The sequence below is a fragment of the Leucopleurus acutus genome (assembly GCF_964270905.1).
Source record: "Leucopleurus acutus genome assembly, chromosome: 3".
NCBI lineage: Eukaryota > Metazoa > Chordata > Mammalia > Artiodactyla > Delphinidae > Leucopleurus > Leucopleurus acutus.
In genome coordinates, this window is record NC_139145.1 from 136522938 (window position 1) to 136595026 (window position 72089).

A 72089-nucleotide genomic window follows, 5' to 3' on the forward strand; every position below is an offset into this window, starting at 1 on the left:
CCAATTCATATAATAGTCATAACAACTTTATGAGGAAGATAGAGTTATTATTTTTTTTAAGTGAGAAAGGTAAAATTTCCAAAAGATAGATTTTAAAAGCCAGATATAAAATTCTGGAAGCCTAATTTTTAGAACTCATGAACTTAACCACCATATTATTCATTCAACAAATATCCTCTGGCTGCTAACTAAATGCTAGTTATGCATTATGCTACATGCCAGGTCTATTTGAAAAAAGAAGATAGAAAGAGAGTCTTACAGAAACAAAATTATACAACAAGAGGACTATGGCAAAGGAAATGGAAAAACAAAAGATTAAAATGGGAGAAATATTATGAAAGAAGTTTACCAAGAGTTATTAATTAATTTTGAAGAAAAAGAAGTATAAATATTAAATAATAATTCTGAGATTTCAAAGATGCAGACCAGTAAAATGATGGTATCATAAACATAGATGAGGAAATAAAAAATGATCAAGTGAAATAGTGCTATATTAAACCATTGAAGCTGTCCATTTCTTCTTGAGTGAACTTTGGTAGTTTGTGTCTTTGAAGGATTCTTTCATTTCATCTAAGTTGTCTAATTTATTGGCATAAAGTTCATTATTTTCAATATTAGTAGAGTCAGTACTGATAGTACCTGTCACATTCCCAGGTCAGGGATCAATGACATTCATTGACAAATATTCAGTGTCTTAAAAAAAATTGTTTTCCATTTATTTTGTTTATTTATTGGCTGTTTTCGGCAGGAGGTAAAGTCAATTTCTTTTCATCTTTCTTGGTAGAGAGCAGAGATACATACCATAAATTGGATTTGGAAAACGTCAAGAAATTTGCATTAAAATAATTTAGTCATTAGAGAGAAGGAAATAGAATTCAAGAAAAATTCTGGATTAATATGTAATCATTGTATCTATAAATGGATGAACTGTTTAATGAAAGAGTATATAGGTGTAGAAAATAAAGTGAAGAACTCAGGAGTAGTCTTTGGAGATAAAGATTTAGAATGGAAATATTCTTTAGGGATGTCTAAATCAGTGATTTTGAGGGAAAAGCATGCCCCACTCCCATCTCATCTCCCAAGGAAGTATGGTAAAATCTCTTTGGGTGAGAAGAATTTTGTTTGAAAACATAAAGTAGGATCTATCTAACCTCCTTGTTTTACAAATAAGAAACCTAAGGTTAAAATTTTTTTTTAAATCACAAATTATGAGTTTGGGGTTAACAGGTACAAACTACTATACATAAAATTGATCAACAACAATGCCATACTCTATAGCACAGGAAACTATATTCAATATCTTGTAATAAACTATAATGGAAAAGACTCTGAAAAAGAATATATATATACACATAAATATGCATGTATAAAACTGAATCACTTAGCAGAAACTAACACAACATTGCAAATCAACTATACTTCAATTAAAAAATTAAAATTAAAAAAATCACATGACATCACAAACATGAAGTTACTTGGCAGCAGAAATATTTGAAGCACAAAAATTATATTGAAGCAAGTATTTGCTTGATGCTGAATCCCCATTTTGGTTGATTGGGGTTGAAATATGTGGATCTACAAATTCTTTTATTCCTCCAAGTATCTGTACCTTTTGAAATGTTATTTTGTAGCTCCTGACCTCAAGATGTGAAATTTATCATTTACTCTTTTATATCTGGTCTGGTTGTGTGAATTGTGTTGGCAAACTTGTGTCAGAAGTGATGATATGCTAGTTCTGAGCTTAGCTTTCAAGAGGCATTACATTCTTCCACTCACTCTTTCTCTTCCTCTCTGCACCCTTCTCCAGAATGAGAATAAATTCAGGCTAACCTCCTGAAGGGTGGGAGAACACATGCAATACAGACAAGTTGTCCCAGCTGAGGTTATTCTGAACAAGCTTGTCAAAACTTACCTGTCAGCTGACCCCAGAATCATAAGCAAACCCAGCCAAGATCAGCTGAGTCTGATTCTTATCAGAACTGCCTAAAAATCAGCAGAATTGTATGATAAAAAAAATTTACTGGTTTAAGTCATGCAGTTTTAGAGTGGTTTGTTATACAGCAATTGCTAACTGATACATCCATTTAGCATTCTACCAAAAAAATAATAATTATAGTTTTGTTCCTCTCTCTTGACTAACAAAGAGTTTCACATTATTTTCCTCTTTAGCATAGTAAGAAAAATCGAGTTCATTACTTAAAGATTTTCTGATTTAATCATGTACATTGGCAGTTTTACATGTTATGAGGAAGATAACATGCATGTTTTGATCCATGCTCATAGTTTTGCATCTCCAACATTAACAATACACTTCTAAAGCAGATTGAAAAAAAAACAGATTAAACTTATTTCTTTCCTTTAATTCAGATATGAATTTCTAGGAGTAACTCAACTTTTCTTAAAAGTCAGCTAGAAGTTTTGGGCAGAAAAAATGTTATCTCCTAAACCATAGCCCATTGTGAATTAATCTGTTACACTAACCTGTCATAGATTTGAAAATGTTAGTGCTATCCAGAGAGATTTGGCAACCTCTACTACATTTAATTGCAGAGTTTTTCTGTATATATGATAAGGCTTTTGTATCAGTTCTTCATCATAGAGTTATTTTCTTGAAGACATTTGGAACAAGAATTTAAGATTTATTTTTAAGTTCAATCAATTCTAGAACTACCAATAAAAATATCTCAACTGAGATGACAAGCAGGTACCTTCTAAGCATTTCTAAATTTACACAAAAACAAGCAATGACAACTATATCATAACCTAATCCATTGCCTGACAGATGACACATTTCTCTGGCATAAATCATAAGAAGAATTCCCATCTTAGAGAAGATAGAATGTGATAAAAGTATATGATAGAATTGAAGAAAATTAGTACCTACCATTTGTTGAAGGCATTCTGTATGCAAGATCTTTCTAGTTCCAAGCATTTTTATGTGGGCTTTATGTGTATCATGCCATTTAATCGTTACAAAATACCCTATGAGGAATATAGAATTATACCGCTTTTCATATGATGACACTAAAATTACCAACCAGGAAACAAAGTCTGTGATCCCATAATCCATCAGTGGTGAGGCATGAGGCCTTGAGAAAGATGATGCTCACTCCCAGGACATCTTACCTGACCACAAAAGCTCAGCACTGTGACTCTCAAATGGGTTTGGGCACCCTGTCTCTATGATCATGAAATCACTCCTATATAAATATATCACTGTTTTTCACATTGTATTATAATTATCTATTTATGTGTTTATCAAAAACCCAAGTGTCTGAGCTTCTTGAAAGCAAGAACTATATTTCTTTAACTCTGTTGACTGATGAAGCAGAACAGAGAATTCTAGCTGAGGATATATTTGACCTTTTTGTTTTAACTCTAGAGAGGCCCAGCACTAGGGAATATCAGGTTTACGAAAGGGTAGATATAATATGTGGGTGGAAAAAATAGAGGATATTTTACAAGTCCATACATGGAAGAGTAGACTGGCTTGTACCTTCCAGTAGAACAGCAGCTGAGGACTCTCCCCTAGGCTCAAAATGCAAGTATTCTTACCTAAACAAAGTGAATGAGACATCTGGAGGAGAGCTAGGCAGCTAGCATAGGTGACAGACCCCTAGAGTCAAGACCTTTGCATTCTGGCATTTAGAGCACCCCTATATGATGTTGGCTCCCAGATAACCATCATAGCCTCTCACTTAAAGTAAAGCCTATATATTAGCAAACCCACGTATGTTCACAGAGCTTTGTAAAACTTTATCTTGGGGTAAGTTTATTATTAAATATGAACGAATACCTATGGGTCACCAAAGATTTGAGAAAAGCCTACAATACAACATAGGCAAGAAAGATTAAGAGAAATAAACACATAACCCTAGGAGAAAAAAGAAATGATTTGAAGTACAGTATAGAACTTAAAACAAAACTCTAAGTAGAATCCTCACATAGAGTTGAAAAAAATATTATTTCTGAAACTCTGGAATAGGATGCCAATATAAAGGAGCCAGTAAAAAGAACTCTTAGATACTGAACGCTAGCTTCCAAAATCTAACAAACACCAAATAGAAGAAGTATAAGTACAATTGAGGGAAACTCCTAAACAAAAGCAAAACAGCAATGAGATTCAAAAATTGAAAGAAAAAAGAGTACAGAATTTAAACTCTGGGAGGCCAAAATCTGATCAATAGAGGTTTGAGAAAGAGTAGAGAAAATGAAGAGATTTTCAAAGAAAGAGTACAAGAAAATCAAGATAAAGAGAGATTTCTGAAAACTAAAATGGCCAACAAAATACTAAACAAGATTAATGAACAAGACCTAATTAAACCTATCATGAAGTGGTAGAACAATAAATTAACAGTCACCACAATAATAATAATCACAAGCAGCAAGGATTGAGTGCTTACTGTAACATGCTATTTTACAAAGATCCTCTCTGTTTTTGCCCATCCATATACCTCTTTCCTGATTTCATTTGTCCTGGATCTTTAAATTTTGCTTCCTAGATATGGGAACATATGTATATGTATAACTGATTCACTTTGTTATAAAGTAGAAACTAACACACCATTGTAAAGCAATTATACTCCAATAAAGATGTTTAAAAAAAAAATCTTGCTTCCTTCTGGTTTCTGCCCAACCGACTAAAGCCATTTGCCCCTACACATTATTCCAAGTATACACTTATCTCGGGATACTTCTCTCTTCCCAGAAAGGTGATGAAATGTACTGTCTGAAGCCCTGCCCTTTGTAAGGATTTCCCCTTACCAATTAGGACCACCTTTGAGTGGGTCTGTGTTTCATGAGTAGTATATATTTAACTTGTCGTCACATGCCAAGTTGACCCATCTGAGAACAAAGTTCAAACTATATTCTCTTTGTTAGTTGGTCTTGGCAATCTTTCATGAAGCCATATATATATATATATATATATATATATATATACACACACCAAGGGAGAGGCATTATTTCAATTGTGGCAGATTATAGGGGTCCTAGGCCACCTCTTCATGCAAACTTACTTGTACAACATGAACCTTCTCAAGGTTGATTCCAGGTGCACTGCTTCCACTTTAAAATGGATTGCTATTGGACCTACCTAACGAATGACTTGGTAGGTCTGACAGAGTTCAACTCATGATGGACAGTTCTAGTCACATGGACAATTAGTGTCCCCATGATTTGGTAACATATTCACAGGTTCAGGGAGTAGGATACAGACATCTTTGAGGGAACATTATTTGTCCTACCCCAGGTTAAAATAGTTTCAGACCACAGTACTATTCCAGAAAGATTTTGGCTAGGCTGGTGGGAAGTCCTTAGGCCACAGTTATTAATGAAAGGATCTTGCATCTTGAAGGAATGGGACTGCATTTGTACTCTTGCTGTTCTCAGTCATTGACTGGGAGCAGTTTGTGGGAGGTGTGGACTCAGTGCAAGCACGGCAGTGGATCCAAAAGTGGAACAGCCAGTGCCATTAGTCAATTATGATCCCTGAAGAGGTGTGTTTTTATGGCTTCTATAGAGGCCTGTCAAATATCACAATTCTTTCTGATTATTAGTTGACTTTTCAATTGCCTACTCTTATCCACCATAATTCACATAGGTTTTTCAGATTCCTTACTGATGAATTAAATGGGAATTATTATGGACAGGTTAACACAGAGGTGTGCCACCCAGATCCCTTCTGAAGAAGAACTTGCTGCCTACTTGTATGGAGAGTGGTCAGAAGAGAGTATCCGAGCTCCTTCAGAATCTGTTTAGTTTCAGAGAATTGCTTTGCTGAAGTCATGCTCATTCAACAGTTGATCAGGGCAGGATATAAAAGGCCAGTGACTTACCAATGTGGGACATTCAGAAAAACATACTAAGTCCAGAACTCCCAGCTGGATTGGCCAGAATTTATAAGCTCTGCATTAAATTTTGACTTCTACCCATAGTGCTTTATCCTCCTTCTTTCCTTAGGTGCTGATATCTAATAAATATTTTACACCAAACTCCATTTCAACCTGGTTCCAGAGAACCCAACCTACATCAGACAAGAGCCACTACCACTTCATTCTTTAAGTATTTGAAGGTATCATAATCACTGCTACTTTACTTCCATCCCTGGGCAAATATTGTTTTTTATTTACTGTATCAGACGGGGAAGGTGGGAAGAATTTCCTACTACAGTAATTCTTACTGTGCAGGTGAAGGAACTCTTAAGAGTGTTTTGCCAATTGTTGAGATTTATATACTCTAAGATTCTTTCGAGCAAGTTTATCTATACTTTCTCTCTGCAGCACAAGCTGCTGGTATATTTCGTGACTCATATAAGACACTCAATACCTGCATGTTGACTGGGTAACTGAATAAACAATTGAAAGAATGCAGGTACAATAAGTAGTGTTTCCTACTTAGACAATCATTCTATTATAACTTTACTTCTAGCTATCTACTTAGAGTAGAATGGTCCTACCCCTTTGAAATATTTTTCTGCAGAAAGGCACTATATACAGAAGTCTGACCGTTAGCCTTTGGTGATTCTGCATGTGTTCTTTTTGAAAGGCCATGTGACATTATGTAGTAATTCCTGTTAAGTTCCAGGATTAATTATTGGAATTCTAATTGTAGATTTGCCACTAACTAATTAAGTGGCTCATTTGATTTTTCTGAACTGCAGAATACTCATCTTTAAAATGAAGATATTAAGACTTGCTTTCCTTATGACATAGATTTCTTGAAAATAACAAATGTATTAATCTATGCAAATCAGTTACAAAGCATTTGGCTGCAAGTAACAGAACAGTCAGTTTAAAATAGTCTATTGCCTCAAATAATGAGTTAGGAAGAGGGTGGCTCCAGGTTTGACTAATTCAGTGACTTAACAATGTAATTGGGTCATTGAAACAATGGTCTTTCCCTTTTCCTCTCTGCCATCCCAAGCATGACTCTTAAATCTATGACTCTCGATATGGTACCAAGGTGGTTGCTGCACTTCCATGTCTCACATGCAGTTATGACAACATCTGGAAACAAGAGAAAATAAACTATTTCTTTTTTAATGCCTCTTTTAAAGATTTAAGAAAATAAATCCCCGCTGACTGCCCTCATGATTTACTGACAAATAGGACTACCATGGTTTTCCTTATAACAGTGATTCTTAAGCTTTATGCATAATGATTAAGATCTTTCCATTTCTGCTTCTTCTCTGTAAGCTCAGCATTTACATTACATGGCACACTGTACACAGATGAGCAAAAGTAGTGAATAAACACCCATGAATTTATTTTCAAAGATCTAATCTTAGTTGAGTAGTAAAAAGACAAAGTAGTACAGGCTTCTTATAATACTGTTGAAGAATGACCCACCATCTGTGACACATTGCTGAGTTACAGTTATCTTATGTCAAGGTATGAAACTCCTAATCAGGATCAAATTCTGCGGTGCTGAGAACAATGAACTAAATGCTGACACTAACTTAGATTTCTACCAGTGTACTCCTTTAAACTCTTGATCTCTCAATAATGTTTTTTCTTCTCATGTGTACCTAATCTTGCTACTCTGAAAATTGCAACAGTATACATCAAATCTGTTACGTCCACATTGTGATCCCAGTGGATAGGCTCAATCTCTGTTTTCTGATAAAGACATATTTTGTCACCTGCTGGTACGTCTTATAGATAAATGCAACTTCTAATAAGGCAGTAGGAAATGAAGTAACAAAAGAAGACCCTTTTACCAGGGACCCAACAACATGGGCAGCATTTGCATCAAAACTGTGAAGAAGGTGGCCTAGGCCTTTATAAAGAAGTACTACATGTGCCTGGGCAACAATTTCCACATGAATAAGCACATGTGCAAGGAGATTGCCATTATTTTCAGCAAGAATTTCCACAAGACAGCAGGCATCTGATGAAGGGGGTTCAGAGTGGTCCCATGAGAAGTATCTACATCATGCTGCAGAAGGAGGAGAGAGAAAGGAAAGGTAATTTTGTTCCTGAGATCTCAGCCCTGGATCAGGAAATCATTGAAGTAGATCCTGACACTAAGAAAATGCTGAAACTCTCAGACTTTGGGAATCTGTCCAACCTGCAGCTCACTCAGCTCACAGTTGGAATGGTTTTTAAAATACTGCATGGAGCCATTTGACTCTTTCTGTAATGTTGTAATTTTGTCAAAAACCCAGGACAACAACAACAACAAAGTAGACCAAGCAGCGAATCTAGTTCTCCAAGAATTTTACCCAGTGTGACCGTTCTTCTCACAGAGGTGCAAAAGAGAACCATTGTGTTTAATGAATAGCAAATGTTGATTAGGATGAGCAAGTTCAAAAAGGACAAAAAAAGAGGAGCAGAAGTACTGAAAATGAAAGTTCAAGAACTGGGTCCAAAAGGATAAGTTAGAACAATGTATTTGCTCTTGTACAATTGCACGTATAAGTATTTGCGTGTGTGTACACATACAATTTTATGTGAGCATACACACACACATATGTACATATACACATATATACACATACATATATAAATTTATGAATAGATTACTTATTAAAGATTGTGTTTGATAGAAGTGATCTGATCCTCCTTTGAGAGACTAAATGAGAGACATGGAAAATAAGATCAGTTGGTGGTTAGGAGCAGAGACAAAGAGGAGCTAAATCAACAAGCTCATGGTGGATGAGAAGTGCTTCTCAACAATGGGTCATGGGCAAGTGCCCACTGAACAGCATGACCAGAACTAGGAGAAGGTTTTGAATACCAGCTTCAGGGCGTCACTCATGAAGAATCTGATTCAGAGGGGAGGCCAAGGAAATACATATATGTGACCAATCCCAATGGCCTTGTCAGATTATGAAATAAAGTACAAAGAAGGACTAGATAATCCATACCATCTTCGCTTGTACTGTTCTCAGAAGGACCTTTTAGTTCCATCATTCTATTGAGCCTGGCAGTGTGGCTTGTCCTCTTTCCCTTAATTCTCTATGCATCCTTAAAATACATTGCTTCACTTGAGGAAATATGAGTTTGTTTTTTTGCAACAGAATAAAGTCCAACTCACTATAAGACGTCTCACCTTTCATTTACTTTACACTGATTCAAAAGAATTGCTTCTACAACTACTTATATTGAAGATGGTAACTATTCATAGAATAACAAAAGTAGACCTTGAATTGTGAATTTATAATCCAGTTCAATTTTTGAGAAAGAAATAACCTGGTTTCCAGGTGTCATAGTGTCTGTAAGATCATGTTTGTTTTACAAAGGTACATATTATTGTTTCATAACTCTAATATTTAAGAAGTTCTAACACATGCCCTATTGAAAATCCAGTCCCCAAATTATTAAACTATACAAAAAATTCTGTATGACTTAAAAAGTTAAATAATACTGAAATCCACATTATAAAGTATTACAAGAAAATATGTAAGAAAATATATAAAGGTAAAATATATATAGGCTATAGCTATCGAGTGCTTACTCTGTGCCTGGTATTGTTTTCAGCTTTAAATGTTAGACACAGACTAATTCATTTAATTTTCAAAACTACTATGTCAACAAGTGCTATTATTACCTCATTTGTCAGCTGAGGAAACTGAGGCATAAAGAGGTCAAGTAAAATGTTCAGGGTCACACAACTAGTAAGTGGCTGGATTGTGAAGCAGACAGCTGGACTCCAGAACATGCACACTTAACCAACATCTAAGAAGGATAAAACTTAACAGCATGTCAAGTTGAGCAGACTATTTTCCCCAAAAATGTAATCCATGTTTTGAATGTATATACCTTCGCCATTTATGCATAGGTTTTTCATGATCAGTAAACAAATCCATAATGATTGGATTATTTTGAATAGCCTTTCCCAAATTTACTACCAGACCTCTAGTGACCATTTGCTGACCTGGAACTTGGGTGTCAAAAGTTCTTACTGATCTTTAGCCATGCATACATTATAAATTCCCAGACAAGCAAAGGGGCTTTATTTTCTGCCTTGATAGATTTATGGATTTATTTATTGGAAATTACTCACTAGAGAAAGACATTTCATTGTAAAACCCCCCCCCCGGTATTGATTCAGTAAAATGAGGGTGTCATCATTAAACAAATCTTCCCGAATACTCATGCTATTAAAACTAATTGACCATGTCTCTTCTTTAATGTTAGCTGTGCATTTCATGTGCTCTCTAAGGAAGGTTTTATCTGACATTCCTACCCCATACATACAGCATCTCAGGATTATACCTCTTACTGAAGTCCTCGTGAAGGTTTTCTTCATCTTTGGATAAAAGGAAAATCTTCTAGAAATGCTAAAAACAACTATGACTTTTAAAATTATTTTCACTTAATATATCCATTATCTATTTAAAAATTTATGTATCTAAACCACTAGAATCTGAATTTTAAGAAAGAAACACCAAAGTTTTATTTATAGTATTTTCTGTGGAACATGTTAGAATTTTTTTTTCAGTGTTTTTAACTTTTCTCAGTTACCCTGTATTAATTCTTCTATTTGACTAATGACTTAGAGGAGAGGTCATTGTCCTCCTTGCTCTTGATAGCTTCTTCAGATAATTATTTCCCAAATCACCTGCTTAAGATAAAGTAAGAATATCTTCACTAGTGTTAGTGCTCTATAGCCAAACCATTAGCTCCTTCTTCGTAAAGTTAAATTCTGACACATGATTCATGGTTTTCTCTGTCACTTGTGGACATGTCAGTATCTACATGACAGACTCACCCAATTCCCTGACTTCCAAGTTTCTTGATTTGTTTAACTCTACTTCATCCACACTACCAGTGTCAAATGCTGAACACTGTCTACACCAGAAATTACTCTACTACTCCAGATCATTGAAACAAACATGAAAGTCTCTGATAAGATTTTCCTGCTATTTACTGCTTGAGAGTTCAACTTTTCCTACTGGGACTTTTTCTTGACTTCTTGCGGACTGTCTTCTTTCTATGGATCTAGTCCCCTCCTCTTTTTATTTTTATTCACATCCATCTTAGGCTCCATTGTCTATCATTTCAGTAACAATTGCTTCTTAATCTTATATTGTCAATTTGGCAAAACCTCCACCCTGGGTGAACAAAAATATTCACTTTCTCTCTATAACCTTGCAGCTGATTGTTGCATGGAAAATTATGCATTAGTATAGATTGGTACCACTGTTAGTGTGTGAATAACGAATGCCAAATACCCCTAAGTCAGCACGGAAATTCTATTATGTTTCTCTAGTTGACTCACTGTCCTGGCACTCACTTGCAAAAAGTGTTTTAAACCTTCTTAATGCTCTTCAAAACTCTGATTTTGCCAATCCATTGCAATTACTCTCAACAAATGGGCATGTTTTCTCCATCACAAAGAAAATAGAAAGCATAAGACAAGAATTCACTCAAATATTCTTTAATTTTTGGACACCTGCACATATTTTTTCCTTGTTTCCTTCTTTGAGAGAAGGTGTTTATCTTCTCTCTATAGCCAACTTTTCCACCATTGCTCTGGATCCTATACATTCTAAATTTCTCAAAGATTAAGAAGGATAGTGGTTTTGAAACCACCCTGCCCTCATTCTGTGTAAGGAGAGATTTAGAAGGCTAAGAAAGAGCTGTTTGCAATAGTATGGTGAGACCTATACTATACTACCAAAGAAAAATACAAATATTCATTTGCAATAATGCTCATGTAATTATTCCACAAAGGTCAAGGTCAAAATCATGTTCAAAGAAAGAACTCAAGTGAGATTAGACTGTATTACCACTGAAATAACATTCATATTTTCTTGGTTAAAATGGGTTTTATTTTTAGTTAAACAAGTGAAACCTTAGTCCCTGATTAAAAAAATAAAGTAAGCTAGAATGGGAGCCTCTACTTTTACTCTCACACCCCTGTGCCTACAGGACACGGCGCTTCCTATTTACAATCACAAGAACTAAGAGAAGTCCTCGTGGTCATCTGGACTACGTTGAAATACTTTACTTGGCAAAGGCACAAAAAGAGACTAAGGTTGAATCCCGGAATGGTAGGGAAGGGAGAAACACAAAATAGATTTCTCTTGGACAGGTAAGGGGGTAGATATGAAGACTTGAAAATGGAAATTAGAGAAAAAGAGATGGTATACCCTCACAGTGAAAGTCCAACTCTATGAATCAGGAGGGAATAGAAAAAGGCAAAAGTACCTTCTTTGCATTCTGTATGCTATATTTTTCTGAGAACACTTGCTTCTTCAGTGAAGAAGTTGTTTTCTGCCTGATAACTGAGGCTGTGTTAGGTCCAGAGAAAAATAGCCTAATAAGCAAAATGTAGGAATAGAGCAGTGATTACCTCTTAACCATATTGAGGGGGCTTCAGTGGAAACAGAGGCAAAGCTTGATTGACTTGAGAATTACTACATGATTTTTACTGGTCATCACAGTTACAGTGTGACCCAAGTGCCATGAGCATCAGAGAAATCCTTCAGAGATGTTTAAATATGAAGAACAAATTTACTGCCTCTTCACACCCTCACTGCCCCCAAATACTACCATCAAACATAGCATGAAACTCTTTAGGACAAGAAAGAAGGCCCTGTAATAATAATTATAGTGCCTATATCTGGGTACTCTTCATTTACTTATATCACTCTTATCTTTTTGTCTACTAGAATCTTCTCAACTCCCTTACCTTCTAAGACAATAATATCAGCAACAAAATGAAGCCCTCCAGCTACCATCAGATTTCTCCTCTGTAATTACAACATTTAATAAAGAAGGGAGTAGTTGTTCCCACTCACCTTCCATATTTCTTATTTATTTACTCAACTCAGATTTGTCTTCTATCCATTCTCATCACTCTCTTGAAATCGTTGTGCTAATCTTCTTACTGTGTTTTGTCAATTCTAATAATACTTGGTCTTTTGATGGCATTTAAGATGTCTTTTCCGTTTTTCAAAACTCCTTTCCCTTGGCATTGGCAGTGGCATTTTTTCCTCGTACTCTTTGGCCAATACTTGCCAGTCTTCTTTCCACTTCAACTTTTTCTACTTTATTCTTAAATGTTGAAACTCCTCAAAGTTTTTTCCTCATTTTCACTCTTCTTTCATGTTTTGCTCTCTCTTTAGAATATCTTATCCATGCCAATGGCTTTAATTACTGTCTCTAGGACAATGATTCTGAAATTTCTGTTTCTAGCTCTGAGTTCTCTGAATTCCATACCACTATCCACCTGACTACTACATCTTCACTTGGATGTCTCAAAGGCACCTAAACTCTACATACTAGAATCTAACTACAGCTTTCTTTTTAAACTTTGTCATCTTCCAGTCCTCTTTGGGTAAATTGACATAATGATACTGAAAATTTATATTCAGAATTTGTGATGATATAGATTTGAGTTACCTTTAAGGAACAATTCTTTTAAACAGAATTATACATGGAAACAATTTCTAGAGTGAGTGGTCTCATTTCAATAAGGTGGCTTCTCAACTGTTACTGCAGATTATTCTGGGCTATTGAATTTAAAGCAATTTTATTATGTTTATAATATATTGCTACCATGTTAGTTTTTTTAAAAAAAACTTTGCCACTTGTGTCATCAGAAAAATTTAATTTTTTAAAGTCACACAATGATGTGAATATAGTATATTTTCATTTTGGATAAAATTCTCATGATAGGAATTATTATAATTGAAAACTGCAAGTGGATTTTTAAAAATATATATCACGTTGTATCATACCATTTTGTTCAAAAGTAATTTTTAGTAAAATTGAAGGAAATGAAAAGTTGCCATCATTTTGGATATTACATTTTGGATTTCCCAAGCAGAATCATAGTATAATCTCTACTATTAAGACTAAGTATGATGTTCCATCAATTTTAATTAAGGAAACTTTCTGTGGGTTGTCTTCTGGAAAAAAAAACTTAAGAATTTTATATCTCCCTTCAAATTACTGACACAGACAGAGGTGTGAGGTCATTCCTTAGACTTTTCATCACACCCAAAGTGAAAGAGAAATAGCCTCTCATTTGCCCACTTTGAGCTTAATAAGGCACTTTTACACAGATACTTAGGGCTCTCCTGTATCTGCACTAGTTCTAATTAATGCTTGCTACCTCTCATCCCTGGGCTTAAGAATGAACCCAAGAGAATCCCGTTAGAAAGAGGAAAATAATTTTTTTTTGAAAAAGGTCTCTCTGAAAGATTTAATATAATTACTTTATGAAATAATATGAGATGATTTAAAAAATGTCTACATGTTTTTCATTAATATGCTCACATTCATGCTATATTTGTTGAATAATTAACAGAAATAAATGAACGTTTCTATGTATGATGCAAACATTATGGGCTAGTCCACATTTTAATTTCATACTTGGTGCTTCAGCTTGTGCTATGTTTTTATTAGTGCTGGCCTATTAAGCTGCTAATTTATCTACTGTTGTGAAGGCCTCTGGAAATGCTGCTCCATAAATAATAGAGCAGTGATCCATAGCCACCTCCCATGTAACAGCATCAAGTCCACTGAGGCTAATAGGAACGAACTGCCGGTTGCTAGGTGCCAAAATGCTGCTTGCCTATTTAGGAAGTGATATAGTTTTGTCTCCCTGCTAAGATGACAAAACTGTAATTAGAGATTAATCAAGAGCTACATTAGTGCCACAGTTTCCTGCAGTCTGACTTTTGTTGCCCACCAGCAGTTAAGTGCATCTGCCTGTATTTACCAGTTCTCTGGAGATTTAGAAATTTATTGTAATATTTACAGGAACAGCTGCCGTGCAAGTTGTCAAATCATAAAGAACTAACTCAAGAGAATGCATATAATTAACTACTCTGTCTTTATTTATTTTTAAAATGAGGCTTTATTTAGAAAGATTAAATAACATGTTACATAACCAGCTAGTTTTTTTCATTCTTGGATTTTGTTATTTTTCATTAAAACATTTCTACCAACTATACAGTAATTTATACTGGATAAATAAAGATCAGTTCAAATATTGGAAGGGAGACAAGTACATGCTGGTAGCAAAGGAAACATGAATCTTGTGATTATTCTGGGAGCTGGGATGGTGATATATGTTAACATCACTTAAAGATCTATGGTGCTGTAGCGTTCTTAAGAAAAATAATATTAAGACTTACTGTGGAACTGATCTTTATTTAAATTTCACATGATATTCCTTTACAATTCTTGCTATATCTGCTTTGGGGCAAATTATTTTTTCTTTTATATTTACATATGTTGCCCTTTGCTTTTTCAAATGCTATAGCATAGGGGCATGTTAACCACAACCATTTTTTTTTTTTTTTGTAGAAAACCTGGTATCCTAGATAATGGCTTCTTTGTTTTAGTTGATTACTATAGCAAAGACTGTTAAAATTAAGACTATTGGAGTATCTTTAATCTTAAATTGTAAAGTTATGAGTAATACTAAATAATAAATGACAGCATTTTCATCGATATGAAATTATCTTAAAAGTTGAAGTTTAATTACATATAAAATGTATTTTTATTGTTCTAGTTGTATAAAAGATAGTTGTAAATGAAATCAATGGAAGCTATATTCTTATGAGTACACTTTATAAAATTATATACATATCACATACACAGACTCAAGCAACCATGTTTAAGCACATTCCTAGTATGTATATTATTTTGTATTTAAAGGAAATAGACTTAGATTCCATTTTGATTCTTCTAGCTTATAGCAGAATTTTAGAGCAGTTGTAACTCATTCTAATACTAACTCTGTTGATACAATACTAGTACCATTAGAACTTACAAGTCTTTAATAACATTGCAAAACTAAAAGCTATTTCAAACTGAGTTGAGGTTTTGTGTTCAGATTTTTAATCACAGTACCATATTTCAAATATAAAATGCTCTTGGAATCACTAATTTTTGGCTCCATGGGAAAAATATAATTTTCTCAGAGTACTTGATACTTTATTTTTCCTCCCTAGAAGCAAGGAAGAAAATATTGACTGTTACAGCTGTTATTGTTTCTAAAAAATGTGTACTGTACATGTATGTACATATATTTATATGTACTCAGATAAAAATGTCAGTCATTAGAATTATAGTAAAAGAAATTATAAGATCAATTACAGAGCAATTTGTGCTAAAGCACGTCAGATTTACTTTGGAGTTTGTGTTTTCGTTTTCTCTTCGGTCTAATGTGACAAACTTCTGTATATTTGAGAAATATCATTAATTTAGAAATAAAAGGTGAAATAGAAGAAATAAAATATAGAAGGAAACTCAGCATCTGTTAACTGAGAGTGCCCTGCAAGGACTAATTAAGAAACTGAAATGGATCCTGCCTGCCCTCCATACTTTTGTCTGAGGAGTATCCCTGCACTAGAGCCAACTCCCGCACTGGCAGTAGATAAACACCTGGTCATTAACAAATTCTGAAATCAGATTTTTGCTGACAATTTATACATATTAAATTATGGTATTACATAATTTTTAAAGAATATGAAACTTTGATTGAAGCAGATGAGTTTATTTTTGGAAATACCAGAGACTTCATTGACAATTTTTTATAATAATTAATTTAGCTAACATAGAAATAGTTTTGAATAAAAAAGACAATGTCCTTCTTATGTAGAGAGTTACAGATATTTTTTAAACACTAATAATATACACTTCAAATAACTTAAATTTTTGATCACACTGATTCAGTCTATTAATAAATATATATTAAAATGTAGAACAATATAAAATGAAAACACTATTAACTAGACTCTCATGGAAGTAAAGTGTAACTAAGCTGTTAAAAATAATTAATAGGAATTTTTCTCCCTCCACAATGTGTTCCCTTCAGTTGGAAACATGGTTAGGACTGAGAGTTCTTAATGTTAATTACAGGAAGACCAGTTATAAGCTAAGGCCAAAAATTTATTTTACATAACATGTCATTATTGATGTAGAAAAGCATGTCTGGGCAATAAAAGAAATGTGTTAGCAGCTAGTCACTAGACTTGGTTTCATTATTACTGTATTATTTGTTCTCCAAGGCTATTTAAGAAACATCAACAATAACAACAATAAAACTTGTTATTTTCTCGTAGAAAGAAATCCAATACAAATATTAAAACTAAGAATTGTCCATGAGCTTGAATTATTAAATTCCAATGATTTAGAGTAAACTGAGGCTGAATATCCTACTTAACTCTGCTGTACTAAGTACTTTATTTATTAATTCATTTATGTGTGAAGTGTTAAGTAAATTATTACTGCTGTAATTCAGTGGATTAGACTAAATTCATCAGAGTGAAATATGTCTTGGAACTAAGTGCCATTCTGCTATATTTTTGTTTTACGGGCTCAGGCAAATTAATTGTCCGTGCCTCAAATTTCCCATATGAAAAAAATGGAGAAAAAAAAATCTACCACACAGGGTGGTTTGAGGTTTATATTATTTGCAACATGAAATGCTTAAGGTGGTACATATTACTGTTTCAAATATCCATTTTAGGAAATCAGGTAAACATAAATATGTTTAGAGAAGAAGCTGAGATGTATTTTCACCACCATCTCTCAGCTCTATCACTGTTAATATTCTAATTCGATTTATTTTTAGAATACACTCACACAAATGTAGAATGTATTTACTTAAATAAAAATTCAAATTATGCCATTACACAATTTGTAATCTGTTTTGTCCCTTTGTCCCATTTAATATACTTTGAGCATTTTAAATGCCATTAAAGAGCTTTAAAAATGGACTTCCCTGGTGACACAGTGGTTAAGCATCCGCCTGCCAATGCAGGGGACATGGGTTCGAGCCCTGGTCCGGGAAGATCCCACATGCTGCAGAGCAACTAAGCCCATGCACCACAACTACTGAATCTGTGCTCTAGAGCCTGCGAGCCACAGCTACTGAAGCCCACGTGCCTAGAGGCTGTGCTCTGAAACAAGAGAAGCCTGCGCACCTCAATGAAGAGTAGCCCCTGCTCACTGCAACCAGAGAAAGCCAGCACATAGCAACAAAGACCCAACACAGCCAAAAATAAATAAATTTATTAAAAAAAAAGAAAACAAAGAACTTTAAAAATAATTTTGATATTTACATAATAATTCAATTAATGGATATATTATTTATTTAACAATTTCATCATCATCATAATTAAATTACTATTATTATCACAAAAGCACTGCAATGAATATTATTCTACATATATCTTTGTTACCCCTCTCTTTAGGATAGAAATATGGCAATAAATATTATTATTGGAAAAACACAATGAAAAAAATGAAAGCTCTATTTTTCCAAATTACTTATCCAAAAGGCTAAGGCAATTTCTACTTTTCTAAGTACCTTGTGAAAATCCTTGTGTTATCGCACCAATTTCTATATTGGAATTTTTTTCATATTTGCCAATTTTATGAAAGTTAGTGGCATCTTTTAAAATTTTGCAATCTTTATATTTGAATCATGATACTGAGCCGCATTTTTCACTTTTGGTCACAAGAGGAAACGTGGTATCTATGGCAACAGAAAAGTTGAAGTGTGGTTCCTGACAGGGTTTTCATGTGACAGAAATGACAGTCATCTTTGTTAAGTAGTACTATGTTAAGATGGTATCTTTTGTGTCAAATTTACTGTGATATCCAAAATTGGGGAATTACAACTTTAAAGGAAAAGACAGCTCAGCAATTAAAGTGTATATTTGAGAGTCTTTAGACAGAGTCCTTGTGACCTGCCTTTTGGTTCAATGCTTGATTTATAAAGGCATGGACTAATGTTCCAAAATCATGATTAGAGAATTAAAAGATGTCAGCATTGAGCCTGGACTGAATATATTTCTTATTCAGCCTGGACTGAAATTATACATGTGGGTAATTTTGGCTTCTTTCTTATCTAACATATTGTAAAAATGGAAAATTCAAGTTATTCAAAAGCTGGTTAGCAAAATTTAATTAATATTATTTGAAATGGCCTTTTTTCCTTCCCTTTTCATTTTTTTAAAAAGTGTACTTCCTCGGGGGCTTCCTTGGTGGAGCAGTGGTTGAGCGTCTGCCTGCCGATGCAGGAGACATGGGTTCGTGCCCCGGTCCGGGAAGATCCCACATGCCCCGGGAGGGCCCGTGAGCCATGGCTGCTGAGCCTGCGCGTCCGGAGCCTATGCCCCGCAACGGGAGGGGCCATAGCAGTGAGAGGCCCACGTACCACAAAAAAAACCCAAACAGTGTGTTTCCTCGAGTTCCCTAAGACACACAGAGACACACACACCCTACACGACACTTTTAAAAAAATTCACTTTTGCTTTGTTTTTAATTATAGTAAAATACATATAAGACAAATTTATCATTTTTAACTATACTGTTTGGTGGCATTAAGTACATTCACATTGTTGTACTACCATCACCACTATCCATCCATAGAACTCTTCATTTTACAAAACTGAAACTCCCCCTTCTTCCCTGACCCCAGCCCCTTGAAACCACCATTCTATTTTCTGTGTCTGTAAATTTTACTATGGTAGGTACTTCATATAAGTGGAATTGTATAGAACTTATTTTGTGTCTTGTTTCACTTAACATAATATCCTCAAGTTTCATCTATTTTGTAGCATGTGCCAGAATGTCCTTCCTTATTAAGTCTGAATAATATTCCACTGGATGTTTATACCACACTTTGTTTATCCATTCTTCCACCAATGGATACTTGTATTCCTTTCTCCTTTTGGCTATTGCAAATAACGCTGCTGCAATAAACATGAGTGTATAATATCTCTTCAAAAACCTACTTTCAATTCTTTTGGGTATATGCCCAAAAGTGGAATTGCTGGATAATATAGTAATTTTTATTTTTAATTTTTGAGGAGATGCCATACAGTTTTGCATAGTGACTACACATACAATTTTACATTCTTACCGACAGTGCGCAATGTTCTAATTTCTCTACGTCTTCACAAGCCCTCAACAATACAGCTAACTAATATATTTTAAAGATGAATTTCAGAGATGTTGAGTAAGTAGCCCAATGATATAGAGCTAATAAATGGTGGAAAAGAGATTCAAACTCAAAGGTATCCTTGGTTCACTATGTTACACTGTCTCAACTTTGTAAGTGCAGGCAAACAAAGTGTCTTAGTTCAGACTGCTATAACAGAATACTACAGACTGGGTGGCTTAAACAACAAACATTAATTTCTCACAATTCTGGAATATGGAAGTCCAAAATCAAGATGCCAGCGTGGTTGAATTTTTGGTAAAGGCTCTCTTTCTGGCTACAGACAGCCATTTTCTCATTGCATCTTCACATGGCAGAGGGATGGAGAGGGAGAGAGAGAGAGTGAGGGAGAGAGGAAGGGGGAGGGAGGAAAGACAGAGACAGAGACTGAGAATTAGAATATGAGAGAGATAGGCCTAGCTCTCTTCCTGTTCTTGTAAAGACATTGGATTCCAGCTCAGGGGCTCCACCCTCTGAGCTAATTGCTTTTCAATGGTCTCACCTCCAAATGCCATCATGTTAGGGCTTCATCATGAATTTTGAGGGGCCACAAATATTCAGTTCAGGGCATGAGCATTTAATGTATGAAGGTCCCAGTTCCACATAACAAACAGAGTGAATAATTATATTTCATTTTATTCATCCAAATCCTTTTTTTTCAAAGTCCCAGCTCCTCCATTACCACATGAGGACTCAATAGTCAGCCTCTTCTCACTACAGATTTCTTTCCTATTATCTATATCATTCCTTGTATTCCAATCAGTTCATCAAATATTTTTTATTCAATTTTTGTATGTACATCATCTTACTGCGTTATTAGATTCTTAAAGGCAGGAATCATTTAATATATTTTTTCTTCCCTGATTATTTACTTTTGTATATAACATTGTTATTGATCAATTTGCATCTCATAGTTTGCTAGTAATAGAATTTGACTAGTCCTAGTAAAACCCTGCTGCTTTTGTAACATTTGCATGTATTTTTTAAAAGGCCATTTAGTAGATTGAATGTTTATATTCAGAAAGAGTTTTACTGATTATCCTATATATACATAAATGTATATATTTCTATATATGTATATTTCTATTATCCTAAATATGCATATATATGTATATTTCAATATATATATATTTCAATACATATATATATTGGACTCTGTTATGTTTCAGTCATATAACACTGGATGGGTTCTAAAGTTGGATGAACATGGATTAGAATATTGGAATACCAACTCTAAAAATTTCTAGCTACCTTATCGTTGAAAAGTATACTAAACTTTGATTATTTACATGGAAAATGAGAATAATCCTAGCCATAGAATTGTAAAGATTTAAAAGGATAACACATACAAAAACTCAGGAAAATACCTACCACACAGTAGGCTCAGAATAAATGTTAGTCATTACAATTGTAATTATGAATGCTTTGTAATGATAGGTTTCTCTAAATCTAGACTTCTGTATCTGTAGGTTGGATTGTATTAGCATTTTAGGGGCTCTGATTCTTTAAATTAGCAAGAATAATTTTACTGAGAAAATACACCCTGTAGTTTTGCTACTACAATACTATTGCTATTACGACTGATACTATTACACTATTACTGCTACTGCTTGGTTTTTTCATGGGGAGGACAACTAACTGTCCACACAAAGGCAAAGGCAGTATTTGGAAGACAAGCAAGTAAAAAGTTAGCGTGGGCACTACTGAGGGAGGAAGGAGTGTTTATCGCAGCTGAGAACAACCCCATACACACCCTGTCCACTGTGGCTCAATACAAGTCTAAGGCCAGGCAAAGCACAGGACACAAGTGGTGGAGCTCATTCCAGGAACCCTTTTGCACTGTTGGTGGGAATGTAAATTGATACAGCCACTATGGAGAACAGTATGGAGGTTCCTTAAAAAACTAAAAATAGAAATACCATGTGACCCAGCAATCCCACTGCTGGGCATATACCCAGAGAAAACCATAATTCAAAAAGATACTTGCACCCCAATATTCATTGCAGCACTATTTACAGTAACCAGAACATGGAAACAAACTAAATGTCCATCAGTAGAGGAATGGATAAATAAGATGTGGTACATATATACAATGGAATATTACTCATCCATAAAAAGGAACAAAATTGGGTCATTTGTAGAGACGTGGATGGACCTAAAGACTGTTATACAGAGTGAAGTAAGTGAGAAAGAGAAAAATGAATATCATATATTAGCGCATATATGGAGAATCTGAAAAAATTGGTATAGACGATCTTATTTACAAAGCAGAAATAGAGACACATACGTAGAGAACAAATATATGGATACCAAGGGGGAAAAGGGGATGGGATGAATTGGGAGATTGGGATTGACATATATACACTATTGATACTATGTATAAAATAGATAACAAATGAGAACCTACTGTATAGCCCAGGGAACACTACTCAGTGCTCTGTGGTGACCTAAATGGGAAGGAAATCCAAAAAAGAAGAGATATATGTATACATATAGCTGATTCACTTTGCTGTACAGTAGGAACTAACACAAAATTGTAAAGCCACTCCAGTAAAAATTTTAAAAAAAAGGATTCAAAATGTGGGAAGCAGATAGTTTTATACTCATGAAATAAACATTGACTAAAATTTTTAAAAATATAAATGTATGCTTTTTTTACTTATTAATTTGAAGATTTATAAATGATAAAGGAATTGTTATATGTGATAAACATATATAAAATCAAGGCAAAAACTATGAATTTAGAAAATATGTTAATTTTTAAAGGATTATTTGTTAATAAAGGCCTTCACCAGTAATGTCAAAAGGTACTTTTTCCACGGGGGGAAAATATCCAAGTAAGGCAGAAAACTCCCATAAATTGTCTCTTCTTAGTATCTCCAGGTTGAGCTGTCTCTCAAATAGTTCTAAAGAAGAAAAATTGAAAATGTCTTTAGTAATGGCAACATTTTACATCGAAAAACATTTGAAGAAATGGATTAAGATACAGAATTTAACTTTAGCCAATTGAATGCCATCAATACATGATAGATATTCTGATAGATTATCCAGGATATCAAATAGGTAGACTCAAGATAAGAAAAAATGGGTATAAATTTTTACACATTCAGCCACACTAAAAGATATAAAATTCAGAGTCACATTTTAAAACTGGTAATATTATTTCTGTGTCTTCAATGAAGTGTCCAATTCTAAGTCAAAATTTCATAATATGATTTAATTACACATATATTCAAAATATTTTCCTAGTATACAAAGATTCTTAACTAAGTGTTAAGAAGCCAGAACATTTACAACTGAATTGAAGGCACAAAATATTTTGAATACTTATAGAAAATTAGTAAGAATTATTTTCAGCATCAAATTATCCTGCATTTTTTTAAATGCTGTAAGATTTATGTGTTATCTACTGAGTTTTTAGTTATTCATGTATAAATCTGCAAGGAAGAATGAAGAAGTCAAAACAAGTTTTAAAAAGTGATTTTTAAAGTAAAAAAGTTCCCCTGGATTAGAGAAGGACACTTTATAGTTGTAACTTCAGCAGTCACTTGGGATCAAACGCTAAATCCAAAAGGCAGCTGCACAGCACAGATGAACAATTTTGTTCTCCACAATTACCTTGATTGTAGATAATCTGATTTGGACCGGTGTGTGTGTGTGTGTGTGTGTTGTGTGTGTGTGTATCTAATCTTATATAAGAGTTGATGCCTTTGGTGGCTGAATTAGGTCAAAATACAAAAGACAAAATAGCTAATAAGTAAGAAACATCATCAAGATTTTAAATCCACAATTGTACTCTATTTCCCCAAACCCAGAGCTTTGATGAAAATTGTTTATTGCATGGCTAAGTTCTTATCTGGAAGACATCTTCTGGGCTTTGAAGATTTTACCATAGTCTTAGAAATAAAAAATTGAGCAAATTGCAGTGCTTTTCTGTAATTTTGTAAAACAGGGTGTTTCAAGATAAATTATACCAGTGGACTGTATCTGTCTTGTACCACAAAACACATGTAAAATACCTGTAATTTAGTCATTTCAAGGCATGCATGAAAAAGGTAATAAACACAAACACAGACATCCTAGTTTGCAGACATGCAGACTTCACAAGTTAGAAAGATCTCAGACTTACTAAATATCAAAGATGAATCTGTGCTGCACACCAAACTACTGAAAATTGCCTTCAAATTTAAGGTGCAATTTATTTCAAATGGGGTAAAGTTGTAGCTGGAAGAATTGAAGCATAGAGAGGTGCACCTAGATTTATTATTTTATATTTATAATACAAACACATACATGCAAACAACATATGCCCCAAATTATGTTCTTTTTCATTTTGAATGGCTTGATAGTTTTAATATTTAATTTATGTCAACAACTTTTATTTTAAAGGATAATATTTGTCCTTCAAAACTTTCTGATTTCCAGATTTTCTCAAGATTTTTTGAGATGCTTGGAAATTTTTTCTTAGAATAAAATTTTGTTCATGACATTAAATTATAAAACCATCTTGTCCTTATAGTAAATTAATGTCAGTAATAAAAATGTGGGCTTTTCTGGTGGCGCAGTGGTTGAGAGTCTGCCTGCCGATGCAGGGGTCACGGGCTCGTGCCCCGCTCCGGGAAGATCCCACATGCCGCGGAGCCTGCGCGTCCCGAGCCTGTGTTCCGCAACAGGAGAGGCCACAACAGTGAGAGGCCCACGTACCGCAAAAAAAATAAAATAAAATAACAATAATAATAATAAAAAGTTACTTTATTGATAAAATAAATATTTTTTTCTCTTTCAATTGACCCTGGTCTCATTTTCCTAAGAAATATATGCAACTCTAGGCAGAAAGGACACCCAAAAAATGTATAAACACAGTACAAGTATAACTGCAATATTTAGGTTTTACTTAACTTTCCCATTACAAGATACTAATGTAAAGGAGATAAAAGTATTGAGATATTCTTTTTTTTTTTTTAAGAATGCAGACAAGTTCTCCCATGCTCACCTGCATCAGATTGTGAGTAGATTAAAACTCTATTTTCCTCGCTATTTCAGCAACAGATACAGGTAAATACGTGGAAAATTCCACAACTGCAGTATGGACACAGTTTCACTGGACAACTTATCATATATAGTACATTGCAATTGATCTCAGGAAAACAAATGTTTTGTCTTTTATCTGTTCAAAAGTCTAAATGAACTTGACCTCTCAATTGACCTTTGTAAGTATGAGAATTCATTCTCACTGTGATAATAGGACTTGTCCTATCTATGTCAATTTAGGGAAAGACATAAGATAATCAGTAAAACTCATCTTTTGGTGAAAAGTAAAAAGCTAAGAGTGGTAATGTACATGTAGGAGTAGAAGAGTTTTTACTTAGAGTGACAATAATTGTGCAGGATGTAATTGGGTAGTTGTCAGAGGACTTCTGGTTAGAGTCAGTTTTATAGAGTACTTTCTGGCATCTTTGTGTTCCTTTTGCAACCTTGGTTACTTCAAAGGCTCTACCTTTCCTTAACAGTCTTGTTTATTGCCATGATAGACTCAGGAAAGCTTCTCTATACTTCTATAAGGCCAGCTTCATGGGCTTATGACCTGTGATATTGAACAGGGCCTGTCATTCAGAGGGCTTTAAGGTCACTTGGTTTAACATCACTGTGTTGAAATTCTTGATAATATAATCTTTGAACTTATGTTTGTAAGTGAAATCCAGTGAGACAATGGAACATGCCAGCAAGCAGAGGAGAGGCTCACATTATGTGTCTGCCCCAGTTCTTGCTGTGTCATATGCACAGAGCGTTTTTGATGCCCAGGAGCACAGAATCCCTATGGATCCATGATTGTGGGAGTTCAGTCAGGCTCAGAGTACAACATAAACATGCTACATTTCCATTCAGTTCATGAGGGCACTGACAGGAAACCAGCTGTTCTGTTACTTGAGCCAGACTTGCTTTGAATACAGAAGGAAGGCAATGACCTTCTAGAAACCCAATGACCAAGGAACCCTCTTATATCTTTTATCCTGTGTTACTTCTCTATATTTGCCAACCACTTAGTTTGAAAATGATGATGTAAAAAGAAAGGAAAAGAGGGCAACCCATAGTTCCTTTCCTTTCAGTTCTTCCTTACTCGTGATAGAATATATGTGTATCAAGTGAAATAAAACCAGTTAGTTAGTTTTGTGCACTTTTCTCACTGTTCTGGAAAGAATGAAATATATGTGCAAGCATGAGCTAAGGAATACAAGTGTGTAATTTTGGTGATTCTGTGTATGAGTTAAGTGCTATTTTCTTTGCAGTTAAAACTGGCATTGCAAAGTATAAAGGTGATTGGCAAAATCCATGCTAATGATTTTAACATTTAATTTGTCTTTACTTATAATATTAAATAGAAAACTACATTATGACAAGTTGAGAGGGAGTGTGTGTGGAAGAAAGAAAAGGCTTTATATTTTAGTGCTTTTAATGGTAGTTTTTCATGTTTTTTGAACCAGAGACTCTGCATTTTTATTTTTCACTGGGTCCCACAAATTATGTAGCTGGCAGTATCTTTCTAAATATTAACAAACATGTCCTGAGTGTCTATTATGTGTCTACAATGGTGCCAATCACCTGGGGTGAGGTGTGGGAGGGCAAAGCATTTTGCAAACCCTTCATTTTATTTTTACAATTAGGTAATTATGTGGTAATATACCTGTTTACCAGATGAAGAAAATGAGATCCAATGTCACAGAATAGGTAAAAGGCAAAGTCAGGATTTAATCTGAAATCTATCTGACTCCAGTCCACATATTCTTTCCCCTCTCTTGTGACCATATAATTAACATTCCAAACTGGTATACTTTTGACAATAAAATGGGATGATATTAGTAAATACTCCAGGACTATTGACATAAGCTGACTGTGTGAAGTAAACCAGGATGTGTCATCTCTCAAGCTATAATTCCTCCTCATATGTAGATGGTCACTGATTTATCTTGTATACTCCCCCTATATCTGTAGGAGGACAGGTCTTGTTCAGCACTTGATAGCTGCTTCATAAATTATTTGCTGAATAAACAATTCTTTGCTGAGTAGATCCTAAATATCATGTGGTTAAGATTTTTCCAGTGGTAAAGTACCCAAATAAGTGTAGAAGTTGAAAAAAAAAAGAATTAAATAGAATTATAAGATGTTTCATTTTATTTCATTTAGTTTTATGCCTGATAAACTTCAGGTATTATTTCAAATTTAATAAGATATTGGCTTACAAAACAAATGGAAAAATTAAGACTCTTTCTAGGCTTCACATGTTTAAAAATTTTAGATATAGTATCATACTTAGAAAAGTTGTCATAGGAGTTTTTTTTTTTTTTTCTCTAAGGGATTAAATTGGATATAATCCCAACACAGTCGAAAGCCAAGTGCACATATATAAATTAGTGGAGGGATTTAATCCACCATCCAATGTGCAGTGGACTGAGAAAGAAAACTTTTTGGGTATTTATGATGCTTGGATTGTTGACGACCAAATCACTTGTCCCATTATGAGTTTATTTTTACTAGATCGTTTACTACTTTGAGACAGAAAGTATCTTGTCTTATTTACCTGTGCATCCTACACAACAATCAGTGCAAGTCTCAGGGCAAAATTAGGACTTAATCAGTGTTTATGAATGAAACTAGCTATCAGAACATTTATGGAAGCTATGGATACAATTCTAAGAGTAATTGTTAAGAACCTTCTTATTAAAATGTAATTGGGGGAAGAATTAAGATACTTCCTTGATAATAAAAGATGTGATTCTCATGTTCTGGAGGAGGGAAATAGAAGTTGCATACTCTGCTAGATGGAGCCTACAATATATTTAAATTTGAGGTATTTTAAAGAAATTTGGATATGGTCATAAAAGTTTCTTGCATTTTTAAGAAATATGCATTTCTTGCATATTTAAAGCATGATTGTCCTTTTTCATTCTATTTCTATCTCTTGCCCTAAAATTATTGATGAGAAAACTTCCTGTCCTTCACTATGGTAATGATTACCATTTCTGGGAACATTGTCTCTGAATGCAGGACATACAGAAAGGACATCTCACTGCTGGATATGCTGATTCACTGGCACTAATATGTCATTTTCAGAAGCGTTCCCTCTCACAGATATTTCAGCATAGCAGATTTGTGGGTCGAAGGGTAAAAGCAGGTTACCTATGGGTAGAAGCAGATAATGGGCATTTTATTACCCAGACATCTCTCATTTTAAAGCTGCTATTCTCAAGGATTAGACAGATGACCTCCAGTCATGATTTTGATTCCATAAATTGAAATTGGTTGTAATACTGTTCATTGCTCACATGTGATTATGCATGAAGTTAATGTTATGGGATTTTCTATGTGAGGTGATTTCTTAACCTTTTTTCTGCCTCAGTCCCCTTAAGTGCACTGTATTCAAGTTCCCACAGGAATCTGCTAAATTCCATAAAACTCCTGAATGAAAGCAATGAGCCCATTTAAGAAAATAGCATATATTTATTTTTAGGACTCAGAAAGCTCAAATTTAATAATATCATTTTTACAGTTAGTCACCTGGCTAGATGCTGAGTGGTACACATGGTCCCCACCTGGAAAAAGATAGCTAATTATAATAGCAATGTTGACAGTACTTACGATTATAACAGCAAACCCTTCTGTAGTGCTTACTGTATACCTTTGTTGTTCTAAATGTTCAGATATATTAATTCATATAAGAAATTTGCATTGTTTCTGGTAAAATAAAACAAGTGAACAAGTAATTAAAACATAAGTAGTTTTGCATTAAATATATAAAAACATGTACAGAAATGCCATACAGATTTGGAAGGAGGACCACTACCTAGCTGCTATAATCAAGAAAACCTATAAGAGGTTGCTTATTGGATGTCTTCTATATGCTACCACTGTGCTAGGTATATCAGAAGCCTCCAAGAAGAACATGAGATTGACCTATGCCTCAAAGAAGTTCAGGAAGCAAGACTCATACATAACACATATTTAGAGAACCAAAGAAGGTAACACATACTTTTAAATTCCTTATATTTTTATGTTTTTGCATTTTTAAAGCATTCTCATATGTCTTATTCTATTTATTCCGCTCCTCAAGCTTACAAAACAGGTATGGTTATTTTTTTTTAACAGCAAAAGATGAAACTGCAGAATCTGCCTGTTTAAAGCACATGCCTATTTAAATAGAAGACCCAAAACGACTAGTAAATGTAGCCAACACTTATTGAATACTTACTATGTATCAAGCACTTAAATCCAAAACCGGCACTATGATATACGCATATTACCAGGAAACTAGAATGTAAAGAAGTTATGCAATTTGTCCCAAATAGTGTAGTTTTTAGTAGCAGAACTGACGTTGAACCAGGCTGAATTACTTGAGAGGTCTCCCTCATGACCAGTCTGCAATTCCCTATGTTGGTGTTGTCTAAATGTAAATGAAGACAGAACATAATGACCCTACATTCACCCAGCGAAAGTGATGACTCTGTGTTGCTGGAAACAAGACTATCAACATGGGGGAAAGTCTATCATTCCAGACAATAAAATAATTCCTAAAACTTTGTCTTGTACCCTGATACTCATCATCTAAGAAGTCCTTTCAGCTTAAATATTCTTTCTTTTCAGAAGCCTTCCCTTGTATGACCATGTCAGTTATCACCATAATGAACAAAGCACCTTGAATTTCAAGCATTTGATATGCTATATGGCATTTTTTTAATTAAAAGAATGGACTTGCTATCAAACACAAATGAGAAGGCTAGTCTAAAGATTATCAGCCAATGTGGTTATTAGCATACCTTGATGATTCATCTGAGTGGTTTGTTAGTAGATTTTTCTTGCTTATGGAAATAGGAAAATCACCACAATTTTGAAGGTCCGTTCACTATATGATTTACATTCCCACTTTAACTGTCCATCAACATTATTTAAAACCTGATTCTGTGCAGGAAAATATGGTAGTCCATAGTAGTGATAGGAACAGTATATGGATTATTGTTTAACACCAAGAAAATTAATAAAGTTCAGAAGTATAATTTCTCTTTGTATGAAATGGGTACACTAATAATATTTACTTTATAGATTCACGGTGTTTATATTTTTATTAAATGAGATAGTTGGATTAAAGTAATTTGGAATCACTGCCTCTTAGTAAGCATAGTATTTTTATTATAATACTACTTCTAGAATAAAGTTTTATGCTTCTATATAAATGTGGTATCTTATGTGACAAACTTAGCAATTAATCTTGCCCAGAGATGATGAGGTCCTAATGACATCATTATAAAGAATAATTTCATGGAAATGGAGACTGGTTTGCAATTTATTAATTTACAGTGGAAAATCTGTCATGCCAACTACACTATTTATGTCACCATGGTCTGTAAATGATGGTTGAAAGCAAATTTGTTAATGTGTCATTAGATGTTAAGCCATATTTGGGCAGCAATTGAGTGTCATATCCCCTGCAAGTAGCCCAATGATTAACATGGATGCATATTTCTTGAAAGATTTAATAGAATGGGTTTAATGTAACTTAGATAAAAATAAATTGTCATATAGACTCTGTTAGATCAGTATTGCACTCAAAAGAACTACTAGTTCATTACCCAGAAAAACAATTTAAATTTTACAACATACAGTATAATATCGAAATATCCTCTTCTTTTCGTTTGGCAATTGCTAAAAGAAATGATCTCTTTCTTATCATTATAAATTCTTTTTTTTTTACATCTTTATTAGAGTATAATTGCTTTACAATGGTGTGTTAGTTTCTGCTTTATAACAAAGCGAATCAGTTATACATATACATATGTTCCTATATCTCTTCCCTCTTGCGTCTCCCTCCCTCCCACCCTCCCTATCCCACCCCTCTAGGTGGTCACAAAGCACCGAGCTGATCTCCCTGTGCTATGCACCTGCTTCCCACTAGCTATCTACCTTATGTTTGGTAGTGTTATATATGTCCATGCCTCTCTCTCGCTTTGTCACAGCTTACCCTTCCCCCTCCACATATCCTCAAGTCCATTCTCTAACAGATCTGTGTCTTTATTCCTGTCTTACCCCTAGGTTCTTCATGACATTTTTTTTTCTTAAATTCCATATATATGTGTTAGCATACGGTATTTGTCTTTCTCTTTCTGACTTACTTCACTCTGTATGACAGACTCTAGGTCTATCCACCTCATTACAAATAGCTCAGTTTCGTTTCTTTTTATGGCTGAGTAATATTCCATTGTATATATGTGCCACATCTTCTTTATCCATTCATCCGATGATGGACACTTAGGTTGTTTCCATCTCTGGGCTGTTGTAAATAGAGCTGCAATGAACATTTTGGTACATGACTCTTTTTGAATTATGGTTTTCTCAGGGTAAATGCCCAGTAGTGGGATTGCTGGGTCATATGGTAGTTCTATTTGTAGTTTTTTAAGGAACCTCCATACTGTTCTCCATAGTGGCTGTACCAATTCACATTCCCACCAGCAGTGCAAGGGTGTTCCCTTTTCCCTACACCCTCTCCAGCATTTATTGTTTGTGGATTTTTTGATGATGGCCATTCTGATCGGTGTGAGATGGTATCTCATTGTAGTTTTGATTTGCATTTCTCTAATGATTAATGATGCTGAGCATTCTTTCATGTGTTTGTTGGCAGTCGGTATATCTTCTTTGGGGAAATGTCTATTTAGGTCTTATGCCCATTTTTTGATTGGGTTGTTTGTTTTTTTGTTATTGAGCTGCATGAGCTGCTTATAAATTTTGGAGATTAATCCTTTGTCAGTTGCTTCATTTGCAAATATTTTCTCCCATTCTGAGGGTTGTCTTTTGGTCTTCTTTATGGTTTCCTTTGCTGTGCAAAAGCTTTTAAGTTTCATTAGGTCCCATTTGTTTATTTTTGTTTTTATTTCCATTTCTCTAGGAGGTGGGTCAAAAAGGATCTTGCTGTGATTTATGTCATAGAGTATTCTGCCTATGTTTTCCTCTAAGAGTTTGATAGTTTCTGGTCTTACATTTAGGTATTTAATCCATTTTGAGCTTATTTTTGTGTATGGTGTTAGGGAGTGATCTAATCTCATACTTTTACATGTACCTGTCCAGTTTTCCCAGCACCACTTATTGAAGAGGCTGTCCTTTCTCCACCGTACAATCCTGCCTCCTTTATCAAAGATAAGGTGGCCATATGTGCGTGGGTTTATCTCTGGGCTTTCTATCCTGTTCCATTGATCTATCTTTCTATTTTTGTGCCAGTACCATACTGTCTTGATTACTGTAGCTTTGTAGTATAGTCTGAAGTCAGGGAGCCTGATTCCTCGAGCTCAGTTTTTCGTTCTCAAGATTGCTTTGGCTATTCGGGGTCTTTTGTGTTTCCATACAAATTGAGACTTTTTTTGTTCTAGTTCTGTGAAAAATGCCAGTGGTAGTTTGATAGGGATTGCACTGAATCTGTAGATTGTTTTGGGTAGTAGAGTCATTTTCACAATATTGATTCTTCCAATCCAAGAACATGGTATATCTCTCCATCTACTTGTATCATCTTTAATTTCTTTCATCAGTGTCTTATAAATTTCTGCATAGGGGTCTTTTGTCTTCTTAGGTAGGTTTATTCCTAGATATTTTATTCTTTTCATTGCAATGGTAAATGGGAGTGTTTTCTTGATTTCACTTTCAGATTTTTCGTCATTAGTGTATAGGAATGCCAGAGATTTCTGTGCATTAATTTTGTATCCTGTAACTTTACCAAATTCATTGATTAGCTCTAGTAGTTTTCTGGTAGCATCTTTAGGATTCTCTATGTATAGTATCAAGTCATCTGCAAACAGTGACAGCTTTACTTCTCCTTTTCCGATTTGGATTCCTTTTATTTCCTTTTCTTCTCTGATTGCTGTGACTAAAACTTCCAAAACTATGTTGAATAAGAGTGGTGAGAGTGGGCAACCTTGTCTTGTTCCTGATCTTAGTGGAAATGCTTTCAGTTTTTCACCATTGAGGACGATGTTGGCTGTGGGTTTGTCATATATGGCCTTTATTATGTTGGGGAACGTTCCCTCTATGCCTACTTTCTGCAGGGTTTTTATCATAAGTGGGTGTTGAATTTTGTCGAAAGCTTTCTCTGCATCTACTGAGCTTATCATATGGTTTTTCTCCTTCAATTTGTTAATATGGTCTGTCACATTAATTGTTTTGCATATATTGAAGAGTCCTTGCATTCCTGGAATAAACCCCACTTGATCATGGTGTATGATCCTTTTAATGTGCTGTTGGATTCTGTTTGCTAGTATTTTGTTGAGGATTTTTGCATCTATGTGCATCAGTGATATTGGTCTGTAGTTTTCTTTCTTTGTGACATCCTTGCCTGGTTTTGGTATAAGGGTGATGGTGACCTCGTAGAATGAGTTTGGGAGTGTTCCTCCCTCTGCTATATTTTGGAAGAGTTTGAGAAGGATAGGTGTTAGGTCTTCTCTAAATGTTTGATAGAATTCACCTGTGAAGCCATCAGGTGCTGGGCTTTTTTTTGTTGGAAGATTTTTAATCACAGTTTCAATTTCAGTGCTTGTGATTGGTCTGTTCATATTTTCTATTTCTTCCTGATTCAGTCTTGGCAGGTTGTGCATTTCTAAGAATTTGTCCATTTCTTCCAGGTTGTCCATTTTATTGGCATAGAGCTGCTTGTAGTAATCTCTCATGATCTTTTGTATTTCTGCAGCGTCAGTTGTTACTTCTCCTTTTTCATTTCTAATTCTGATGATTTGAGTCTTCTTCCTTTTTTCTTGATGAGTCTGGCTAATGGTTTATCAATTTTGTTTATCTTCTCAAAGAACCAGCTTTTAGTTTTATTGATCTTTGCTATCGTTTCATTCATTTCTTTTTCATTTATTTCTGATCTGATTTTTATGATTTCTTTCCTTCTGCTACCTTTGGGTTCTTTCTGTTCTTCTTTCTCTAATTTCTTTAGGTGCAAGGTTAGGTTGTTTATTTGAGACGTTTCCTGTTTCTTAAGGTAGGATTGTATTGCTATAAACTTCCCTCTTAGAACTGCTTCTGCTGCATCCCGTAGGTTTTGGGTCGTCGTGTCTCCATTGTCATTGGTTTCTAGGTATTTTTTTATTTCCTCTTTGATTTCTGCAGTGATCATTTTGTTATTAAGTAGTGTATTGTTTAGCCTCCATGTGTTTGTATTTTTTTTACAGATCTTTTCCTGTAATTGATATCTAGTCTCATAGTGTTGTGGTCGGAAAAGATACTTGATACAATTTCAATTTTCTTAAATTTACCAAGGCTTGATTTGTGACCCAAAATATGATCTATCCTGGAGAATGTTCCATGGGCAGTTGAGAAAAATGTGTATTCTGTTGTTTTTGGATGGAATGTCCTATAAATATCAATTAAGTCCATCTTGTTTAATATATCATTTAAAGCTTGTGTTTCCTTATTTATTTTCATCTTGGATGATCTGCCCATTGGTGAAAGTGGGGTGTTAAAGTCCCCTACTATGAAAGTGTTACTGTCGATTTCCCCTTTTATGGCTGTTAGTATTTGCCTTATATATTGAGGTGCTCCTATGTTGGGTGCATGAATATTTACAATTGTTATACCTTCTTCTTGGATCGATCCCTTGATCATTATGTAGTGTCCTTCTTTGTCTCTTCTAATAGTCTTTATTTTAAAGTCTAATTTGTCTGATATGAGAATTGCTACTCCAGGTTTTTTTTGGTTTCCATTTGCATGGAATATCTTTTTCCATCCCCTTATTTTCAGTCTGTATGTGTCTCTAGGTCTGAAGTGGGTCTCTTGTAGACAGCATATATATGGGTCTTGTTTTTGTATCCATTCAGCCAATCTATGTCTTTTGGTGGGAGCATTTAGTCCCTTTACATTTCAGGTAATTATCGATATGTATGTTCCTAATCCCATTTTCTTAATTGTTTTGGGTTCATTATTGTAGGTCTTTTCCTTGTCTTGTGTTTCTTGCCTAGAGAAGTTCCTTTAGCATTCCTTATAAAGCTGGTTTGGTGGTGCTGAACTCTCTCAGCTTTTGCTTGTCTGTAAAGGTTTTAATTTCTCCATCAAATCTGAATGAGATCCTTGCTGGGTAGAGTAATCTTGGTTGCAGGTTTTTCCCATTCATCACTTTAAATATGTCCTGCCAGTCCCTTCTGGCTTGCAGAGTTTCTGCTGAAAGATCAGCTGTTAACCTTATGGGGACTCCCTTGTGTGTTATTTGTTGTTTTTCCCTTGCTGCTTTTAATATGTTTTCTTTGTATTTAACTTTTGATAGTTTGATTAATATGTGTCTTGGCGTGTTTCTCCTTGGATTTAGCCTGTATGGGACTCTGTGCTTCCTGGACTTGATTAACTTTTCCCCTTCCCATATTAGGGAAGTTTTCAACTATAATCTCTTCAAATATTTTCTCAGTCCCTTTCTTTTTCCCTTCTTCTTCTGGAACCCCTATAATTCGAATGTTGGTGCGTTTAATGTTGTCCCAGTGGTCTCTGAGACTGTCCTCAGTTCTTTTCATTCTTTTTTCTTTATTCTGCTCTGCAGTAGTTATTTCCACTATTTTATCTTCCAGGTCACTTATCCATTCTTCTGCCTCAGTTATTCTGCTATTGATCCCATCTAGAGTATTTTAAATTACATTTATTGTGTTGTTCATCTTTGTTTGTTTCATCTTTAGTTCTTCTATGTCCTTGTTAAATGTTTCTTGCATTTTGTCTATTCTATTTCCAAGATTTTGGATCAGCTTTACTGTCATTATTCTGAATTCTTTTTCAGGTAGACTGCCTATTTCCTCTTCATTTGTTAGGTGTGGTGGGTTTTTATCTTGCTCCTTCATCTCTGTGTGTTTTTCTGTCTTCTCATTTTGCTTATCTTACTGTGTTTGGGGTCTCCTTTTTACAGGCTGCAGGTTCGTAGTTCCCGTTGTTTTAGGTGTCTGTCACCAGTGGCTAAGGTTGGTTCAGTGCGTTGTGTAGGCTTCCTGGTGGAGGGGAGTAATGCCTGTGTTCTGGTGGATGAGGCTGGATCTTGTCTTTCTGATGGGCAGGTCCACATCTGGTGGTGTGTTTTGGGGGTGCCTGTGGTCTTATTAATATTTTAGGCAGCCTCTCTGTTAATGGGTGGGCTTGTGTTTCTGTCTTGCTAGTTGTGTGGCATAGGGTGTCCAGCACTGTAGCTTACTGGTCGTTGAGTGAAGCTGGGTGCTGGTGTTGAGATGGAGATCTCTGGGAGATTTTCGCCGTTTGATATTATGTGGAGCTGGGAGGTCTGTTGTGGACCAGTGTCCTGAAGTTGGCTCTCCCACCTCAGAGTCACAGCACTGACTCCTGGCTGCAGCACCAAGAGCCTTTCATCCACACGGCTCAGAATAAAAGGGAGAAAAAGTAGAAAGAAAGAATTAGTAGAAGTAGAAAGCAAGAAAGTAAGAAAGAAAGAAAGGAGGGAGGGAGGGAGGAAGGAGGGAAGGAAGGAAAAAAAGAAAGAAAGATAGAAGATAAAGTAAAATAAAATAAAGTAAGATAAAATATAATAAAGTTATTAAAATAGAAAATAATTATTAAGAAAAAATTAAAAAACAAAAACAAAAAAAACGGACGGATAGAACCCTAGGACAAATGGTGGAAGCAAAGCTATACAGACAAAATCTCACACAGAAGCATACGCATACACACTCACAAAAAGAGGAAAAGGGGAAAAAATCATAAATCTTGCTCTCAAAGTCCACCTCCTCAATTTGGGATGACTCGTTGTCTATTCATGTATTCCACGGGTGCAGGGTACATCAAGTTGATTGTGGAGCTTTAATCCGCTGCTTCTGAGGCTGCTGGCAGAGATTTCCCTTTCTCTTCTTTGTTCGCACAGCTCCCGGGGTTCAGCTTTGGATTTGGCCCCTGCGTGTAGGTCGCCTGAGGGCGTCTGTTTTTTGCTCAGACAGGACGGGGTTAAAGGAGCAGCTGCTTCAGGGACTCTGGCTCACTCAGGCTGGAGGTGGGGGGCGGGGCACAGAGTGAGGGGCGGGCCTGCGGCGGCAGAGGCCAGCGTGACATTGCACCAGCCTCGCACCAGCCTGAGGCGTGCTGTGTGTTCTCCCGGGGAAGTTGTCCCTGGATCCCAGGACCCTGGCAGTGGCGGGCTGCACAGGCTCCCCGGAAGGGGGGTGTGCATAGTGACCTGTGCTCGCACACAGGTTTCTTGGTGGCGGCAGCAGCAGCTTTATCGTCTCATGCACGTCTCTGTAGTCCGCGCTTTTAGCCGCGGCTCGCGCCCGTCTCTGGAGCTCCTTTAAGCAGCGCTTTTAATCCCCTCTCCCAGGTATGTGGGGAGTTTCTTGCCTTTTGGGAGGTCTGACGTCTTCTGCCAGCATTCAGTAGGTGTTCTGTAGGAGTTGTTCCACGTGTAGATGTATTTCTGGTGTATCTGTGGGGAGGAAGGTGATCTCCGCGTCTTACTCTTCCGCCGTCTTCCTCTCCAGGCAATCCTGCGGTTTTGCTGGTAGCTCACAAAAAAACAAGTTGAAAAATGGAGCTCAGCGGCACTGCAATTCACAAACCTGGAACAAGGTGGCCATCCCTGGTTTCACATCAACATGATCTAAGGCACAAAGCTTGTTTTTCCATTTTGTCTTTAAGTTACTTGTTGAAACAAATGGCCCGCCGTCCCTGGGACTGTCGCGGCTTCAGCCTCCGGGGCCCCTCCAGAGCTGGCAGCCTCAGTGAGGCCACCTCCCCTCGGGCTCCGGGGCAGTTCCGTGACGGCAGAGGGAAGAGACCCCAAGCCAGGAGTTCCAGCTCTGCGGAAACCTCATTATAAATTCTTGCTCAAACTCCTAACCTTAATGTTTTCCCCATTATTTTCCTACTTTCTTTTGTTTTTTTCTTAATTTTATTTATTCATTTATTTTTTATTTTTTTGGCCGCTTTGGGTCTTCGTTGCTGTGCGCGGGTTTTTCTCTAGTTGCCACAAGCAGGGACTACTCTTCATTGTAGTGCGCAGGATTCTCATTGTGGTGGCTTCTCTTGGTGGCTGCTCTTGTTGTGGAGCACGGGCTGTAGGTGCACAGCCTTAAGTAGTTGTGACACGCGGGCTTCAGTAGTTGTGTCTCGCGGCCTGCAGAGCACAGGCTCAGTAGTTGTGGCATATGGGCTTAGTTGCTCCTTGGCATGTGGGATCTTCCCAGACCAGGGATCAAACCCGTGTCTCCTGCATTGGCAGGTGGATTCTTAACCACTGCGCCACCAGAGAAGTCCCGATTTTCCTACTTTCTGTCTTCTCATTCTCTTACGTTCTTAAGTTTTCTTCCCCCCCCCCACTTTTTTTTTTGTTTTGAAGAGCTGCTCTTAATATTTCTAATAGGAAAGAACTCTATAATGCTTATTTTCTGTCTCTGTTAAATACCTGTTGTCTGCTGCAATTCACAGAACCATTTGTATTTTTTGCCACCCGGAAGTCCTCCACAGCCAAGATGCTCCTACCTCTCCTCCTTCCCTACTGCTTCCTCCTCCTCCTCCTGGTCCAGGATGGAGTTGGGTTCCTCCAAGATGGGGGGAATGGGGAAATTGTACAATTCATCTTGTTGGTTTTATCATTTCATAACCCAGCCAAAGCAGATATTGGTGAATTTGAATTCTCAGAGCAACAAACATATCTGAAACTGGGTTTAATGCTTCCTAAACTCACTAGAACTGATTCTTCTGCAAATAAAGACAGAAAGAATAAAATAGGATTCTTTTTTATCATGAATGAAGTTGGCTACTAATTATCCTCCTTCTTACAACTGAATCAAACAGGGACTTCTACATTCTAACCCACAAAATTTCTAGGAAGTTCCAGTTTCTCATTCAATCATTCTTACATGATCTGGGGGTTTCCTAGAACATTATGAGATTAGCATCCCATTAACTAAAGTGATTCATTTGTGATAAGTGTTGTCCCTCAATAAAAAAAACAAATGAACAAACAAATCAGGGGGTACAATTCCTAACCCAAAATGATTCTGAGCTTATCTTTTGGTTGACTTTGAGCATCAGCCTTTATTCTTGCCTATTCCAACCTTGATTGTTGACATCTGATATAAGGAGAGTGAATTGTCTACATTCATTTTGGGTCCCAGAGAATTTGGACATTTCAAGTCCATGATTCCTTCTGATATCTCATTCTCTGAGAGTCTCCATGAGAGTAACTTTCTTTTCATCCTCTCTAACTGGCTTTAGTAATGTTTGACATATAAGTGTCCCTTTGCTGCTGTTGACTTTTAAGCCCCATTAAAATAATTGGCCAACCAGCTCTCTTTCTTACTTGAATTCTTTGTTTTTTTAAAAAATCATTTTGCTTTGTTTTAGTTCTCAAAACAGTGCCCATCACTGTAGCTGACCTGCTACAAATCCTTAAGACCTAAATCACTTAGAACAATAATTTTCATTCTTAAATGCAGTTGTAAACATCATATCAGAATCCCAGAAACACTCCCTCCTGAAACATACTTTTCTTGGGCAGTCAAGCTGTCCAGCAGAGAAACGGAATTCTTTGGGAATTTGATAAATAATATATATTCTAATGCTAGAAGTACAAACTCTCACTTACCCACATATTTCAAAAGACCTGCTCTTTAACCACTTCAATAGCATTTTTCAATCAGTTACAAAGTTCTTTCTTTTCATTCATAGAAGAGTGTTCTTCATGAATTTCTTTTTTAGGTCTTGTAACAAGGTGACAATGTGACCTGTGGTTGTAAGGGCTGCACAATCTATTGTTTCTCAGTGAGAGTCTATTTCCGCAGTTCTAGAATCATCCAGAAAAAATGAGTAAAATGCCTTGAATTAGACTGAGCATGACAGCTACTATTTACTTTTCTTAGGAAAAATGGGAGTCCATGGAGGTTAGGCTAAAATTCAATTTCTAATTGAAAATGCTATAGGATATTCTCATGGACTTTCCCAATTATGTAAATTAATATAACTCCACATAAATTTAATATTTCATGTGGTATACTCTATTCTGAACAGAGAATTTTCCCCAAATCATAAGTTTAAACACAAAGTCTCCACTTCATCTCTGACTTTGAGGTGCTATTCTAAGAGCCACAATGCTTGTGTTTCCTCCACTGCAACTGCTACACTGTAAGTCTAGCCTCCATTTGATCATGGTGCAAGTGTGCTCTTGGCTTCTTGTCGTGGTCAGAAAATTATCTGTGGATCAGTGAAATGTTATATATTAGGTGCAAAATTCAGAATACTAACTTCTAAAATGTGCCCTACATAAAAGTGGACAATCTGTATGCTCTCCAAATACTGTATCACATTAAAAAATGCACAAGTTTATTATTTAAAGAGTATTTTAAGTGATTTTAAGACTTTAACTCTTGCGGATGGTAAATTAGCTTATATCAGACTAACCCTCCTACTGATAGCAATTATAAAGTCTGGATAAACATCTTTAAAAAAAAGAAACCTGTCTCTTTTGAGGTAGTAGAGAGCAACCTGTGGAAGATAGAAACAGGAAGACATAAGCCTTTGAATTCCACATTTGGTTAGCTTCTCTAGTGAGGGCATTTGTCAGTTCTTTTCTTACATGGAAAATTAACCTGAAACATAAGATAGAGTTTTATAGGATAAGAAGTCAGAGACTGGGACTTCCAGAGCCAATATAAGTTAGGGTCAAAATCCTGAAAAGGAGGGAGACACAGAGAAAGGAGGCACCCAAACCTGCAAACACCTGCAAATCCTTGATTGACTTCTGAATTATACATATGTGAGTGAGACTCACAGGTGAAAACAGCAGTGGGGAAGATGACAGACTGAACACAAATCTGAACAACTTCTCATAAGAGTTTGGAGTTCAGATCATGTCAAAGTAGACATCCTTGCTAAATATCTTGGGCTATCTGTTGAAATTCCAGAAGGATAATATCTTACAGTTAAGATCCCTAAGGACCAGGAATAATAACTATTGCCTACTATTAAGAAAAAGTATTAGTAGATATGCCCTGAAGACACCTAAAACCAAACCTTCTACAAGATTAAAGTGACCAACAGTAATTTAACTGCCTAGTAGCACAAAACTCAATCCTATTCACTATATAGTGTTATATCCAGTATAAAATAATAATTATGCATTTATATATCAATCATGTAAGGAAGCCCCAAAACATGGCTTATAATGATGAGAAAAATTAGTCAATAGAAACAGATCTAGAGATGACATGTTGGAATTAGCAGAAAAGAACTGAAATTTACCATTGTAGATATGTTAAAGTATCTACAGAAAACAGTTAATGAAAGTGGTGAAGAGATAAGAAAATTCAGAATATATAGAAAAACTCTATTAATAAGGCCTAAGGAAAATTCAGGAATGGGGCTATGTAATATCTGAAATCAAAGTTCATGGAGTATAATTAACACAAGATTGGACAGTACAGAAAAAAGGATAAGAATTTAAAGAGCCCTCACAAAAAATTATCCTAACTGAAGCAAGCAAAAATAAATAAATGAAAGATAATAAAGAAGGCTAAAAATGTGTAGGACATCATCAAGTGATTTAATATGAAGTTCATTTGGAATTTTGAGAAGAATGGAGAGAAATAATTGTTAGAAGAAGACTTTGAAGAAATATTGGCCAACACTTTCCCAAGGATAAAAGGAACCATCCACAAATTTAAGAAATCCAGCAAATTGCAAACAAAAGAAATTCAAAAGAAAAAAATACACATAGGTGCATCACAGTCAAGTTGCTAAAAAAAAAAAAAGTCAATCAAAAAATCTTAAAAACACTGAGAGAAAAACAATAAAAATGATGATTGACTTTACATCAGACACAAGGAAGTCTAGAGAAAATGAAATGGCACCTTGACATCTTTAAAATGCTTAGAGGAAAACTAATATTTCGCCCATAATTTTTTTTAAGAAAAAAATTCTTAAAAAATGAAAGTGATATAAAGATAAATTCAGATAAACAAAAGCTGAGAAAACATGTTGCCAGAAGACCCATAATAAAAGAAATGCAAAAAAGAACATATTTAGGCTGAAGAGAAATGATCCAGATGGAAATTCAGAGCCAAAAGAAGACATGAGAAGAACTAGAAATGGTAAACCTATGGGTAAATATAAGGTTTATTTTTCTTTTCAAAAATTATTTAATGATCCATTCACTGTTTAAAAAAAGATAAAAATATATAGTGATGTTTATAAGATGTATGGACATAATATTGCATAAAGTCTGGAAGAGCATAAAAAGAATTATGGTCTTTTAAGGTTCTTATGGTGGTATAAAATGAATTTATGGTAGACTGTGATGAGTGAAGGCTGTATAATATAATCACTAGAGCAATCATTAAAAATGTAAAAAGTTCAGGCAAAAATCCAATAAAAGTGATAGAATGAATTATTTAAATTGTTAATGAGCCCAAAGAAAAATAGGGAAGGACCTGTAACTCGAGATATTTAGCAAGGCTGTCTATCTTAACATGATCTGAACACTAAACTCTCATGAGAAGTTGTTCAAATTTGTGTTCTGTCTGTCATCTTTCCCACTGCTGCTTTCACCTGTGAGTCTCACTCCACATATGTACAATTCAGGGAAGGAAAAATAGGGAAGGACCTAACAAGCATACAAAAGTAAGACAAATAAAAAACAAATAGCAAACTGATAAGCTTAAACTGAACTGTATCAAATAACCACGTTAAATATAATTGAAAGAAGTATTCCAATAAAAAACCAGGATTGTAAGAATGAACTGAAAGAAATGCTAAGCATGGAAACACTGATGTGGATGCAATACATCAAATAAAGTAGACTTTACCAGTAGTAAAGAGAGTCATTTCATAATGATAGAAATGTCATGAACTCATCAAAATAACATAATAATCCTACATAAGTATGTACAAAATGACAAAGCTTCAAAAATACTTGATGCAGTCTGAGAAGATAATAGTTATAAATACACAAATCTATATTTATGGTTAAGATATTAATACTCTTCTTTCAGTAACTGATGGAACAACATGTAAAAGTAAATATATTGAAGATTTAAACAATACTCTCAAACAACTTGACATAATTAGCACAATTAATATGTATAGACACTCCACCCAATAACACCAGAATATTCATTCACCAAGAGAGACCGTATACTGTATAGTAATAGTGTGGGTAGATAGAGACAAAGTATATATACAAGTACATATATAAGTATATACCATAGTGTGGGTGTGTGTATATATATATCTATATATATATATATTATACTATACTAGATATATAGTATTGTATATATATCTCTATATATCTCTATATAAGTGTATATGTAACAGATATTCATAAAAATATACATGTATATGTATGAGATATATACTTATAGGTATAATAGAATATGTTTACAACTATAATTATATTCTTATGTCTATAATAGGTATATTCTTATATCTACAATCAATATATACTTATGTCTATATAGGTGTATATATGTATATATGAGTATATATATCTATATATGTGTATGGATATCTATCTCTATCTCTCTATATATCTGTCTATAGAGAAAGAGAAGGAGAGAGACAGAGAGAGAATTTTCTCACACTACAATAAAATTAAATTAGAAAATCATACTTAAAATACATAGAAACTCTCAAATATTTGAAAAATAAACCACATATTTCTAGATAATACATATGAAAGACCAGAAAGCACAAAGGTAATTAGGCAATATTTCAAAGTTAAAGATAATTAAAATCCAATATTTCATATTTGTGAAATGCATGAAAAGTTTTTCTTAAAGAGAAATTTTATTTAAATGCTTTTATTAGAGGAGAAGAAAGATTTCAAATGAATTATGTGGCTACTTACCTTAGAAAGCAAAACATTAATAAAAGAAAATCAAATCTGAAGAAAGCAAATAACAAAGATGAGTATAAATTAATAAAACATGAAACAAAAAACAATAGAGAAAATGAGGCATATGTTAATCCTCAACATATTAACAAAATTGGTAAATTCTTAGCTAGACTGATTTTAAGAAAGGCAGAGAGAGAGAGAGAACATACAATGCCAATATCAGGAACACAAGAAAAGATAACACTAACAATTTTTAGTAACATTAAATGGATTATAAAGGAATACATTGAACAACATTATGCCAACAATTTGGCAACAGATAAAATAGACAAATTTCTCGAAAGACTAAAATTACCAAAACTCACGTGAGATTAAACATAAAATATGAATGGTTCTATATCTATGAATAAAATTGAATTTGTAGTTAAAAATATTCCCCCAAAATATCTTCAGGCCAGGATTATTTCACTGGTGATGTCTATCAAATATTGATGAAAGAAGCAATGCCAATCTTACATAAACTGTTTTAGAAAATAATAGATTTTAGAGCATTCTCTAATGTTTTATGAGACCAGCAAAACCTTGATACCAATACCTAACTGGGAATTTACAACAAGAGAAAATTGTAGGTAGCATCCTTTATGAACAGAGATACAAAAAATACTTAACAAAACTTTTCTAAACCAAATCTGGCAACATAAATAAAGGATAATAACTCCTGACAAGTGGATTTCATTCCAGAAATGCAAATTAGGTTTATCTTGTAAAAAATAATTATTAAAAATCAACAAATTTATAGACTATTTGAAAAAAATATGATCATCTCAAAATATGCCAAAAAATCATTTGACAGAATTTAATACTCATTCATAATAATAATAATAATTCCTAGTAAACTAGGAAAAAAGTAACTTAATTGAATAAAATGCATCTATGAAAAACCTAGAGTTAACATTATACTGAGAGGTCAGGAAGAAGCTGAGGATATTTGGTCTTATCAGCTATAGTCAACATTGTACTAGAAGTCCTAGCTAGATCTTCAAGACAAAAGAAAGAAAAAGCCTAAAAGCAGGAAAGGGGTAACTCCTCATTAACAAAGAAAATACTACAAAATCATAATGACCATACTACTGAAACTGATAAAACATTTAGGAAGGTCAGAGGATCATGGTCACTATAGAAATACCAACCACATTCCATGTATCAGCAACATACAATTAGAAGGTGAATTTATTTGTCTTTCTCTGTCTGATTTACTTCATTCAGTACGAAAGTCTCTAGGGTCATCCATGTTGCTGCAAATGGAATTATTTTGTTCTTTTTTATGGCTGAGTAATAGTCCATTGTATATATGTACCACATCTTCTTTATCGATTTGTCTGTTGATGGACACATAGGTTGTTTCCATGACCTGGCTATTGTAAATAGTGCTGCAATGAACATTGGGTTGCATGTGTCTTTTTGAATTATGGTTTTCTCAGGGTATATGCCCAGTAGTGGGATTGCTGGGTCATATGGTAATTCTATTTTTAGTTTTTAAAGGAACCTCCATACTATTCTCCATAGTGGCTGTAACAATTTACATCCCCACCAAGAGTGCAAGAGGGTTCCCTTTTCTCCACACCCTCTCCAGCATTTGCTGTTTGTAGATTTTCAGATGATGCCCATTCTAGGCACTGTGAGGTGATAACTCATTGTAGTTTTGATTTGCATTTCTCTAATGATTACTAACGTTGAGCTCTTTTCATGTGCCTCTTGGCCATCTGTATTTCTTCTTTGGAGAAATGTCTATTTAGGTCTTCTGCACTTTTTTGGATTGGGTTGTTTGTTTTTGTAATATTGAGCTGCATGAGCTGTTTATATATTTTGGAGACTTATCCTTTGTCCATTGATTCATTTGCAAATATTTTCTCCCATTCTGAGGGTTGCCTTTTTGTCTATAGCTTCCTTTGCTGTACAAAAACTTTTAAGTTTCATTAAGTCCCATTTGTTTATTTTGTTTTATTTCCATAAATCTAGGAGGTGGGTCAAAAAAGATCTTGTGATTTATGTCAAAGAGTGTTCTTCCTATGTTTTCCTCTAAGAGTTTTATAATGTCTGGTCTTACATTTATGTCTTTAATTCATTTTGAGTTTATTTTTGTGTATGGTGTTAGGGAGTGTTCTAATTTCATTCTTTTACATGTAGCTGTCCAGTTTTCCCAGCACCACTTATTAAAGAGGCTGTCTTTTCTCCATTGTATATTCTTGCCTCCTTTATCAAAAATGAGGTGACCATATGTACGTGGGTTTATCTCTGGTCTTTCTATACTGTTCCATTGATCTATATTTCTGTTTTTGTGTGAGTACCATCCTGTCTTGATTACTGTAGCTTTGTAGTATAGTCTGAAGTCAGGGAGTCTGATTCCTCCAGCTCCACTTTTTTTCCCTCAAGACTGCTTTGGCTATTTGGGGTCTTTTGTGTCTCCATACAAATTTTTAGATTTTTTTGTTCTAGTTCTGTAAAAAAATGCCTTTTTTTTTTTTTTTTTGGCGGTACGCGGGCCTCTCAAAAAAATGCCATTTTTAATTTGATAAGGATTACATTGAATCTGCAGACTGTTTTGGGTAGTATAGTCATTTTCACAATATTGATTCTTCCAATCCAAAAACTTGGTATATCTCTCCATCTGTTTGTGTCATCTGATTTCTTTCATCAGTGAGTGTCTTATAGTTTTCTGAGTACAGGTCTTTTACCTCTTTAGGTAGGTTTATTTCTAGGTATTTTATTGTTTTTTTGCAATGGTGAATGGGACTGTTTCCTTAATTTCTCTTTCTGATCTTTCGTTTTTAGTGTAGAGGAATGCAGGAGATTTCTGTGCATTAATTTTGTATCCTGCAACTCTACCAAATTCATTGATTTGCTCTAGTAGTTTTCTGGTGGTATCTTTAAGATTTTCTATGTATAGTATCATGTCACCTGCAAACAGTGACAGATTTACTTCTTTTCTAGTTTGTATTCCTTTTATTTCTTTTTCTTCTGATTGCCATGCCTAGGACTTCCAAAACTGTGTTGAATTATAGTGGTGAGAGTGTACATCCTTCTCTTGTTTCTGACCTTAGAGGAAATGCTTTCAGTTTTTCTCCATTGAGAATGATGTTTGCTGTGGGTTTGTCGTATATGGCCTTTATGATGTTGAGGTAGGTTCCCTCTATGCCCACTAAGTAATCTTAGTTGTAGGTTCTTTCCTTTCATCGCTTTAAATATATCCTGCCACTCCCTTCTGGCTTGTAGAGTTTCTGCTGAGAAATCAGCTGTTAAACTTATGGGGGTTCCCTCATATGTTATTTGTTATTTTTTCCCTTGTTACTTTTAATAATTTTTCTTTGTCTTTAATTTTTGTTAGTTTGATTACTGTGTGTCTTGGCGTATTTCTCCTTGGGTTTATCCTGCCTGGGACTCTCTGCACTTCCTGGACTTGGGTGGCATTTTCCTTTCCCATGTTAGGGAAGTTTTTGACTATTATCACTTCAAATATTTTCTTGGTTTCTTACTCTCTCTCTTCTCCTTATGGGACCCATATAATGCGAACGTTGGTGTGTTTAACATTGTCCCAGAGGTCTCTTAGGCTGTCTTCATTTCTTTTCATTCTTTTTTCTTTATTGTGTTCCACAGCAGTGAATTCCACCATTCTGTCTTCCAGATCACTTATCTGTTCTTCTGCCTCAGTTATTCTGCTATTGTTTCCTTCTAGTGTATTTTTTATTTCAGTTATTGTATTATTCATCTCTTTGTTCTTTAATTCTTCTAGTTGTTTGTTCCTTAATTATTCTTAATTATTGTTAAACATTTCTTGCATCTTCTCAATCTTTGCCTCCATTCTTTTTCCGAGGGCCTGGATCATCTTCACTGTCATTATTCTGAATTCTTTTTCTGAAAGGTTGCCTATGTCCTCTTCATTTAGTTGTTTTTCTGGGGTTTATCTTGTTCCTTCATCTGGTACATAGTCCTCTGCCTTTTCATTTTGTGTATCTTTCTGTGAATGTGTTTTTTGTCCCACAGACTGCAGGATTGTAGTTCTTCTTGCTTCTGCTGTCTGCCCTCTGGTGGATGAGGCTATCTAAGAGGCTTATGCAAGCTTCCTGATGGGAGGTCCTGGCAGTGTGTAGAGCTGGGTGTTGCTCTGGTAGGCAGAGCTCAGTAAAACTTTAATCCTCTTGTCAGCTGATGGGTGGGGCTGAGTTCCCTCCCTGTTGGTTGTTTGGTCTGAGGGGACCCAGCACTTAGCCTGCAGGCTCTTTGGTGGGGCTAATGGCGGACTCTAGGAGGGCTCATGCCAAGGAGTACTTCCCAGAACTTCTTCTGCCAGTGTCCTTGTCTCTTCAGTGAGCCATAGCCACCCACCGCCTCTATAGGAGACCCTCCAACACTAGCAGGTAGGTTTGGTTCAGTCTCCTATGGGGTCACTGCTTCTTCCCCCTAGGTCCTGATGTGCACACTACTTTGTGTGTGCCCTTCAAGATTGGAGTCTCTGTTTTTCCCAGTTCTGTCAAAGTCCTGCGGTCAACTCCCGATAGCCTTCAAAGTCTGCTTCTCTGGGAATTCCTCCTCCCGTTGCTGGACCCCCAGGTTGGGAAGACTCATTTGGGGCTCAGAACCTTCATTCCAATGGGTGAACTTCTGTGGTATAGTCATTCTCCAGTTTGTGAGTCACCCACCAGCAGTTATGGGATTTGATTTTATTGTGATTGCACCCCTCCTACCATCTCATTGCAGCTTCTGCTTTGTCTTTGGATGTGGGGTATCTTTTTGGTGAGTTCCAGTGTCTTCCTCTTGATGATTGTTCAGCAGTTGGTTGTGATTCCAGTGCTCTCGCTAGAGGGAGTGAGCACATGTTCTTCTACTCCGCCATCTTGAACCAATCTCCAAAAATAAGTTTTACAATTCTATATCCAAGTCTTCCAAGGGGATCCAAAAAATAACATAATACCATTAAGGATCTTTTGCACTTATCCATATTCCTAAACTCATCAGAGCATCTGATTAAAATCTTCTCATTTTCCCAGATTTTTCTAAGTCAAAATTCCATCATATACCCTTCTTCCCCCTTTTTAAAAAATTCTTATCCATCATTCCTACTTTTCTGATGTTATTTTTATCCATAAGCAGCTCTGTAATCTTTCTCATAGTAATTATTATAATTTAGTCTTCCTTGAATCTTTCCATTTTGAAGCTCTGTTCTTTAGCACAACAAAAGAACATGCCTATAATTTTGTTCAAACAGCCAAGAAATCTTTCCCCGGAAGAAACTGGGCCGGAAGAATGGTTTGGTTGTTCCACTCAGGCACAGATAGAACAGAATCAAAATGGTGCTTGTGAAATGTTTTGTCAGAATAAAAGACTTTTAATGATTATAATGGTTAATGGCTTTAGGCTCAGAACATCCATAAGAGGAGTTAAGACTGAAAAGATTCCAAGGCAGTATCCAAAGCTTTCTCCAGAGTTTTAGACAAGATGTGGCTGGGCACCACCAATATTTATCTGCATGATTCTCATTTTTCTAAATGCCATGACTGAAACAGTCATGTTTCAGATGGATATTTTCTTTTTTATTTTTTTGGAGGGGTCATTTTCTGTGTGTTCATTCTGTATTTTTTCCCCCAGGTCTATCACTAGCTTATACAATGAAGAGAAGAAAAGTGTTTCCCTTGGTAGATGCAGCCTAGGAAGTTCATGGTTTGGTGAACAGTGACATCGCAATGGTAAGTGCAGACCTGTATCCAGGCACAAGGTAACTGTGTATTATGTGCTGAATTTCACCCCCCATGTCCTTTCATCAAGGCCCTTTGTGCACAAACTACACAGACATTCATAGTGACTTTGCCTTTTCTCTTTCAAGAAAATGTCTATTTTTCTTCTATCCTGATACTAATGCACTATAGTTCTTTATGCTCTCTGTATCCATTTGAGTTCTTCATTGCAAATAAGAGAAATAACCTAGTGGAAGCAGGCTATTTCTATTTGTTCAAATTAGTGGCTGCACTGCTGGTTGAAAACACACATGTATATGTCCTTTCTGCTAATTTATTTCCATGGAGCTGAATGAAATTCATGTCCATGTATCAAATGGATCTTTCCCTTTACTACTTTGCCTTTCCTAATTTAGAGTAGTTGTTTGTGCTTTAAGAATGGGAGATCCAAGCTTCTCCCTTATGCTCTCATGTATCACCTTTTCCTCAGATAACATTGTCTTGATTCTAAATGGTATTGGAAATAAAGATTATGATTTTTAGACCTAACTTCACTGTTTTGCACTTTAAATGATTTTTCTGTGTAAATATTTTCCTTTTCTGTCTAAAAAGACTATGAACTTTATGTTTGTCAGAATTAAATGTTGCCTAACTATACCTAACTTTATTTTAAAAAGTCAAAATCTCAAGGCATATAATGCCATTAAAGTCAAAGATATAAGGCTGCCTGTGTGAGTTCCTACATATCAGGCCTGCTAATGCTTCAGATGTGGGGATGTATCTGTAGACTCTGCTGCTGGGGTGGATTGGGCCGCAGTGTCCTGGATATGTGACACGATGTGGGCCCCTTGTCTGTTTCTGCTGCTGCTCTTGATCAGGTCTGTCACTGTCCCAGGTTTGGGGGCAAGGGATGAGTCTCTGCCCTAGCTCTGCTGCTGTGGTCAGTTGGACCCTCTGCGCCCTAGGTGGGGATGGTGGGATGTTTCTCCCAGCTAGGTCTCTGATATGTTGTCTCTTTCCTGGCCTTTTCACCAAAGAGAACAGGGTTTTTTGTTTGTTTGCCTGTTTTTTGATCTACACATGTTGGTGCTTCCAGGTTGTGGGCCCCTCAGGTGCCCAGTTGGAGATCTGTGGAAGATGAAAAGAAAACGCAGGGAACTCAGGACTGTGAGGCTACTTTTTTCTTCACAGCTTTCAGAGTTTTGAATCCATTTATGATTGTGGAATTATTTCCGGACACAGATGTTTTTAGAGGGGAGGAGCCAGGAAAAGTGAGTCTGTGACATCTCACAACATTTTAAAATAAGGTTCAGTTTACAGTACACAGTTGACCAATCCCAAGGACTCTGGTGCCTTCCATAGTGGCCATTCTTCATTGCCCATATTTTATCAGTGATTTATTTCTAAAGAGTTAGTTCTTCTGAATTTTTGTTCATTAAAATATTCCAAACCTTTTTATCTAATTACAGAATATTTTGCTAGCCTAAATTCATCCTTTCCTGCTACAGTTGTCCCTATGTATACCAATATTTATGCAAGATATATTTCATTATCCCATTTAAGCAAACGTTGTGATAATTACATGCTTCATAATTAAATGTCTTCTTAAGTAAGCCCTAGCAGTTATAATAAATTCAGCTGAGTGATTGACTCTGGGATGGGTAAATATGTAGGAGAAGACCATTTGGCTTTGTTTATTAATACATCAGGTAAGCTGCCTTTTGACATCCTAATAGAGACAATATTTCTCTTTTGCTTTAAAAATGAGTCATTTAACCTCCTACAGCATAAAAGATTACACTGACTTTGAGCTGACCTAGGTAGCAAAAGATCAACATATTTGCTTTGTAAATTCGATCAAGTATGAGGACAAATTTTACTTAAGGCACAAATGGCTTTACTAATGTTGAGGCCAATGCAGTTTGCCTTCAAGCTTTGCCAAAGCTTTAAAGTCAACTTTTAAACAATGAAGTTTTCCTACTGTAAAACACCTTTGGATACAAGTGTCAGATACAGATAAGCTGGAAGAGTTTACCATTAAAAAGTTTGACTCAGTCCTTATATTTCCAGTAATTAATATATATTAATTTTATTTATGTGCACACTTATATGCAAATGTTATATATTTACATATGTGGGTTAATATTTTTGCTTTTATTTTTGTGCTTTCCTATAGATTTCAATTTTCTATTTTGAGCATATTTTTGATTTTATAAATAGAAAAATGTTATTTTAATGCATAAAACTGAAAGAATATTTGAGACTTATGGGGGTGTATCAGTTATGGAAACATGAAATAAGGAATCTTGCTTAATGGTATTTAAATATAATCATTTCTCTTTGGAAAGGGTGACCCTAATGTCATTAAACACTTTGTACAAGTATGTCTATAGTGGCACTGTTGCAAATGCAAGTATCTGGGCACTACCCAAATAACCATCAATAGAAAAATAGGTAGATCAGCTCTGATATAGATTATTGTGCAGCAGCAAAAATGAATTCACTTCAGCTAAACACAACCAGAGAATGATGAAAAGTGAAAAGGGCAAGTCAGGGATTTTGTATGAGTCCATTTATAAAATGTCCAATACATGCGCAGCAAAATATATCATTTGGAATACCAATCTATGCAGTTAAAAATATTCAGAAGTTAGGGAATGTTAAACAAAAGACTTAATATAGTGGTTAATGGAGAGAAAAGGAGAAGAAAATAAATGAAGGGTCAGGGAAGGTTACCCAAGAGAATTCACATGTAAAGTTAATTTTCTCCCTTAAATTGATGCATATTACTGTATTGTTAGCCTTACACTTCACACATAGGTTATGAGCAATTTTTGTCTACTCAATATTTAATAAAATATTTATATAAAACCTTAAATAGTTAAAACTATAGGATCCACAGACATAAGCTAGTTTGGTGAAATGCAGTAACCTCTAAACACGTATTTAAAAAATTTTGATCCCAAGGCCTTGCTGTAGTTATTATTTTTTGTTTTGCTTTGCTTTGTTTTAGAAGACAATGTTTTAAAAATTTTAATGGATTTTCAAGTAATTTTTTAATGTTTTTAATTTTTTAATGTTTTGGGATTCAAGTTCTATTATATAGTGGTACAACAATGTAACCTTACATTTGCTCTTCAACATTTATCAATGTATTTCTTTTAGATTAATACAGGATTGATCTTTCACATACTTTTCCATGAGGCTGTTATTTTGGGGATACAAAATATATTTTATATACTTGTTAAATCAAATTTTAATTGTATTTCCAGATGATCTACATCTATATTTAATTATGAAATCAGCTAAGATTCAGTGAAATGTCCTAAGACTTCTACATTTATGATGTTTTTTAGTTTCTTTTAATTTCTAGCACCTTTAGATATTTAGGTGTTTTGTTAATTTATACATAAAATTTCATGACTGCTATAGCATCCTCTTTCATCTTTTGTCCATTTTTATGTTTAATATTTTGACCTTAATTCTAAGGTAACTGTCAGTTTTAAACACCATTTGTACTTTCCTTAAGTATTTCTGTTTGCCCATATTTTTTTCCTTTAGTATTTATAAATCACTTTATTTTAGTTTTATCTCAAATTGACAGTTTTTTTTGAGAGTGAATTATAAATTGGATTCTATGCCTTTTATCAGTTTGTTACTCAGTATTCACTAAATCTATCAAAAATATTCTTAAGTTTCTGGCATGTAAATTTAACTTTAATATCCATTGTAAGTTTTCTATTTTCCCTTTCCTCTCCACTCTTTTTGTCATATCATTTGGATTTGAGTGTGGGCTTATCGGTAAATCTCCATAAATATTAAGTTAACTGAAGAAAGTCCAGTAAATGGCAAGACTTGTATTTGGGTATCCACTTCATTTGCTGGACACTATATGCAATCTGGAATAATTACAATATTAATCTTGCCTCACCTACCTGGCAGTGGACATATAAGTATCATCTCACTTATGAAGCCTTTGAGATAAAGTTTAAATATATGCTATAAATCAATATTGGATTCGTGACTCAATCATTAGTGGTTATGAAAAGAAATTGTCCTTGACCACAATGGCTAGAATTATTTATTTTTCAACCTCTTAGTTTTGTTGACGACAACTCTGATCCTTTGTAGATCTCCAGATGAACATGCTTTTTCTCCACCAAATTTCTCTTTCTTCTTGAGTCTTTCTCAGTCCTACTCTAACTGTATCCAGTTATTTTAGTAAAAGCAACAAAACTCTTAGTTTTCTCTAATTACTCCCGCATCCTGTTCATTTGCTTATATTTAATTTTTAGGCTTCTTACTGCTTTAAAATTGGTTGTTTGAATCCATAATCTACAGAGATAAGAGCTACATCATTCCTTCTGTCTAGTAGTTTACCAGATTGTGTTTGGGGTGATACTGATTTGGATGCACTGAGTTAAGCATATCTGGAAGTACAAATCAGATTTAATTATCTCTCTCTGTTTCTCTCTGTATCATCTCTAGCTCACCTTTACTCTCTAGCCTTCTCTCCAGACTCAATTCCCATTCAGACCATGACCCATATTAATTGACATTAGATGTTCAAGGAAACATCAAATAGAGTTTATTGATATTCATTCCAAAGAGAATCTAAACACTTCAGAAGGCAAACCTGGGGCGTTCCCTGGATGTCCAGTGGTTAAGACTAGACGGTTTCACTGCTGTGGTCCTGGGTTTGATCCCTGGTCATGGAACTAAGATCCCACAAGCCTCCCCCAATCTGTGCAGCACAGCCGTAAATAAATAAATAAGTAAGCAAGTAAGTAAGCAAGTAAGTAAGTAAGCAAGTAAGTAAGTAAGTAAATAAATAAATCACAGAACTAAGATCCCACAAGCCTCCCACAATCTGTGCAGCACAGCCATAAATAAATAAATAAGTAAGCAAGTAAGTAAGTAAGTAAGCAAGTAAGTAAGTAAGTAAATAAATAAATAAAAGAAAGAAAGAAAGAAAGAAAAGAAAGAAAGAAAAGAAAGAAAGAAAGAAAACTGTCTTTGATTGAGATTCCATCCCTATAAATGAATGAGAAAAAGAAAGTTCCGAAATTTTATGGTGTAGCCCTCTTCACAGAAATGAGAAATGGCTGCCAGCTCAGCTGGAGTGTATTGCACAAAGCAAATAGAACTTTTTCCCTCTCTACTTTTATATATAGTTTCTGCAGTCTATAAAAAGGGACCTTCTCATGCAGCAAGTTACAGTGGAGTTACTACAGTCACTTACATGTTTAGTGTCATTTTTTTAGTTGAAACTCTAAGGTAGAAAGCAGTCGACTCTGTTGTTAAAAGACAGAATATCCTAAAATGTAAGAAAAATAAATAAATAAAATAAAATGTAGCTAAACATAGGTAATTCCTCACTGTTTAAAAAAATGGTGAAATAACGTGTGCTTTCCATATTAACCTATGCTCCCCCTCTAGTGACATCAAACTCTGGCAAAATTAATTGTCCCACTTGATGTTTACAATTTATATATTGAATACAAAACATCCACAGCATATTGACAAGCTTGTCACTTGTATCTCCGCTGAACAGTGTATAAAGCCTTTAACTAATCCTTCTCATGAAGAACAAACTGCAAGAAATCAGTCAATATTTTGTCATTTCAATATTACTACATTTGCCCACAAAATCCTATACAGATGGAGATAAAAGCTCTACTACAAGCAAAGAGGGCATTTTTTTTTCCTTTGCCACAAAATATTGATGAAGTGCTTTATTGAGGTGGAGATCTCATTAATTATTTGATTTACAGAAAAAGAAGGCAGAGGGAAATGAGTGCCCTGGCTAATACCATGATGTACCATCTTGAGACTTAAGATCTTTTTAATGTATTCATCAGGGGTACATCTGAAAGAGGAAAGAGTGAGCTGAATGGGTCCATTAATTTAATTGAAGCAAGCTCAGACAAGAGATAAAACATCCCAGCCGGCTTCTTTTCATGCAGCATGAACGCTGTAGTAAACAGGCAGAGATCCAAACACACCAAAAAGAAATAAAGGTACATGGAGACTCTAGAGACTTCAAGGCCACATAATATCAACAGATGCAGGGGTGAATACACCCCGAAGAGCCCCTGTCTTCATACACCACCATGTCAGTGTTCCGTGGGCACTGTCTAGGCTTTCTTGTGAAACTCTGAACGACTCTGAGGCTACATGTAAGTAATTTAGACTTCCTAAGGCAAAGTTGGATTTGTTCTTTTTTTTTTTCAAACTTCTGAGAAATAGACTCCATCTCCTGCTCTTGAAAAGAAGAGATGGAAGCAGGGAAATGGACTTCCACTGCTCTCAGAAGCAGTTTTAAATGATATTGCTCTCTTTCAGCTATCTGTTTTTGAAATGTAGCAGTCAGAAAATTCTTTTAGTCCTGAAGAGGTTGGAGCCTCTCAGTGCACTCAGCATTTGTCTTTCAGTGGTCAGCATGATTGTACACAGCACATTAATTCAGTCCCAGGCTGTGCACGAGAACACAAAACAACCAAAGAAAGTCTCCCAGTGAACACAAAGCCTGTCTATTGCAAGTTATTTCATGTGACAAAAAACATTTTCATCTGATAAAAACAATTTAGTGTGTTTAATCAAAATTGTATTATATTCAGATGTGCATGAAGTCCTTAATACCGTCATTTAGAGGCAAACCATGATGTATGCATTAAAAATCATTAGTCAATATCAAACTAAATGTATAGTTTTCATAAATGTATTAGAAAAAAATTACCATTAAAAAGTGCTGCCAACTAGTTTTCAATGTGTGAAAATAAATGAACAATTTGTAAAAGAAATAAAGTGTCTTTTAGTCATATTAGATTCTATCCAATATTATAATTTTAATGACAATAATAAGCATGATGAATGAAAATGCTTTGGTGTCTTGGCATGCAAATTTTAAATGGTGACAAAATACAGGTATTTTCATATTAACAACTAAGAGATATTTTCAGACCTATAAATTATGATTAAATTTTGGGTACTAATGTTACAGCTCAGTAAAAACACTAGAAATCTTTAAAAACAAGTAGTTTTAGGAAAATGAGACAGACTGTAATGATTAAAGTAATTGACTTTTTCATATTTTTTTACAGTGCTGATGAGGCATTTCTGTTTTTGTTTTAATTGTCATTACTTTTTTATTCTTCAAATGTGGACAGTATTTTCTTTTCAAAACATGGTAAACATTTGTCTTGTTTAGAAAGCTACTTCATCAAAAGAACTCATTTCTTATCAAATAAATGTTTATGTGGATTACCAGTACATAAAATAGTTGAAAATGATATTTATTATGGAATTATATAAATGTATTTTATAAGTTCAATAACATCACAAGGGAGTTCTAATGAGTTAAATATATATTCTATATTTGGGTATATAAGTAACTTTTCAAATCATCAAAAGAAGAGGGGCAAACCAAGAAGCAGCTAATACCATGCTATTTTAGACCCAGATGGAGTTCAGCAGAACCCTGTCCCAGAAGAAGAAGGGCAAAACAACACATGTGCAATGCTGACCAGAGCAAGTGCACCCACCCCTTCCAAATGACACCTCTCAGAACCAAACAGCTTCCCTCTCACAGACACAACCACTGAACAATTCCTGATACATTTTATACTAACTGTTATTTTGTTCAAATTGGTGGTTCCACTTAAGTGTAAGATTTTCTTCTACCTGGCCTTGAGTGACCAGAAATTTAAAAAGGGAGAACTCCTGTGCATCCATCTAAAAGTTGGCATATATTTAGCATTTATCCAACATTGCATTTGAGAATGAAATAAGTAAATACATTCTACAAGTAGCATAGGTTTTATTACTCATAAAACTAGGGTATTCAATTTGATTTTACAAAATGTATGAATAAATTAGTAGATACCATATGAGGCAATAGATAAATTAAATCATCTCAGTAAATCTTTTCTCTGTTCACAATTATTTAAATAAGTATTATTATATATGGCTCCTTTCTTGAGAATATTATATTTAAAAATAAATTTACATAGATTTCTTGATCATAGCTTATAAACATTATTGTAGTAAGTATGTAAAAATATAACTACTATAAGATTGCATGAAGACTATGAATTATTTTCATTATTTGCACAGTTAATCCAGTTTGCTATAAAACAGTGTGGCTAGAGCACAGCAATGAGTATTGGCTGAATAAATGGCCAAAATATAATTTTCTTTGGACTTACTCTCAAGTTCTTTGGCAAGTTCTTACTAAATCAGCAATGTCATCATCATAATCTGTGTTAATAATAGATGTAGAAGAAAACAGTCATTTATATAATGCTTAAATATTTTTTTTGTTAGATATTATGTGAAAAAACCCCAGTATAATGGTTGAGAGAATAGGCCTTAGAATCAGCCTGCCTGAGTGAAAACTAGGCCAAATTACTTAATTTTTGTGTATCTTGGTTTTCTCATTTATAAAATAGGGCTCATATTATGTACCATATAGGATTGTTGTAAGGATTAAATGAGGTGAAATACACAAAAACTTCATGGCTCTTTTATATGGAACACACACACATATACACACACATACACACATATTCACACACACACTGCTTTCTTGGATTTCCATGACACACTAAAATGCTGATTCTAAAATTATTTTGTTATGATAACTCTATAGTGATACATTACTAACTATTTTTGTTTGAGTATTTTTATTCCGTACCAGAAAATGAGTGTATTTGCTTCCAGGATCTTTAATCTACATTTTGGAAGAAATAATATTATACTTAGTTTGGAAAAGATGTTATCACAAAAGATATTCTGTCAGTATGCATATTTAAATATTATTAAAACCTCTGGCCAATTTTATAGCTGTAGCATTAATTTTATATATATGACTGTGTATACATAGTACTAAAAAGCAGAGTAGTAGAGCAGTTAGGTGCATATACTTTGAAGAAAGCCACCACTTGTTAGCTATAGAATAGGTGGAGTTTAAGATGTCCAGTATTGAAATAATAATTCAGGTAGTCAATTGGATGCATTCTTCTAGAACTTAGGAGAAAGGTCTGAGCTGGAGATATAAATTTGGGAGTGCTTTGCAAATAGATGGCATTTAGAATTATAATCTTGGATAAGATCACCAAGAGAGTAAGTACAGAACTGAGTACTGAGCCCTCTATCACTCCAACATTTAAAGGTTGGGGAGAATAAGAGGAAGGAAGGGGAAAAAGACTGAGAAAGAACTGAAGGAAAAGAAAACCAAGTGAAGAAGGTATATCAAAGAGGAAAGATATCAGCCCACCTAAATATTAGTAGGAACAGAAGAAGAATGGCTAGTGACCATTAGATTTAACATAGGGATATTGTTGGTCACTTTGGCAAAAGCAATTTTGGTAGAATGTTACTGGTGAAAACTTGATTTGATTGAATTTAAGAGTGAGAGAGTGAGGGATAAATTAGGAGTTTAGGATTAACATATACACAGTACTATATATAAAATAGATAAACAACAAGGACCTACTGTATAGCACAGGGGACTATATTCAATACCTTGTGATAACCTACAATGGAAAACAATCTGAAAAAGAATATATATATATATATATATATATATATATATATATATATATATATATATCTGAATTACTTTGCTGTACACCTGAAATGAACACAGCATTGTAAATCAACTACAATAAAAATTTTTTCTGAATTTTAAAATTTGAAATGTAAAATCTTACACTGGCAGCTTTGCCATATCGATTGAATAGCCATGGAAAACTGAAAAATAAACAGTATATGTGCACAAAAAACAGAGTGAGTGGCTGCTAGTTTGTATAGATAAATACTTCAAGGCAATGGAATTCTCTTTACCAAAGCAAAACAACAAAAACAAACACAGCAAATATTAAAATACCCTAAGAATAAAACTCTAAATAATTGCAATTAAAAATCAAGAATGAAATAAGGCTACTCTCTCAGCACTGGTATTTGATATTGTCTTCTACTTTTAGTAAAGCAATAGGAAAAGAAAATGAAATAATTATCAAAACATTGGTAAAGAAGATATAAATTTATTTTTCTGATGATATGATGAAAACCCAAGAGGTTCAAAGTGAAATTTTACAAAAATTAATGAATTACATGAGTTACTTTGACTCGATAAGTACAGAAAATAAATATCTTTTCTATAGTCTAGCAATTAGCACTCAAAAATGTAAATGGAAAAGAATTATTCATAGTAACTTAAAATTAATAAAGCATATAGAAATAATTTTAATTCAAAAATCATTGTATCTCTAATAAAGAAAACTTTTAAAAGACTAAAGTATAACTAAAAAATGGAAAGAGAGGCCATAATCTTAGAAAGGAAGACATCATAAAATTGACAATTCTCCAAATATTTTTCTGTAAAGTCAAAGCATAAAATTTTTAATCAAGTATATTTTTTCAAGCTTATAGTAAGAATAATTTTTTAATGATTTTCAGTTAAGAGAAAGCACAACTATGGATCTTTGTCTTACCAGGGAATTCTGTAAAGCTACTGTAATGATTCTATTTGATATTGCCATAGCTTCTAGGAATAGAGAGAGAATATAGAAACAGATCCCACTATAAGTGACAATGTAACTGGTAGTGAAGTAAAGCAAGAACATTTACTATTTTCTTTTAAAATCTGAGGATAAAGGAAATATTCAAAATGAAGTCTGGAAGCACTAACAGTATAAAAGAAAAAAGTATATATACATATACACACACACAACACATATATATGAAGTATGTTATACTTCATACATATGAAGTATATGTAATGTGTATGATTTTGTAGAGTAAATGATAGCATTAACAGATCTAATAGATAATAGATTTGGAGGGAAAGTATTTGCAACATATTGAGAATTTCTGTGATAACCAAATATCTTTTATAAATTAGGAAAAAAATTCAATAAAATACGAGCAAAGAGAATAAAGAAGAATGTTACAAAAGAGGAAATCCAAATAGCCAACAAACATATGAAAAGCTATTCAAATACAATAGCAGTCAGGAAAACACAAATAAAGGAAGAATGAGGTATTAACTTACAGACAGTTTAGGAGAAATTGAAGTGTAATTGATACAGATGTGAGGAAACCAGCATTCTCATAAATTGCTACAAGATGTGTGGGTTGTTGGAGATTTTTTTTAAAAAAGCCAAATTGTTATCATCTATTGCAATTAACCATGTAATGATGTAAATAATTTTTGACTCGTCAATCATACTCCTGGGATTCTATACCTCAGAAATAAAAAAACTATTAGAACTCAATCACAAAGGACATGTATAGTAACATTTTTCATAGGAGAACAAGTGGAACACATGAATACAAACACACACATCAAAAACAAAAATGTTTAGGAAATGTCCACAACATTCACACTATAGAATAAAAGGCTGCCATTAAAAAGAATGAATTGCAAATAAGTCCGTTACTTTGAAAATTTTTTACCAGATATTGTTGATGGAGGAAAAAAATCAGAAAACATGTATATGATAAGGCTCCATTTTGTAAAACAAACTGACAGAAATATTAGTGGTGTGTGTGTGTGTGTGTGTGTGTCTCAAACTTAGAGAAAAATTATGATGGTTGTTACCACAGTGAAGTAAAGGAAGGCTTTTTTGTTTGTTTGTCTGTTTTGGAGGAAAAGACTGAAAAAGAGAAGTGCAACAGTATGTATAATATATTAATCCAGTTTTGTAAAATTTTCTGTAAATGTATAGTTAAGAATTTTTTAATAAAATAAAAACTCTGTACCAAATTAATTGATGCAGTTTGTGGAGTAACTCAGATAGATTTGAAGTATATTTTACTTCTAATCCTTTAAGAGTTTTATAAGCCCACTCTTGTTTTCCTTATGAATCTGCTTGATTATGAAGATAAAAAGGTAATATTAAACCTGGCTTTGTGGAATTAATTATCTTGAATTGTCTGATTGAGAATATTATACTTTCTGACCATTTGTGTAATTCAACATTGGGGTTCCTTTGGCTCTGATCCCTTTGGCAGTCTCTTGCATAATAATCTCAGAAATCTGGAATATTCATAGGCTAAAATATTTTTATCCAGATGACAGAAGCTATTATTAATAAATTAGTGCCCTGTTAGGCTGCTATTACAGACAAATACATAGAAATGAATAACTAAATTATAGTGTTATAAACAATTTTTCTTTTGCTCTCATTTAGAATATCCCCCAAACTTGGGACAGTTGACTAGTTTTAAGACTGTATATCAGAAAACCTGGGTTCTAATTTCCTTTCTACTACTAACCAACCATGAATCTGGATTCTAATTTCCTTTCTACTACCAACTGACTATGAACCTGGATTCTAATTACCCTTCTACTACTAACTAGTTATTTATGTCAATTTATTTTTCACATTTATTGGGCAGGATTACTAATATTTAAGCTACATAAGTTCACAAGGATTTTTGGAGTGTGGCATCTTTGAAAAGGAAGAGATGTCTGGTGCATTTCTTATTAAAACAGTCATCATAATTAGTCATAAAGATAAAAGTAGAAAATATATTTTTTTATAGCAAAAGAGAGACACTTGTGTTCAAATAGTCAATATTATACTAGCAAAGGTGATTTTTATATATTTTATATAAAAATGTATGACCTACAATATTTTATAATATATTTTATATAAAGCACAATTTCTTTGGGATATTAGATATTTACGGTAGAGAAAAAGTGGTTTGTAATCAAATATATTTATAGTAATCCTTGAGTAAATCCATATTGAACAGGCATCATTTTTGTAGGAATTCTCTGAATTTTTATTATGCTTACACTTTCTGTAATTTTCTCAGAGGAAGATAGAGGATGTACTACACAAACATGCTTCATGACCAAAATTTTTTCCTCCAAGAGTTTCCAGGTTAAGCATTTTTTTGAATGACATATGAGGAAATGTTGAGCAAGATGTCACATTTTTAAAGTAAAGTTTAAAGTAAATAGAAATAAGCCAACAACAACAACAAACTTTTTAAAGACTCAGATACAATCCCAAACTGTATATAGAATGGATATTTTTGGCTTAGAGGTTGTAAAGATACAACCACCTGGGACCACAACTTTTCCTTCCAAGAACTGCTTTAAAATCATTTTAGGAAAAAGAAATTATTCATGGATTAACTCGAAGTATTTCTTCCTTATTTTGCAAAGTGCCTTTCAAAGATAATGGGGTGAAACAAAGATCATAATATTGAAATATAAAAAGCAAGTGCCTGCATGCTGGTAAATTTACCTCTTGGAGATGTAATCACCCTCTCATTTGGCATTTTCATTTCTGCTTTTCTGTCTTCAATTGTCACTATATCTTTATATCTTGCACTGTTTTAAAGGCACTGTGGGTGCTCAGAAAGTCATGAATAGCAGTAATAAGAAAACTAATAATACAGAAAGAGATTTTTCTATAGGTTAAGCTGTGAGAAGGAATGTTGAGATTAATCAGAAATCAAACGTATCAGAATTATGAAACCTTCATTTCGGAAAGAGAAAAAACAAAGCAAGTCTGTGGTACTTGAGTTATCTCATTTAACACCATTGTGTTGAGAGGTTCAAGGCTGGAGAAAGCTGCTTGGAGGAGGATGTTGAAGCTTGCCTTTTTTATGTTGTCTGTACTTAAGTCAAGGCATGACATTGGGCCCCTTTGTTAGTCAACCAGGTATTGATGGAAAATCTTGGCATATTCTTGGTGCATTCTAAAAAGAAAAAAATAATTACACCGTTAAACATAAACCCTAACGGAACTGTATTCACAGTGGCATTACTAATGAACATTTTCATTTCCAGCGTGTAAGTATATTAAAAGTAGAAGCTAAGGCATTGATATAAAGATTTGTTACTATTAAATGAGCATACCATGTGGCTCATTATAGTCTTTTAAAAGTAAAATCAAATTAGTTTTCCAGCTGTTATTTTCTCACGAACTACTGCTTTGGAGATAGCCTAGCTAGAGATGGCAGAGATGGCATCTGATGACTAGAGGAAGGCTTCATAGTGACACAGATGCTCAGAGAGTGAGAATGGGCAGTTATGGGAGTTGACAAGGACATGGAAAGGGATGTCATAAGACATGTTAATGGAAGAGTTTTTTCATGAAATAACACTCATCAATTTTCTCTTTCTGTTTTCTATGTTATGACATATTTAAGGTTTTTTTGCACTATTAGCATATAACCTAGAATTATGGTCCGGAATTTATACTTCTGATTTCATAAATAACCATATTCATGGTCTGTCAAAATGTTGAATATTAAAACATTTTTATTTTGAGGTGATATTGAGGAATTATCTTAGCATATATTATAATATTTTATCGAGAGAGAGATGTCTTTTTTGATGGGGGTAGGCAAGTTTTAGGTCTTTGACTAAGATGCCTTGCTTATATAAGAAATGTTTCTATTAATTTTTAAAGAATAATTTAATGTGATATTTCATCAAGAAATTGAAACAATTTTCATGAAATATTATGTACAATGGAATCCATAACCAAACATCTTAGTGTTTATGTTTCAATATTTCCTTGAACTGAATAAAATCTGTGACTCCTTAATCTTGGGATTTTTCCCATCTGGTTTTCTTGATAATCACTCTTCTAATGAGAATCTATCACATTCTCATAATGAATGCAACATAGTGAATTAAACTACAACTTCCTTGAAACACATTTTTCTGAAACTGTATTTTATTTATCTAATGCCACCTGACATTTCTGAGATCTGGGTGTTAGCTGGCTGTTAACTGATCTAGGATAGCCTTAGCTGAAGTTACCTGGAAGGCTTTGGTGTGTCTCATGTGCATCTCCTCTTCCAACAGGTAACTGGGGCAAATTCTCATTGTTATGGCAGAAGGTAAGAGAAAGTAAGCTCAATTATGCAAAAGCTTCTCAAGAGTCTACATTTCCTACCATTCCATTAGCCAAAACAAGTCATATGAGTGAATTTAGAATTAAAATATAGTCTTTTTTATAGTCATGCTGGCCACTCCTCTCACAGTGCACAGGGCACTGTAAAGTCACTTGGAAAAATGGATTAGATACAGAAAGTAGTGAAGAGCTGGGGCCATTTGTATAAGTTACTCCCAACTCTTCTAGTTTTACTCCATTCATGGTAATTTACAAAAATTAGATATAAGGACTAATGTTTAATTAATATATGTTGCATTCTTCCTGGAAGATCATTTTTTTCTCAAAATATAAATGTTTCTAAAACTACATGCTAAATATACACTTCCCCTTTTAAAAACAGTAGTTATTGAAGGAAAGAACTCCTTTAGATATCCATATTGACCCTGCTGCTTACTAAAATGAGCATATTACTATAATACCGTATTACTATTTTGTTAAGTGGTTAAGATAATGATTTTCAAATTTTAAACATTAGTTTATGGGAACTTATGCAAGGTGGAGGTGAAACTAGACAAGTATGAAAGTGTAAGATAATCAAGAAAAAAGATTATTATTTTGGCAGTGAGCATTATGCAACAATTGACAAAGTAATTTTCACTCATTGCATAGAACATTAATAAATTTGTGTCAATACAAATGATATATATATATTTATATATAATTGCAGTACTAAAGCATACTTAAATGGTACTAAATAACTAAAATTAAAACTATATAAGTGTAATCTGTCATGGACTATTCTGCCCTTGAGGAAAAAAGTTGCAATGATTCTGATGTTCTGTTGGAATTTAGCATTCTATGACATTTTTATCTTCCATAAATTATAACTCTTTAAGCCTCTAAAAAGGCAATTTGATAGTGTTCATCTGTTAAAACAAAACACCAAAGACAAACAACAAATAGAAAAAATTTGTGAAAGGTAAGTATAACTATTCAAATTATTATAGAGAGCTATTAGAAAGAATTCAGATGATAAGGAAAAATATAGCCCACACACGGAAGGATTTTCTTACTAATAAAATGACATTTTAAAAGAGCATAAAAATTTTTATCTTACGAGACATCTCTGGCTTAACTGAATTTATATCTAGGAACATTTTCTCTTTTAGGCATTGTTGGCTCCACATATGCCCCAGAAAGCGTTGAGTCTAATTATGTTCTCTGGTTTCAATCTACCTTAAAAAACAAATACATTGGTTATGCTATCTGTCTATGTCTACTGATACCTTAGAGAAATTTCCATCCTAAGAGAAACTTATCATACATAAAACTTCTACTAAAATAGAACTTATTTACGTATAATAACACTGCAAATATTATGCATAATTTATTTAAATATTTTTTTCACTCTCTAGATTAGAGGTATTTATAGAGGAAGTTCAAAAGTATTTTAAAGTGTTATAGGTATTTACAATAAAATACTTTTTAGAAGACAAAATAATGGAGGGAAAAAAATAATAGGAACTTAATACATAGAATAGAAAGGAAAGTGTGATACAGAAAGGAAAGTATATTGAAGAAAAGTAACCAGTAAACATACAAAAGCATGAGATCATGAAGTACCAGCATGTGCTACGTTATTCTTTCATGAATAGTTATATATCCTGTTGAGTATAACTGAATAGGGAAAAATTGTAAATGCTTAAATAATTATAGAGTAATTCTTTCATATGTCTAAAACACTCTGGGCTACCAAAGAGAAACACACACACACAAACACACATTTGACTAAGACAATATTTTTAAAGGGGTTTATGTAAAGAAAATAACTCCTATACATCTCATGGTCTAACATTTGTTTTAGAAAGGTTTTACAGATGCAGTGAAGATTTCTTATTATGCCCTTAATTATTAAATCAACGTTTAAAGTGTGTCAAATTATTTACTCTGGAAGGTAAATTAAATCACAAATAAAAGTATTTTCCCTATTGACAGTTCCTTTCTATACAGTCATTGATTTGAAATTAGGAAAGATCATGGTTTTGAATGTGTTATATAAATTTAGATATTTTGTCCTATCAAATCTAAATGTTCTATACAACAGTGTAATTTAGACGTCTTGGCTCTTTGATTTCATAAAGTAAATATTATCATGCTATGTACACTATAGGACACTCAATAAATCCATGATAAATTAATAGAAGAAAGAAAGCAAGGAATAAGTAGGCAAACAAAAAATGTTTGCATCAATAAAATGTAAACAAACCTTTGAAAATGTGCTTGTATGAGACAGAGTTAGTAGGGTAACTTTAAATATGAGATTTAAAATCAATTCAACATGGAAACTAATATGCAGGAATGAGTACTATCTATTTTTATTTCAAATAATAAAATGGATTGTGTAGCAAATCAGTAGGAAGTCATATTTCCATTATAATTTATTCTGGTAAAAAATTCATAGTTGTCAAGGTACTCAAGGTCTACTCTTTTATGTAAAACCTTTCTTAGTCTCTCTTTTATTATTCAAATAGGTTGCTATGGAATCATTGATTTCTGATACTTTATTATCAAAACACATCCTTCGACACTACAAAGAAAATGCATAAAGTTTCAGCGAAAAAATAAAGGTTTGAGATAAAATTAAAATATCTAGTAGAGATTATAAAATATACTACTTAAAATTTAATTTGTTTTTAAAATAGAAACGAAAATATTAGGGTGTTTGACCCCAAATGCAAAATTCTTGATATGCAAATGTATATAATATTAGAATAGGTAACATTACCCAGACATACACACAGAGACACATGGAGTTTTTTTTCTGTACTTAATTACAGGAAAGTTAAGTCTGCTGCTTCAATTAAACATGTATTTAAAATAGTTACAAGCAAATTGCTTAGGTCCTATATGAATGAAATAAATCATTTTTATAGAAAAATAAAATAATTAAGAAAAAAATCTTATGAAGTAAAAATTATAACAAATCAAATAACTGGATAAATGGAAGGTACAGTTGATTCAGTTAATTGTATTCAGCTAGCTACTATTCATCATCAAAGACTTAGAACATTATGCTTGCCTGAAAATATCTATTTTTAAACTAAAGCATTTTTTGGAAATTATTTACTTGAGATCCCTTATCTTTCCCCCCACCCCACCCCAGCTTTATTGAAATATAATTGACAATGAAAAAGTGTACATATTTAAGATATACAACCTGATGATCAGATATAGGTAAATATTCACCATAGCCAAGCCAATCAACATATCCATCACTTCACATGTTTACCATTTTCTTTTTCTTTTTTTTATGGTAAGAACATCCAAGATGTGATCCCTTAACACAACACTTCATTTGTCCATATCTTATTTTGAAACTTTCAGGATAATGCCTCATGCTTTCACTTATTTTCCCTAGGTAAATATTTTTAATTCCTTTATTAATAGGCCAACTGAGGAAAAACAATTTTACTGAAAGTAAATTTATGAAAATGGAACAACATTTTATTTTTTGAATTGTTCTACTTGTAATTTTAGAGCCAGTTGTCACTATAAGTAATGTAGATACTCCATTTTTGATATACTATTCACACTGTAAGGTTTTCTTCTGTAAGTGGCAAAATAAGAATATATCAAGGGTTTTGTAGACAAATCTTTAGTCTTTAAAACTTCTACCTATATCTTCCCAAAGATATTTTTTGGAGAAAATCAGCATACTTTTTTCCTTTCTGAGTACTTGAAATAGAAAAAAAAAAATTAAGATATAGATATAGCTTTCTACAGGTTTTAAACAATGAAAACATTTTAATAGACATACTTAAATAGCAAAATAATTTTAAAATAAAATATGTATGACTATCAAGTTTTGACTAGGATACAGAGAAATGGCTATGTCCTAAAACTGCAGATGGCTTAGCCACTTTGACAATTATTTGAAAGTATTAAGTAAAATTGAAAGTGTGCAAACTGTATAAGTTTTCAATTTTACTTTTAAATATTTGTCCTCCCATACATGCGCAAGGAGATATGTACAATGGTTAATTGGAGTGGCAAAAGAACAGATAATTAGAAAACAATATAAGTATCCCTCAATAGGGGAACAGATAAATTCATTGTTATTTTTGTACAATGAAAAATCTTGAAAGCAGTGGGAGAAAAATGACACTTCACCTATATGTGAAAAACAACTCAAATGGCAGCAAATTTCTCCTAAGAAACTGTGGGAGCCAGAAGGAAGTGGCACATTTTTCCAATGCTGAAACGTAAATTCTGTCAACCTAAATATAGTTAAAGAAGCTCTCTAAACAGAAAGGAAGTGAAAAAAGAAGAACTCTTGGAAAATCAGTAAAAAAGAGCAACAGAAATGAAAAACATGGGTAAATTCATGTCCTTCTCCTCTTGAGTTTTCTAAATTATGTCTGAGAGTTGAAGCAAAAGTTATAATACTGTCTTAAGTGGTAATAAATATATGTAGAAAAATATTTAAGAAAATTATATCAAATGTAAGGGAGGGTAAAAGTAGGTACGATTTTCATATTCCCTGTAACTGCCAAAATAACAACAGTAGACTATGAGAAGCTATGTGTATATTATGTAATATTTAAAGCAAAGCAAGGCTACACAAAAAGATACTCTCAAAAACACTGTGAAGAAATTAAGATGATATCCTAAAACATGTTGAAATAACCCACAGTAATGTAAAGATAAACAGATGAATGAGTCACAGAAGCAAAACATCAGTCATTAAATGATAAAATGAAAACTTATGCCCTAATATATTATAATCACCTCAAATATAAATGGTCTAAATATACCAATTAAAAGGGATTCACTGAATGGATTAAAAAATAACTTAATATGTGTCTACAAGAAACTTGCTTCAAGTATAACAATATAGAAATTTGATATTAAATAGGTGGAAAAATATATGCTATACAAACAATAAAAGAAATCAGGGAAGATTATATTAATATCAGATAATATAGACTTTAGGGCAAAGAGAGTTACCAGAGACAGAGTGAGGACACTGCGTAATGATAAAAGACTCAATCCACCAAAAATACATAGCAATTCTAAATCTGTATTAATCACAAAACAGAGCTGTAAAATATATGAAGCAAAACTGATAGAACTGAAAGGAGAAATAGACAAATCTATAATTATAGTTGATGGCTTCAAAACCGATCTCTCAAAAATCAATGGAACAACTAGATACAAAATTAGCAAGGACAGAGAACTCAAAAAGCAAAACAAAACAAAAATCCAATAGCCATAAGGATCTAATGAGCACTTATAGAACACTCCACCCCAAAACATCAGAATACATTTTTTTTTAATTGCCCACAGAACATATACGAAGGTAAACCATATCATGGGACATAAAATACACCTAAACACATTTTTAAGAGCTGAATTCATACGTACGTACTGCATTCTCTGACCACATGGGATCAAACTAGAAATCGATAACTGAAAGATAATAAGATTATCTCCACACACTTGGAATCTAAGCAACACACTTATAAAGAGTCTTTTGGGCAAAACAAAAGTCTCAAGGGAAATTAAAAAAAAATTGAACTGAAAGAAAACGAAAATAAAATATGTCAAAATTTGTGGGGCACAGTTAAAGCAGTGTTGAGAGGGAATCTTACAGTACTAAAATGCTTACATTAAAAAAGAGGAAAAGTCTCAAATTAGTACTATAAGCTCTTGCCTCAAGAAACTAGGAAAATAAAACCAAGTAGTCAAGAGGAAGGAAATAATAAAGATAAGAGCAGAAATCAATGAAACTGAAAATAGAGAAAATAAATGAAGCAAAAAGCTAGTTCTGGAGGAGCTTCAAGATGGCAGAAGAGTAAGACGAGATCACCTTCCTCCCCACAAATACATCAGAAATACATCTACATGTGGAACAACTCCTACAGAACACCTATGAATGCTGGCAGAAGACCTCAGACCTCCCAAAAGGCAAGAAACTCCCCACGTACCTGGGTAGGGCAAAAAAAAAAAAAAATAGAAAAAACAGAGACAAAAGAATAGGGATGGGACCTGCACCAGTGGAAGGGAGCTGTGAAGGAGGAAAAGTTTCCATACACTACGAAGCCCCATCCTGGCCGGAGACTGCGGGTGGCAGAGGGGGAAGCTTGAGAGCCACGGAGGAGAGCGCAGCAACAGGGGTGCAGAGGGCAAAGCGGAGAGATTTCCGCACAGAGGATCGGTGCCGACCAGCACTCACCAGCCCGAGAGGCTTGTCTGCTCACCCGCCGGGGCAGGCGGGGGCTGGGAGCTAAGGCTTGGGCTTCAGAGGTCAGATCCCAGGGAGAGGACTGGGGTTGGCTGCGTGAACACAGCCTGAAGGGGTTAGTGCACCACGGCTAGCCGGGAGGGAGTCCGGGAAAAGTCGACCTGCCGAAGAGGCAAGAGACTTTTTCTTGCCTCTTTGTTTCCTGGTGTGCGAGGAGAGGGGATTAAGAACACTGCTTAAAGGAGATCCAGAGACGGGCATGAGCCGCAGCTATCAGCGCGGACACCAGAGACGGGCATGAGACGCTAAGGCTGCTGCTGCAGCCACCAAGAATCCTGTGTGCAAGCACAGGTCACTATCCACGCCTCCCCTCCCAGGAGCCTGTGCAGCCCGCCACTGCTGGGGTCCCGTGACCCAGGGACAAATTCCTCGGGAGAGCACGCGGCATGCCTCGGGCTGGTGAGGCGTCACGCTGGCCTCTGCCACCATAGACTTGCCCCGAACTCTGTGCCCCTCTCTTCCCCCGGGCTGGGTGGGCCAGAGCCCCCGAATCAGCTGGTCCTTTAACCCCGTCCTGTCTGAGCGAAGAACAGATGCCCTCAGGCGACCTACATGCAGAGATGGGGCCAAATCCAAAGCTGAACCCCAGGAGTTGTAAGAACAAGAGAAAGGGAAATTTTTCCCAGCAGCCTAAGGAGCAGCAGATTAAATCTCCACAATCAACTTGATGTACCCTGCATCTGTGGAACACCTGAGTAGACAACAGATCATCCCAAATTAAGGAGGTGGACTTTGGAAACAATGATATATATATATTTTTTTTTTCCCTTGTTCTTTTTTTGTGAATGTGTATGTGTCCTAGGATTCTGTCTCTCCGTTTTTTATTTTTGTTTTTTAGTATAGTTTTTAGCATTTGCTATCATTAGTGGATTTGGTTGGGTTGCTCTCCTCTTTCTTTTTTTTTATTACTTTTTAAAAATTTTCTTTTTAATAATTATTTTTTATTTTAATAAATTTATTTTTTTAATTTTATTTTATCTTTCTTTCTGTCTTTTTCTTTCTTCTTTTCTTTCTTTTCTTTCTTTCTTTTTTTTTTTCTCCCTTGTATTCTGAGCTGTGTGGATGACAGGCTCTTGTAGCTCCAGCCATGTGTCAGGGCTGTGCCTCTGAGGTGGGAGAGCAAAGTTCAGGACATTGGTCCACAAGAGACCTCCCAGCTCCATGTAATATCAAATGGCGAAAATCTCCCAGAGATCTCCATCTCAACACCAACACCCAACTCCACTCAACGACCAGCAAGCTCCAGTGCTGGACACCCTATGCCACACAACTAGCAAGACAGGAACACAACCCTACTCATTAACAGAGAGGCTGCCTAAAATCATAATAAGCCCACAGACAACCCAAAACACACCACTAGACGTGGACCCTCCCACCAGAAAGACAAGATCCAGCCTCATCCGCCAGAACACAGGCACCAGTCCCGTCCACCA